Source organism: Zingiber officinale, chromosome 5A (genome assembly GCF_018446385.1).
Source record: "Zingiber officinale cultivar Zhangliang chromosome 5A, Zo_v1.1, whole genome shotgun sequence".
In the NCBI taxonomy this organism is placed as follows: Eukaryota; Viridiplantae; Streptophyta; class Magnoliopsida; order Zingiberales; family Zingiberaceae; genus Zingiber; species Zingiber officinale.
The window spans coordinates 141,722,591-141,794,679 of NC_055994.1; the positions used below are offsets into that span (position 1 = coordinate 141,722,591).

At 36.9% G+C, this 72,089-nt stretch overlaps 4 protein-coding genes across 11 annotated transcripts in view; 2 read left to right on the forward strand and 2 right to left on the reverse strand.

Moving 5' to 3' along the window:
- Positions 1 to 4,478: 4,478 nt before the first annotated feature.
- On the forward strand, positions 4,479 to 25,351 carry LOC121982156 (tRNA-dihydrouridine(20/20a) synthase-like). Of its 5 annotated transcripts, none has more exons than XM_042535082.1 (13): positions 4,479 to 4,558; positions 5,622 to 5,854; positions 5,958 to 6,084; positions 6,418 to 6,545; positions 6,635 to 6,704; positions 6,836 to 6,938; positions 8,272 to 8,389; positions 9,544 to 9,625; positions 11,392 to 11,453; positions 18,617 to 18,698; positions 18,799 to 18,882; positions 21,805 to 21,885; positions 24,727 to 25,351. In XM_042535082.1, exons 2-13 carry the CDS (start codon positions 5,661 to 5,663, stop codon positions 24,892 to 24,894), a joined length of 1,299 nt encoding a protein of 432 aa, XP_042391016.1. In that variant the 5' UTR covers positions 4,479 to 4,558; positions 5,622 to 5,660; the 3' UTR covers positions 24,895 to 25,351. The 5 variants fall into 5 exon arrangements, with proteins under 5 accessions (XP_042391016.1, XP_042391018.1, XP_042391015.1 ...); XM_042535084.1 differs by lacking the exons at positions 4,479 to 4,558; positions 24,727 to 25,351 and adding exons at positions 5,016 to 5,358; positions 23,679 to 24,644; XM_042535081.1 differs by lacking the exon at positions 4,479 to 4,558 and adding an exon at positions 5,017 to 5,358.
- A 1,354-nt stretch (positions 25,352 to 26,705) lies between these two features.
- Positions 26,706 to 48,816, reverse strand: LOC121982157 (serine/threonine-protein kinase PBL35-like). Of its 2 annotated transcripts, none has more exons than XM_042535087.1 (7): positions 48,476 to 48,816; positions 38,957 to 39,139; positions 38,744 to 38,879; positions 35,392 to 35,525; positions 35,191 to 35,314; positions 27,191 to 27,538; positions 26,706 to 27,107 (listed from the first exon to the last, which is right to left on the reverse strand). In XM_042535087.1, the coding sequence occupies exons 1-7, from the start codon at positions 48,482 to 48,484 to the stop codon at positions 27,091 to 27,093; spliced, it is 951 nt and encodes a 316-aa protein (XP_042391021.1). In that variant the 5' UTR covers positions 48,485 to 48,816; the 3' UTR covers positions 26,706 to 27,090. The 2 variants fall into 2 exon arrangements, with proteins under 2 accessions (XP_042391021.1, XP_042391020.1); XM_042535086.1 differs by having other exon boundaries at positions 38,957 to 39,276; positions 48,476 to 48,815.
- Positions 48,817 to 65,135: 16,319 nt separating this feature from the next.
- LOC121982158 (pentatricopeptide repeat-containing protein At5g15300-like) lies at positions 65,136 to 66,902 on the forward strand. Its single transcript, XM_042535088.1, has one exon. It carries the CDS (start codon positions 65,185 to 65,187, stop codon positions 66,712 to 66,714), a length of 1,530 nt encoding a protein of 509 aa, XP_042391022.1. The 5' UTR covers positions 65,136 to 65,184; the 3' UTR covers positions 66,715 to 66,902.
- A 2,535-nt stretch (positions 66,903 to 69,437) lies between these two features.
- The window catches only part of LOC121982161, an 11,205-nt gene continuing 8,553 nt past the window's right edge, over positions 69,438 to 72,089 (reverse strand). For all 3 annotated transcript variants that reach the window (XM_042535091.1, XM_042535089.1, XM_042535090.1), the window contains exons 6-8: positions 70,190 to 70,288; positions 70,035 to 70,124; positions 69,438 to 69,755 (exon numbers count right to left, since the gene is read on the reverse strand). In XM_042535091.1, coding sequence (XP_042391025.1) covers positions 69,636 to 69,755; positions 70,035 to 70,124; positions 70,190 to 70,288 — 309 coding nt within the window. In that variant the 3' untranslated portion in view covers positions 69,438 to 69,635. The remainder of the gene's footprint in view (positions 69,756 to 70,034; positions 70,125 to 70,189; positions 70,289 to 72,089) is intronic.

Below are 72,089 nucleotides of genomic sequence, written 5' to 3' on the forward strand. Positions count from 1 at the left end.
GGGTAAGCCCTATTTCGGTTGACCGCAATTACCCAAGCTATCAGGACTTCAGAAGCTAAAGTGAAGACGAAGAAGTGCTGGAAAAGCAGCTGGAGGCGCCCTCAACAACTGTTGAGGCACCTCCGCCCTCACCAGACTGAGGGCGCCCTCAACTGGGTCAACTTGGCCGTTTACGCGCGGATAAAGTTTTATCCGCTTATCCACTTGGAGGCGCCCTCAAGACTTGAGATAGGATTTCTAGGAGCTATATAAAGGCGCTTGGAGCTAGGAAATTATTCAATCAACTCTGTATTTAATTTCTAGCAACATCTGAGCTTTCTTAGTGTGTAAAAAGGCTTCTCCGCCTACAATGAAGGAGATGTTTCTAGTAGAGTTGTTCAACCGCCTTGGATTAACAACCACCTAGGTTGTAACCAAGTCAAATCCCTGAGTCTTCTTTCTTTCCTTTCTGTTAGTTTGTTTTTATTTTATTGTTGCTATTTTAGAGTTGAAAGCACGAGGAGGGTAGTTCTTATTTTGTAGGCAATTCACCCCTTCCCTCTTGCCGACCCCGCTGCATCAACAGAATTGTTATTCTGTAGTGCTGGTCGAAGCTCCTTTTTATAGCTTCTTTAGACCTGATCCAGATCCTCTGATCTCAGGATCAAGTTTGACTCAACCCAGATCAGTTGGTCGATCCCTAGGTTCGGTCAACCGAACTTGCTGAATCCTCCCGACCTTCCATCCAGATGCAGTCTCTCCGGATAGCACCTTCGTTCGATTAACCGATCAGCTGATGATCTTCGCCTCATCTGATCCAATCAATCCAGCTCGACTGAGTCTCTGTCTATCCTTGGTTCGGTCGACCGATCCTGAGGTTCGATTGACCGATCCCTCGATCGAACCTGATCTGATCTCTGGAAATCTGATCCTGCTATACTGGGGTTCAGTCAACTAATCTAGCCGTTCAGTCGATCGATCAAGGCTAAGTCCGACCTTGCAAAACTTGTTAGTTTTCTGCAAAACAGAGTTAGACAAATAACAATTAATCTGACTATTTTATTAAAAATCTTTCCCCTTAACTAACTAACTTTGGTGAAGCCTAAAATGAATTTACGTTAACATCCTTTTTTTATTCACACTAAAAATAATTCCAAAGTTTATTAGTAATTCTACAAGCGAAACAATTAGTGATATAGAGTTTGAGACTCGGCTATGCATATTATTATGAATTTTTCTCATCATTAATTTTCTCTGGTTGTTTTATATAAAAAAATATAGTTCTCTTTAGTCCCACATCTTAGAATTAACAACACTATAATCAAAGAAACTTCTATAAATATTTTAGGCCGTCAATGTTAAAAAATATACTTTTCTTAGTTTTTTTTACTAAGATAAGTATAATATTAAATTAAATTAATTTTTTCATAGGGAAGTCGTAAGGGTGACACTCGATTCGGATTTTCAAAGATCTAAATAATTCAGATCTAAATAAGTTAGGTACTTTACCCTAATGACTCTACTAATGATTCTACTTTAGTATTTTAATGCTAAAATGCTTTAATTAATATAATTTCATTATAAAGGGTCAATGTAATTTTAATGTATTATATTACACATGCGACGCGTGTGCACGATCACTAATATGTAAATAAATAACTTGACAGCCTTCGGACTGTCCGGTTCTGACTTCGGATTTCTTCCGAAAACCCTAGGTCAAACCGACGCATACTGTTCCTTCAGTGGGGAATACACCCTCACCTACTCCTCTCAGGAGAAGTTACTTGTCATATTAGTCTTCCAGACAACTGGACTTTTGCTTAGCGTCTGAGACTTTAGGGCTTTCTGCTGAACGCACCCTCCACGACCCGTTGAGTCTTTCACTTGGTGCACGACCTCTAGGGTTTTCACCTAGAGTCCCCAACTCTAGGGTTTTGCCCAAAGTGTTCGACTCGGTAAGACTTTCCGCCTAGAGTTACCACCCGTAGGACCTAGGGTAATTAGCCCTAGGATTTTCCACCTGCCTAATCACAACTAGGACTTTTGCCTAAAAATACTTAGGGCTTTCCTGTAAGCTCATTCAAACTTGTTAGATCACATGTAACCTTAACTTTGAACCCTTTACCATTATCAAAACCCAGATTCGATCGTCTGATGTTTCTTGCACCAACAATTAATTTGATTTATTAATATATATTTTATATTAAAACCTAATGTCTCAAGTTTCTCTTTCCTATACACATAGCGCCACCATCCAAATCGACTTTGACTTCGACCTGCTCACAAGTAGCCGACGGAAGCATCATCGACCGCCTCAAACAATTTTTCTATTTATTTTCCTCCTTTCCGACGCATCACAAGCTTCACCTGATGACGCTTCTCATTGTTTCCCATCACGAGCAACCAGAGAAAATTCTCTGCTTGTAGCCTGCCGCCATAAGCCGCCGCTGAAGAAAAGGCTGCAAGCGGCTGTCGTTCCATTCCTACCATTTCGATCCATTATTTTGCTGTTATAACGTCGGAGAATGACGTTTCAGAGGACTCTCAGTTTCACATGAAATGCATGCTGAGAGATTGATGCAGGCTGCCAAGAGGTTAAATAAGGACAGGGCCTTTTAGATTAAAGAAATAATCAAAATCGAGGAGTGAGAAGAGAAATGACTTATTTATAAAAAATTAAGGCGATCTGAAGTTGATAGAAATCTCAAGGGTGTGGAGAATATTTTTTTTTCTATTTTATTTTTAAAGTTGTACCAAGTGTTTTTGGTTAACATTTATATTCAAAGAATTCTAAAAGAATTCATGAAAATCTATTGAAACTTTGGATACTAAAAGATTTTCATAGAGTTTTAAAAAGTCAAATTTGAATACCACTTTTTAAAACTCTATAAAAATCTAGTTTGAATACCATTAGATTTCTATAAAATTTATAAAAGTCTAGATTTTTAAAATCCATAAAAGTCATTCAAAGTAATTAAACATTTAACATTGAATGCACTATCCTAAGTGTATTTAATTTATATTTTTATAAACTCCATAGAAATTTAGTGGTATCTAAATTAGACTTTTATAAAGTTTTAAAAAATCATATGGTATTTAAACTTGACTTTTTAAAACTCTATACAAAAAAATTATCCAAACTTTTATGAATTTTCATGGATTCTTTTAAAATTCTTTAGGCATAAACTTTAAACCCTTGATAAACTTTAAAAAAAATACAAAAAGTCATCTATTTATCCTTAAGGTTTCTATGGACTTTTAACCTAATACATCTCTCTCTTTGTCGTCCCTCTTTTTTTCCTTCTTCCATGGTTTTACATTTTCTTTGCTCCTAGATCGACCTCCTCCGCTGTTGAATCCGAGCTCCATCTGCTAAACAAGCGCTCTTTGTCGTTTCCTCAGCTCTTCTGCGATCTCTCTCGCAGGCAGGTGAACATCTATTGGGATTACATCATTTAACTTTATTATTTTGGTTCGTCTAAAATAAATCATGGTGCTTTGTATTTTTTTGAATATGTTGCATTATTATTGTGTGATCGTCGATTTGTATGCGTATTTTCTTTATGGGCGTATTTTATTTGTATGTGTGATGGTAAAAAATTAATCTTTTAATTGGATGGATTTTTGGTGTGCGATATTGAATACCAAGTTTTTCTTCGCGTCATGTAGTGTGTTATCTTGGTAACATTTATGAGAAGGTGCCGCAGAGGGCACAGTAACTGTGGCTTGTCTATAGCTTGTTGGAGAAGGGGAAATTGTAGAAAGAAAAAATAATCATAAGGAAATTATACTTTTATTTTTTCTTCTTCTAAAATTTTAAAATATTTTTTAAATTTAAAAAAACATGAGAATAATATCCATATTTAACGGAAGAATTAGATAATAATTTATAAAATATTATTAAATTATGAAATTCATAAATTTTTTCATATCCGTAAATTTTTTTTTCATAACTCTATATAATTATTTAAAAGACAATAAAAATTAATAGGATACAATCCGAAATAGTATATTATTTATATATCTCACTATTTTATTAAAAATCTCTCCCCTTTACTAACACACTACAAATCATTCTAAAATTTATTAGTAATTCCATAAGTGAAACAATCAATGATCTAGAGTTCGAAACTCAGCTGCGACGTATTATTATGAATTTTTATCATCATTAATTTTCTCTGATTGTTCTATATAAAAATATATAGTTCTCTTTAGTCACACATCTTAAAATTGACAACACTATAATAAAAAAAGTTTCTATAAATATTTTAGGCCGACAATGTTAAAAAAATATACTTTTCTTAATTTCTTTTACTAAGATAAATATAATATTAAATTAAATTATTTTTTTCATAGAGAAGTCCATTACAGCAGTTTGTGCATCATATTACACACGCGATACGTGTGCACGATCACTAGTATATAAAAAAAGCGACATATCATCCGCCGCTGAAAACAAAATAAAATAATAAAAAATAAATATTTTCAATACATGGAGCGGCTCTTGATGTTTGCCCAATCCTCGTATATTCTCTACCTCGCCGGAGCTCTTACAGACAGTGCGGCGGAGCGGATACCAGTAAGCTATTAGCGTTCTTCCTCTTCCTTTTCTTAAAACCTACCTCTCTTCTTCCCTTCCCGTCCTTCCGATCCTCACGACAACTACTACTCGTTAACACCGCAACTCCCTGCCGCCGCCACCGACTTACCGCCCTCCTTGTCCTCTTCTCTTCCTTTCTTGCTTACCTCCGTCCTATTCTTGGACTATGCTACAGTCTACACCTAAAACCTCTCCCTCCTCCCTCTATACCACAAACAATGGCAATTGACTTCATCAATTCCTCCCACCGTCACCATTTGCCTCACAAACTGGTTGTTGAACTTATTCAGTAGGGTTTGGCTCGGACCGTACTGGTATGGCAACCTAACAAGTGATTACACTCTCCCGACACAATCAAAATGTACTTTTTGTCTGACTTGTCCTATAGTTTGTGCTCTGCTCGAATGATTTTTTTTTAAAAATGATTCCTAATGTGCTTTAAAGCTTTATTCATTGTCACTTAAAGGAGTAGATATTTGCTGGCTATTCTTCCTTCTCTTCTTCCCTTCCCTTCCTTCCTTACGATCCTCACGACACCTACTCGTTAACACCGCAACTCCCTGCCGCCGCCGCCGGCTTACCGCCCTCCTTGTCCTCTTCTCTTCCCTTCTTGCCTACCTCCGTCCGATTCTTGGACTATGCTACAGTTTACACCTAAAACCTCTCCCTCCTCCCTCTATACCACAAACAATGGCAATTGACTCCATCAATTCCTCCCACCGTCGCCATTTGCCTCACAAACTGGTTGTTGAACTTATTCATTAGGGTTTGGCTAACAAGTGATTACACTCTCTCCCATCTTTTAGTTTAGGACACAATCAAAATGTCCTTTTCGTCTGACTTTTCCTATAGTTTGTGTTGTGCTCTGCTCGAATGATTTTTTAAAATGATTCCTAGTGTGCTTTAAAGCTTATTCATTGTCATTTAAAGGAGTAGATATTTGCTGGCTATTCTCCCTTGGTTTTTTATAAGGAAAATTGAAGGATGTGTCAAGACTAGGGTTATTTAACCCTTAAGTTTTCTTTGGCTATGATTTGTGCAGAGTCCTCAAGGAATTTGCGTGTGAATTTTCTCTTGGGTGATGAGCTCTGCAATAAATAACCTTCGTGCGGCATTCTTTTCTCATAGCATCCTTACTTGCACCTATGAAAAAAAATCCTTTATCATACGGAATAGATTTTCTCATCAATTTAAGAGGTTTCATTCTTCTATGGGAAAACATCTTGCTCATTCCAACACAAATGTTAATGGAGAAGGTCTTCCACAGTTGTTCAGGTATGTAGTGTGGTTCCAAAAAAGGAAAAAGAAAGAAGATATTTCTTGAATTTTATTTTAGATGCTTTGCGATATCTGAGTTCATAACCATCCTTGGTTGTAGTGTTGCACCCATGATGGACTGGACAGACAATCATTATAGGACACTTGCTCGTTTGATATCAATACATGCATGGCTCTACACAGAAATGGTTGTTGCAGAAACAATTGTTCATCAAAAGGATAACTTGGTAAAAAAATGGAATTTATTTACTTATTTAAATTTGACAAAATCATTAGAGATATATTTTGATATTTATATTTCTGTTCTTCACGCAAAATAATATTTTTTTAGAGTTTCTTCCTAATAGAATCATAAAGAGCTGGACAAGCATAGGATTCATAGAAGATGCCCATTTCTCTGACTATTTAATACGCATTCCAATTTAAATGTTGGTCTTAATTCATCTTGGTTTAAGAGTCAAATTTTTTTATATTCCCTCAAACACCACATATTTTCTTCTTGAGCTAGCACCATTCAACAATTCTATTGGTCTTAAATTATTCATCTGCAATTGTTTCAGGATAGGTTCTTGGCATTTTCTCCCATACAACACCCAATCGTTCTACAAATTGGTGGGAGCAATTTGAAGAACTTAGCAAAGGCAACTGAGCTTGCAAATGCTTACTCATATGATGAAATTAATCTCAAGTTCGTATCATCTTCTCTTTAGTTAAATTGTTTTCTTTTTTGACGGTCTTCTCACCTCCACCCATTTATTATTGTTGAAATTCTCTTAGTTGTGGATGCCCTAGTGGAAAAGTTGCGGGCCATGGTTGCTTTGGTGCACGACTGATGTATGATCCTAAGGTTTGATAATCTATTCCTAAGGAAACTATAATAATTTGATATTTTTTGTGTGGCACTGAGCAGTTCTAGTTTGCATTATATTCAGAGTTTTTTTCTCTTTCTAATTCTGTTTGTCTTTTTAAGTTATGCAGTTTGTGGGAGATGCTATGTCAGCCATTGCTTCCAATTGTGATGTTCCTGTCAGTGTCAAATGCAGAATTGGAGTTGATGATCGTGATTCATACAATGAGCTTTGTAAGACATTTATTGATTTCCATTTTCTTTGAAAATATGTTATCTCAAAACTTAATCAAGTCAAAATGCTTAAATTTTGATATTCATATCTTTTTATAGTTATGCCTTACATTTAGCAATACGGGAACTTGTTTTTTTTGTCATCATGGATAGTTGTATGCATGCCAATGTCAAACATTTTCCATTTGGACATCGGTGTATGGTTGTCTGCAATTGAATCTACACATTGTATCATTTTAAGATTCTTTAGCTATAGATGTTCTTTTTGTATTAAAAGAATACAGAGACGAGGATGTTAAAGTGGATATGCGGACATACAAGAAAAAACATAATAAGAAATAAAAATATTAGAGAGAAATCAAAGTTGTAACTATTGAAAGAAAACTCTAGGAGACATATTTAAGATGATATGTATATATATTTAAACAACTAATGCTCTAGTTAGGTGATGTGAAACTTTGAAAAATGTGCACATTAAACGTGGAAGAGGAAGACAAAAAGGTACTTGGTTAGCAATAATATAATAAGATAAAATTTATTTAATATAAATGATGATATAATAGAGGATAAGACCTAATAACGTAAAAGGATCTATATAGCTGACCCCCACCTAGTGGGGTAAGACTTTGTTGTTGTTGTAGAGAAAGACCAATATCTTCTCATGGAATCATTTCCAAATATTCCCTACAACATACGTTTAACTATATCCATCTTTCAATGTTATAATCCCCCAAGTTCCCATAAGCTCTAAGGATAAAACATATTCATAAGGATTTCATTGGTATGTAATATTACAAAAAATGTCACAAAAGTGATGCTAGATAGCTTCATGCATCAAAGAGTAATCTCATGACAAGAGGAGAGTGCAACAAGTGACTGAAGGGTTAAATTTGTCATGTCCAACATGATTGCCAAAAACAGGATTGTAGTTGTTGCTGATAGCATCTCTCAAGTTGGGCCAGTATTGACAAGGGCCAATGTAATCCTTCTTGAGATATTTGGCATATCGTTTACATTGTTTAAGAAGTTGGATAACATAAATATTTGAAGAAACAGTTAAAAGTATAGTTATATTAAGTTATTGTTACTCGTTAAGGTTTACTTGAAGGATTGTTGAACCTTGTCATCACTTTTGATCTGTGACTCATTAGACTTAGTGCTTCACTTATTTCTTGCTTATTGTTCCTTGGAAACTGTTGTTGTTTATAACACAAATCTGTCTTGGGCAATTTTCTTATTCACATGACATTCTGGATATTTTTCTATATTTTCCTCTTGTCAATATGCATGCATATGTTCGTTATTCACGAAGCAAATTATTTCTTTTACTCAGGTGATTTCATACATACTGTTGTCTCTCGATCTCCCACTGCACACTTTATAATACACGCAAGGAAAGCGTTGCTAAGTGGTCTTAGTCCTGCTGAGAATCGAAATGTCCCCCCTCTGAAGTATGTTTAGAATTAATAAATGTGGATTGGTGATGAGCATAATATATCCATAGGTCAACTGTGTTGTATTTTGCCTTTTAATGTTACATATGCTTCAAACTTTTTTTTTTAATCACTATTCTCCATTTCTTGCTATTTAAATTGATATTTGGTGGCCAGTAGCATATGCCACTCTTATGTGTCTTGCAGAATCTCACTTAACTCTTAAACTAAAAGTTACATGTCATTGTCAAACTATCTTAGTCTCAACTATTTGGATCTTGAAGGTTGATATGTTTTTAAAAACTTAGAGCCTAGAAGGTCCATTTTGTTTTTGTTTTCACACATGAAAACTAATTTGGATGAACAATAACAAAGTTGAAGATAAAGCACTTGCTAGAACTCAAAAATGAATTTAGATGTATTTTCAAAAGTCCAGCTTGTGTTTGATACTAACCGATGATTATTCTTGTGGTATCTTTTCAAGATTGATCATGTCAGCTTGGTTCCACTAATCAGGTCAATATACCTAGGTTAATTAGTTAGGATCAACTCAGTTTGATTAGTTGAGTCAAATGAGTTGACATAGTTTTACAGGTTTTGTTGATACAGTGGCCAACCAATTCACTTTAATTTGCTGGGAAAATCAAGTCAGCTTGGACTAATCTGGATGAGTGAATAGTCAGCTCAATTCAATTGGCTAGGATTGTTTAGTTTGTTTTGTATGACCATCCAGGCCGATCAAGTTAGCTCAATTCAATCATAGGGAGCTAATTGGTTAATTAAGTTAGCTCTTTGGGGTTGATTGGTTGGCCTTTTAGCTAAGGGGGAAAGGAGAGTAAACCTAGCTTTTTTAAATCTAAATGATGGGTTAATCTGGTTTGACTATTAAGCTGATTGATCAACCTGTTTCAACTGATCAAGTTGTGGGGATTAATTCAATTCAATTGGTTGGGTCAACCTAGTCTGATTAGTTTGTTGACTGAGTAAGCCTTGCTTGATTCTTCAGTTGATTGGGTTAATTCAGTTCATTTCCTTGGCTCCAACTTAATAGCAAGCAAGAGAATTATGTTGGAGTCCTATGTATGAGTATGGTTTGTCTCTTTTAGAATGAATTAATATTTTTATTATTTTCAACTCTATATACCTGTACATATGATTTTTTTTTTTTACAGATATGAGTACTATTTTTCCTTGTTGCGTGACTTCCCTGAAATTCGGTTCACTATAAATGGTGGCATTACCTGCATCAGCCAGGTAAATCTAATGCATTTGATCCTTTTTCTTTACAGGGAGCAAATTAAGTTGTTATAATCTTATTATCATCTCTCAATCAGATTGGATGTTCACAAGTTTACCATTCCCATCACCCTTTTTAGGACACAAGTTTAATTGCACAAGCACATGATAAGTGTTAGGACCTTCGGATGCGGCTAGAGAGGGGGGGGGGGGGGGGGGGGTGTGAATAGCCGACCCCAAATTCTCGTTTCTTCCTACAATTTGAGTTAGCGCAGCGGAAATAAAAGATAGAAACGAAATGGGAGAATATCAAACCTCAAACGCGACGATATAACGAGGTTCGGAGATGATACTCCTACTCCTCGGCGTGTCCGTAAGGTGGACGAATCCTATCAATCCGTCGGTGGATGAGACCCCGGAAAACTGGCTAATAAAAACTCCTTCTGGGTGGAGAAACCTCGCCACAATCTCTCTTGCAACAGCAAGATCAGAGTACAAGAAATACAGCAAGAAGCCAAGAACAATATGAATGTAAAAACACTAGTTTGCTTGCCTTCTCGTCGACTGTTGATGAAGCAGCAACTTCACGGATGCCAACCACAGCAGCAACTGTTGTTGGAGACCCAGCCGAGGGAAGCTCACACGAAGCTTCAGCAGTAGAGAGCTCAACAAAGCTCAGATCGCAAGGAGGAAGAAGAAGAAGAAGAATCCTGTAGAGGCCCTCCACCTCGTTATATAACTTGAACCTGCGAAGAAGACAGAAATCTAGCCGTTGTGTCTCAACGGCTAGGCCTGGACCGATCAGGCTATGGCCTGATCGGTCCAGGAAATCCCTGATCGATGCGTGGACCGATCAGGCTAAAGCCGGTCTCTGGACCGATCCCAACTCTTCACGGTGAGGTGGTTGCGAGCCCGATCGGTGCGTGGACCGATCGAGCCATAAAGTGGATCGGTCCACGATCGAGCCGTGGATCGGTCCACCGATCCCCTATCGATCCCCTATTGTTCTCTTCTTCGATCGGTCACCGGACCGATCGGGACCCCTCTGGATCGGTCGGTCCACGAGACCGATCAGATAACTAAGGTATCACTGGATCGGTCGACAGACTGATCCAGACAGCCAAAGTTTCACTGGATCGGTCAACAGACCGATCCAATGCCTCTGTTGGTTTTAGAGTTTCCCAGCTCTAAACCCTAACGTCTTCCTGGTCCAGAGAACGAGCTACCGAGCCCTCTCTGACCTAGTCCGGAGAACGAGCTACCGAGCCCTCTCCGACTTCCACGTTCGGTCCAGAGAACGAGCTACCGAGCCCTCTCTGACCTAGTCTGGAGAACGAGCTACCGAGCCCTCTCCGACTCCATCCAGTCCAGAGAACGAGCTACCGAGCCCTCTCTGACCTCCCATGCCAAGCTTCCATACTTGAACTTTTCCCGTGTCAAGCTCCCTGCTTGGACTTTTCCGTGCCAAGCTCCCTGCTTGGACTTTTCCGTGCCAAGCTCCCTGCTTGGACTTTTCCGTGCCAAGTCTCTATACTTGGACTTTTCCCGTGCCAAGCTCCCTGCTTGGACTTTTCCGTGCCAAGTCTCCATACTTGTCAGCCATCAAAATATAACTTCTCTATTCTTGTCAAATATCAAAATATACCTCGAGTCAGGTCAACTCGAGTCGGATCACCCAGGTCAACCTTGACCTAAGGTTGCACCAACAATAAGTTTGGCAATTCAATTAAGCACAAGAAATATAAAACCACATGCTTTATTGAAGACCTTTATTTTAATGACAGGTTAAAGCATCTTTAAGAGAAGGAGCTCACAGTGTGATGGTTGGTCGTGCTGCATACAACAAGTATGTTTTATGCCGTTTCACTGCCAATCCTTCTTTGATTTATTTATTGATTCTACATACAAGCTTGTGTAAATCCTTTTTTTTTTTATTTCTTTTTTGATATACAGATCTGTTGTATATGATTTGGTCATGTATCGGTTTATGCGAGCATCTGGTGTTATGAATCTGTCAATACCAGATTAATACCTTTAACTTGATTAGTTTTCAAAGGCGTTTCTTTTTGTTACTAATAGCCCTAGTTTGCTGATTGTTTTATATTGACTTGATGAGGTTCATAATTATCTTACAAATTCTATGTTGTTTTTAGCATGTAAATTGAATTTTAATTGGTTGTGTAGGTTCTAAATAATACTTGACCAGTTCTTATTTCACAATCAGTTAACCCAATATTGATGCAAATTGCAAATCCAAGTTCCCTGTGGTGCACACGAACTGTATGTAAATAAACTACTGACAAGTTAATAAATGGAAAAGCAGATTAAGTGTATTTGAACTTTGTTTGTGCAACAATATTTGATGGCAATAGTTAATATGGATCAATGGTTGGTTTCCTTATATTATAATATCATGGATGGGTTGTAATTTGAACTTTTCTATTTAGATAATAAATAAAATGTTGGGCAATGCTTTTTTGTGGTTGGTCTTAATCACATTTTGATATGTTGTAATATGATTTAAGTTAGATGTTGTCTGTGTTTAGATATGTGCATCAAGTGTGCAAGACTCAATAGGATTGAGTTGTGGATTTGATGATAGTAGAGATCATGTGCTTGATGGCTTGACGGCTTAGTTTGAGTGGTGATGGAGTTCTAAAGGAGCTCAGTAGAATTGAGGGCATGAAACTTAGATTGAGTGGTTGGTGTTGTGATCATGGAGATCGTATGCTTGACAACTCAATAGCTTAAATCAAATGGTGGAGCTTCGAAGGAACTCAAAGGACTCCAAGGCATGGAGCATTAATTGAGGTGTGATTGTGGAACTCATGGAGCTTGTTTGCCTTGGAGTTGGTTTGGATTAGGTTGTCATAGTGACTTGGAGAGGAGTTCAGTGGGCACGAGAGCTATAAGCTTAGATTGAGGTGTTGCTTTGGATCAAGTTGTCACACTAGACTCAGTTAGGGGATTACTGGACACTTGAGGTCATGAGAGATTGCAAAGTGAATATAATCTTTTGGTTTTTATCTTTACACATGTATGGTGTTTTGATTGCCTAGATAGTGGTGCGCTACCTAGAGCTTGATGGTATAAAGCTTTTGGCTGTGAGATGGTCTCCCAAGTCATATTTTGTCGCTATGCTTAGTCCAAAGCCTTTGTGTAGGTGCACAAACAAAGGTGTTAGGTGCTAATCAATTGGTCAAACGACTAGATGTGATTTATCGGCAAACAGAATTTTTTTGTTTGTGATTCAATCGATTGGATAGAAAACCATTGACATCCAACGACTATATTTTGACATGTCAATTGACTGAAGGCATCCATAATTGAGCCTTCAGAGCCTTTGTCTATAAGTTCTTGAAAAGCTTTTGGACACACAAAGACAGATTTCTTGGGCTTAAGGTGCTCAAAAGTCTCCAACATCTTAAGCAACTTTGAAGGCTTCATCTTTGTTAAACCCTTGTTAATCTACTCTCCTAGCTTTCATTCCCATCTTTATGGAGATGTGAAGTTCTTATTATTGAGATAAGTGTGCATATAACTTATATAATGTCATTTGTGAAATCCCATTAGTTTGGTCAAGGAGGTATCCTTATTTGTAGAGGTTTACCCTATTACCCTTGTGAAGGTATGAATTAGTGGAATCTTTTGGGGTAACACACCAAATGCATCATATGTCATGGTGTAGGAGTGGAGTCTTTAGAGCATCCACATCAGCTATCCTATCCAAAAATTTTACATTAAATTTTAGATAGGGTAACTGAAAACCCTCTTCATCAGTTACCTTATTCATTCCCTAAATTTAGATTTAATGAATAGTGATTCTCTAAATTTAGGGAATGAAACCTCTACCCTAAAAATAAAATAATATTTCTTTTTAATCTCTCTCCTTCCACTTAATCTTTTCAATCTCTTTCCTTCCACTCATTCCATAAATATACTACAACAACAACAACAACCAAGCCTTTTCCCACTCGGTGGGGTCGGCTGTATGAATCCTTTTACGCAGCTCTATCTCCTATTATATCATCATCTATATTTAAATAAATTTTATCTTGTTTTATTGTTGCTAACCAAGTCTTTTTTGGTCTTCCTCTTCCTTGTTTGATATGCATGTTTATCATAGTTTCACATCACCTAACTGGAGCATTTATTGGTCGTCTAAGTACATGTCCGTACCATCTTAAACGTGTCTCTCGGAGTTTTAGAACTGATAACTATTGGTATCTAGGAGACTAGAGTAGCCTAACCATTAATCTAACCTTGATATTCTGTAATTGTTGTTGTAAGAGACACCCAGAGTTGAAATGTTTACATGGAGTCTTGTATATATATTAATTGAACATTTCATTGACAAGAAAACGAGTATTCTGAACTTCTGGGAAGTGATGTAGAGTTTGGAGCACTACATCTAGTGCAGGTGTATCTTGTCCCGACTCTTATAACATGTAGAAGCACACTATGATTTTCAATATCTTCATAAAATATGAGCATACATGTAAAATCATCATAGATATTAGTGATTGCATGAATGTTGTTGTCATCAAGGTCCATACTGTAGGTGCAGCGGAGGCCAGCAAGAGGGGGGTGAATTGCTCCTAAAAAATAAAATTATACTCTCCTCGGTTCTTTCAACTCAAAATTGCAATAGTAAACAATAACAATTAAAAGGCAGAAAAAGAAAGATAGAAATTTAACCTGGTTACAACCAAAGAGGTTGTTAATCTAGGGCAATGAGAAGCACACTAAAAAGAATCTCCTTTACTGAAGGCGGAGAAGCCTTTTACACTCTAACGGCTTAGAACTATTGCTAGGAATTGCTTACAGAGTTGAATGTAGAAGTTATGTTTAATTCCTAGCTATAGGGGCCTTTAAATAGCTTCTGGAAATTCTATCCCGAGGGTCCAAGGCGCCTCCAACAAGGTCCAAGGCGCCTCCAGCTCGGTGAGTGGATAGAATTCTATTCGGTACTCGAACGGTCATTCTGACCTTGCTCAAGGCGCCTTCAACAAGCAATGAAGGCGCCTTCAATGCATGTTTAAGGCGCCTTCAAGTTTCTGCTACAGTAACTTCCTGCTACAGTAATTTCCAGCCTCTTTTGACTCCTTTTCTTCTTCGCTTTGGCTTTCGAAACTCCGTTCTTTTGGGTGATTCCGGCCAACCGAAATAGGGCTCACCCGAACCCAATTTCCGGCCTTCCTCGAGCAGTCTTCCTCCCCGGCTTAACGTCCCTCGAACGCCGCGCACGCTCTTCTCGCCCACCGGTCCTTCGGACGCACCGAGCCCGTCGGCTCCCTTCACGTGCCGTCCTTCTCGCTAGCTGCGTCTTCCGCTCGACTTCCTGCGCTCCTAAGCTCCTGCACACTCAGACACAGGGATCAAACACAGCAGGACCTAACCAACTTGGTTGATCATATCAAAACACCCACGGGAACCAACAATCTCCCCCTTTTTGATTTGCATCAACCCAAGTTCAAGTTAGGGTAAAAAAACAGACACAGACAGTAATTTTAAAGAAAAATTAATAAATTAGCATGTTAAGCATAAGTTTTGCAATAAATAAAATTGCAACACATTTTAGAAAAATGTTAAAAATTTAAACTTTCTAACTCCCCCTTAACTTGTCCCTATTTCCTTAACTTGTAACCTTTCTCTCCCCCTTTGATCACAGCAAAAATGGGGTAAAAATAATATTTAGCAAAAACGGGGTAACAAAAATTTCTGAGTAAAATGAATTTTCCAAATAATTTCTAACTAAAATGAATTTCTTGAATTTTCTAAAAAAAAAATTCTAAGGTAAATGATTTTTTAGAATTTTTCAAGAAACTGTTTAAAACCAACTTTCAAAGCATTATTCTATTCTAACTTTAATGCTTTTACCAGAAAGTTAATTAAACCTTTCATTTCTATATTTGGCTTCCAGTTAGTGGCGAAGCACTAGGCCTTCTTAGTTATTGGAGCAACAACCACTTTCTAGTCAAAGCCGCATAAGGAAATTTTCTGTTTAATTTTCTTCTCTGAAAAACGCTAAGTCTAACTAACATTTAAATTTAAATCAAAATTCTCTATGATTTTTAAATTTCCATTTTAGCTTCTCATAATTTCTCAAATCACAGTTTTTTATAATTGTAGCGAAAAATATTGAGCATGCATAAAATTGTATATTTTCTATTGTTAGTTTGTTGAAATCTCTTAATTGACAAAATGTGTCTTTTAACTCAATATTCTTTAATAGTTTTTCAGTTTTTACTTCAAAATATTCTTTCGACAAAATAATTCGTAATTCACGAAAATCTTTCGGCAATATTTCAATTGAATCAATTAATTTGCCAAGAGGTGGAGACCATACCTGACTTACCTTGTCTATAGTTGATTCTCCCCCTGTTGAGTTGTTTTCTTCTGAAAATTCTTCCCCTTTATCGATGCACATTTGTGATGAACATTCTAGGTCTTTAAGTTGGAGTTCAGTTTCTTGTTCTGTCTCGGCACTTACCTCGGTTTTGGACTCTTCTGACGTCGGATCAGTGTCCATCGAGGAGTCGGATTCAACTTCAATTGGTTCTTCGTGGAGTTTTAAGAACTTTTCCCAAAGTTCTTTTGCACTTCGGTAGTCGCCAATTCTATCGAGATCTTCATCTGGTAGTACGTTTAGAAGGTGAAATTCAGCTCGAGCGTTTGCCATAGACTCGTCACGTTGCTTATTGTTCCAGAGATGTATCTCGAGTTCTTCTCCACTCGTTGTCTTTGGTGCTTCATATCCAAATTTCATTATTGAAAAAATATTGAAATCAGTGTTAAGATATACCTCCGTTCGGTGTTTCCACGTCGCAAAGTCTCCATCGAGCTTCGGGGGATCAATGCTTGTTCCGGCCATCATCTTGATCTTCGTGCTTCAGTCGGCGGTTAGTCCTTCTGAGGCGGTCAGGCTCTGATACCAATTGTAGGTGCAGTGGAGGCCGGCAAGAGGGGGGTGAATTGCTCCTGAAAAATAAAATTATACTCTCCTTGGTTCTTTCAACTCAAAATTGCAATAGTAAACAATAACAATTAAAAGGCAGAAAAAGAAAGACAGAAATTTAACCTGGTTACAACCAAGGAGGTTGTTAATCCAGGGCAATGAGAAGCGCACTAAAAAGAATCTCCTTTGCTGAAGGCGGAGAAGCCTTTTACACTCTAACGGCTTAGAACTATTGCTAGGAATTGCTTACAGAGTTGAATGTAGAAGTTATGTTTAATTCCTAGCTCCAGGGGCCTTTAAATAGCCTCTGGAAATTCTATCCCGAGGGTCCAAGGCGCCTCCAACAAGGTCCAAGGCGCCTCCAGCTCGGTGAGTGGATAGAATTCTATCCGGTGCTCGAACGGTCATTCTGACCTGGCTCAAGGCGCCTTCAACAAGCAATGAAGGCGCCTTCAATGCATGTTTAAGGTGCCTTCAAGTTCTTGCTACAGTAACTTCTTGCTACAGTAATTTCTAACCTCTTTTGACTCCTTTTCTTCTTCGCTTTGGCTTTCGAAACTCCGTTCTTTTGGGTGATTCTGGCCAACCGAAATAGGACTCACCCGAACCCAATTTCCGGCCTTCCTCGAGCAGTCTTCCTCCCCGGCTTAACGTCCCTCGAACGCCGCGCACGCTCTTCTCACCCACCGGTGTACTCTTCCGCAGCTCTCTCGTCTTTCGGACGCACCGAGCCCGTGGGCTCCCTTCCCGTGCCGCCCTTCTCGCTAGCTGCGTCTTCCGCTCGACTTCCTGCGCTCCTAAGCTCCTGCACACTCAGACACAGGGATCAAACACAGCAGGACCTAACCAACTTGGTTGATCACATCAAAACACCCACGGGGACCAACACATACTAGGATATGAGTCACCAAAACCACACTAAGACCTTATAAGGTTACATAAATAGACCAAACATCTTTGTGACTATGAGAGGTGCCAAACATCTCTTTGTGACATTGAGAGGTGTCTGGTCCCTATTGAAGTAGATTTCTACACCAAAAATATAGTGCATGTTTTGCTCCATAAATGTTGTTTATATTATCCTCAATTGGCCTTGGTTTATCGCCTCTGCAAGTCCAGTATAATGGGAAGAGTGTCAAGTTCAACCTGGCCTAATATATCTAAATTGGACCAAAACCTGAACCGCGGAGTCAATTCCTTCTCACTGAATTACAATTTAAAAAGTGTTGTTGTTTTTAATAAGGTAGGGCATTAAGGTTGTACCAATAGCCCCACTAGAGGATTACCTTTAAGGTTAAGAAAATTTTAAGTGAATTTCATGACATAACCATAGAAGAGTTGTTGAAGCATCTACCACCCTTGCGCACGGTTATAGACTTTGTTCCAGGTTCATAGTAACTAAATCGATACTATGACATGAAATATTAAAAACGTGTTGAGCTAAATAGAGAAGTCAAATAGCTCTTAAAAAAGTGTTTATTAGGGAGAGTATGAGTCCTTTTGTTTGTTGACCCCCCAAAAGGATGACTTTGGGAGAATATATTTTGATAATTATGCCATTAGCAAGATCAACATCCATTATAAGTTTTTGTACCTTGACCAGGTGACATGCTTAATAGTAGAAGTGCAAAGGTTCTCCAAGATTGACTTATGTAGTGGATATCGTCAAATTAGGTGGAAAACTGCCTTTAAGATAGAATAGGTTGTGTGAATTTTCCCTTTGGACTTTCAAATGCTAAGCACAATGATGAGCTTCAAATAATCAAGTCCTAATACCCTTATAGGTGGATACCAAGCAAGGAGGAAAATTTGTGTTTTTTCTATTATTACCTGAAGGAATTTACATTTTATTTAGTGATATAAAAAATATTCAACTACCCTTAAAAGATAGGACATACTAGCTAAATGCAAGACTATGTAATCGACAACTAGATAAATTAAATCTATTCTCATTACCCATACTTAGCACTACATCACTTTCTTTCTATTTAGTTTATTATCATTTTCTCGTTTTCATCTCTTCTTTGACAATTCATTCTGTCCGATTACATGTTTTCAAGTCCATGGAATACCTTGGGACAAGTTGATAGTGAAATATATGGTGCTTCAAGAATACATTTTTCCCGTCGTCAGGTAAGAAATGCTGCTTTATTCAGTGTGTATTGAATTTTGCTTCAGTACAATTCTGTAGTTAGTTTATACTTATTTGCTTCTCACATATTTATGTATTTAGGTTCTTGAAAAATATCAAATATATGGGGATTCTGAACTTGGAAAATATGGACCAAACAAGCCAAATATTAGACAAATAGTAAAGGTTGGTAAAGTTTGTTCAAAAGTTTGTTTTCAGCTTGCAAGTTATGGACATAAAACTTTGTATAGTACTGGTGAACTTATATTTGCTTGCTAATCATCTATTGAAGATTATGTAAAGGCAAAAACTATAGCTGAAGAGTAAATTAACTGAAAATCCAAAGGTGACACATTTCTGTCATTCTGGATCTGAATTAGTGAACATTTAATCTTTTAGTTGATCTTGCAGATTGATGCCAATCAACCCTTTTGGAATTAGGACAACTTAGTATTTCTCTAGATTGGTGAATGAATTTCTTTAATTGCTTGTCTTATAATTTTATGATTCTGATTCCTTGTATCTTTGTTGTTAAATAGTCATAATGGTTCCATGTTGTTTGACCTATATATTTACCAGGCATTTGCATATTCTTCTAATTGCACCTAAACCTTGTAGTATTCCAGCATAAAATGATCTTAAAATCTTATATTGTTGATGGACACACATATTTATGCATTTAAAATATTGTGTAATAGATAATGAAGTAGGTGTGAGAAGCACATGAACTGTTGCATTGGGGATGGCTGGCAGGTTAAAGTAAAAAGAGAGTGGACTTAAAGAATGTTGCATCAATTGAAATGACAGCTCTATGTAACTCAGGTTGAATATAGAGATTGATTGCCATTTTGTCAAAAGGAAGATGTAATTATTTATGAATATATTATGTAAAATGACAATTACTTTATATATATAGGCAGAAAGGACTACAAGGAAACTAACCCAAATAATTTCCCCCCAAGTTATCAACATATTATACACGCACTTACAAGTATAACCAATGTTAATTGTTGCTTGAAATCACAAATTGGAAACTTCAGCACATGCAATGCAATGCTCACAATACGAAATCAACACTATAACCCTGAGATTCAGAAGAGTCATAGGTCCTACCTGCAATCACAATTCTTTGACACAAGTTGATTCACCTGAAATTCCCTGAGAGGTATAGTTAACCCAAACACATCTGATATCACTTACCATCCTCAGGTATACACCTTAATATGATTAATCTTATGTTAAGGAGAAACAAGATGCCTCTGATTTGTTTCCATATTAATCTCCAAGTTGCTTGAGCTCAACATTGTTGCCTCCTATCTTTGATCGTCATCATCCCAAACTGACCCCAGACAAATCCAATCAGACCATATTTAAATAAATTCCTTTTAAATTCAAACCAGATCCTAATTAGATTATTGGTCATATCTGTAGTCCAATCCGATCTACAGATATGTAGCAGGTGGTCATATGTCAGTGGAGTTGAATTTTGTGTAGTAGGAAGAGGGATAAGAGCATATTTGGTCTTTTTAACAATGGTGATAGGAGCTTCAGGAAGTATGATAATTTGGATGCCCAATATAAGGGAAAGAGCTATTTTTTGTGATAAATTTCATTTAACTAAGGCAATGCATTTCCTTGATAACGAGGTTTCTCTATATTAGAAAGTTTTGGTCTTCTGGTGCCAACTGCATTAAGTCCAATATGATGTTGTTTAGGGTCTTGAAAGAGAAGCGTGTTTCTGGTGTTGAATAATAATGAAATTTTGAACTTTCTGATAAATATACACTGTTACTAGAAAATGGTCAAAATGCCAATTCCTTGGTAGTTAAATTCTATTTGAAGTTCAGAATTCCATAAGTTGGAAGTTAGCTCGAATTTTAGTTGCTTGTTAATGATCAATGCCACTCTTATATAACTGGCTGGTTCAACAAATGATTCAGTTTAGCCGGATCACATTTTTGGATGGACAACTATGTTATTTCCAGCTCAACCATAATTTTTCCATTAAGTGATTGGATTGTCCTTGTCAAGTCAAAATTTTGCTCCCCTGATGTCACAGTTCTGTGCTAATGCTACCCCATTCTTCATTAATGCTATTATGTAATTGACAAAGTTATAAAATCCAATGTTTTTCCATGTTCAGTGAAGACCTAAATTGCTGTATCAATTCATCCGTGTTCTGTTTTTTCTTTGTCATCCTGCTTTGTCTTGTGCTTCTTGCTTGACCAACACAATGATTAGGTCCAGCTCCCCCTGCTACAGGCTTCTTAAAATGTAGGCGCTGATAGTGCCTGAAATGGGAGGATTAAGATGAAGATATGGTATTGTATCCAAAGACTTAATTACTCAATTTTCAGTGAATGGACATCAAGTTCATAGGATGAATTGTATTTTGGAAAATGAATTTGGAATGGAGCTAATGATACATACTTGTATAAAGCTTAGTGGAGGGATGCCCCTACTTGTTGAGATAAACACGCTATGATGAATTTGAAGTTGAATGACCATTCCTGTTCCTTCGTTTCACTTGAACATGAAACTAGTAGTAGAATTCAATGGTTATTTTTAATTAACATACGATCTTAAAATGGATTGAGTACAATAAAGTGTTTTTTTTAAATGCTAAAAAGGGTAGCCTGGTACACGAAATGCGGGTCCCGAGGAATGATCATATTACATTAGGTATATTGTACACAGTCTTATCTTGCATTACAAGAGGTTATATTTTTAATACTATTAATCAATAATAACATTGAAAAATAATGTTTTATAAGTACCATTGCTTTTCTTTATAGTATATTAAATATGTTCAATGAGCTAAACTTTACTATTTTTTTTTTGCTACTATTTGATTAGATAATTGAGTGTTTTTCTGAGTATTATAATATATGAAATTTGTACAAATGTATGTTCAGGTATTTCTATGGTAGTTTTTTTTTTGAAATTGTAGTAATAATTAATCTAGTTATCAAACATCTTAGAAAAATATTTTTGACACGTTTTATTTACGAAAACTCTTGCTTTATCTACTAAGGTATGTTAGTCATGTTTGCATCTTTAAGTCCCTAATGTCAATTCTAATCATGTTTCTTCGTGACAATTGTTCAGCCATTACTACACCTATTCCACTCTGAACCTGGAAATGGCCTTTGGAAACGTAAAGCTGATACTGCTATGCGGCATTGCACTGTAAGTGGAGAACTCTTATGTCCCAAGATGGATGCAAAATAATTGCTTTATTTGCCTATCTAGTTTTGAGAATAAATTTTCACGAGAACCTGCAATATATTTTAAATTTTATAATTCAAACTCATATCCTTTCAAAAAGTATCTTTATTTTTTAGTATACGAGGAAATGATGCATGATTTATAATTTTTTGAGTGAAAAAGTTGATTTGCGAGGATAACTTGTAATGCAACATTACGTTTTCCCCAAATTTTCACTTATCCATAATAAAATATATCTCAGATAGTACCATTATTAGATGTCTTATATATTATTTTCCTCTATGTTTTTGTAGTCTTTTCCCCTTTATTCTCTTGTTTCTTCGACCATGTAATTTCATTCATCCTTTTCTTTCGCCTTCATCTCGTACAATAGAATAAAAGCTGGTCGAAAAATTTCTATTTAGCTCCATACTATATCATTTCCCATTTTCTTTTGTTTTTTTCCTTTCCTCTCTTGTCATCATAGATTAAAATTAGTGGTGTCAATAGGCTGGCCATGCTAACCCTAGAAGAGTTGTAATAGGCTAGACCCAACTCAAGCCAGCACAAATCTTGGCTTGGGTGGTGCTCCTCTAAGTTTGAATTTTTTAGTATTTAAAATTTTAAATTATTTTTAAAGTTACTAAAAAATTAATAAAAAAAAAAAAGAATAAATACTATTAAAATGATAATTTTATAATAAATATTATTAAAATATTTAGTATTGGTAATTACTATCATTTTTTACATAAAAATGGCGGGCCAGACTTAGTCCATGTCCCACATACCTTTGTATTGAGCATGGGCTTGTACGATGCAATTGGTAGACTTATGGGTTGTGTCAGAGATAGCCTCTCATGTGCGTGTTGTGTCAGGCCACAGATTAGCCCAGCTGCCACTTGTAACTGAAATATTGAGTGATTGTTTTATATGTTAGCAATCATATGATTTTTACGGAATGACTTCCAATGAGTTTCGTGTTTTTTTTCCTTTTCCCTCTTGGCTAAATGGTAGATTGTTCTGAATTGCCAAAATAACAAATAATATCTTTCTCCATATTCTCCTTTGTCTCATTCTATTTTGTTATTTGAAAGGAATATGTATAAGGATGATTAAGGCTGGCTACTTGCTGTTCTCATGTTTTTACTGAATAGTGTAGGTACATTTCTGGCAAAACTTCCTCAAACTTGAGTTATATTAGATTCACTACTTTCCAACAAATGTACTCAAATTGGAAGCTAAATTTACAAGTTTATTGTGTTCCATCATGTTCTATGCTGACATTGTCAAACTAGGCCGTTTTGTATAAAATGCCTTATGGTTATGTACACACATTTCAGTAAGAGATCTAATAGCTAAACTACACCAGAAGTACAACAGTAAAGTTTTGAAACTATCCTGTATGTGATTGTTTGATCTCATACAATGACTTGTGACTTCACAGTTTTTCTTTTTCTTTACATTTGTTGAGCTTGTTTCCATTTCATGCAATGACTTTTGACTTTCTCCAATTTTCCTCTATATTGATTTTGTTTCATTTGGACGAAAATTTAGACAAAAAGCTCACTTTTGCATGCAATGAAGTTTAAATCTGTACTAAAATAAAACAATTTCTTCTTTTCGAATATATTTTTGATTAATAATTTTAATAAATATATATATTTTTATATTTTCCCTCCCTCTCTTCCCTCATGGAAACAGTCATAATTCTTTTCCTATGAGTTTTCTTCACCTACCTTACTGGTTCCTAGTTTTCTTTGTTTTTTCTTTTGCAGGCAACATGGTTAGGGTAGAGGAGAACGTAGGCACAAAAGGGCGAAGAGTGCATGTAGGAGTCGGATCTAACTATTGTAATGGAGGCTAGGTCGATTATGGACCTTCCTGTGGTGGTTGATCTCTCTTGGTACCATGAGATCTTTGTGTAGTTGTGGAAAGAGTTTTCTTGGTGAGAGGAGGTAGAGGTAAGGTGCTTGTAGTCAGTACTTTTTCCGGTGCCAAGAGCAGATGGAGAGGGCAATAGGGATGACAAATATGCCAAATTTGACAAAAATGTTGCACAAAACTGGTGGACTTAGGGTTGGTTTGTTGTGGAAGATGCAAAATATGAACACTAGCGGATCTTGTTAGTTGCTCGTTAGTAGAAGTCAGGTGCAGATGCGGATCAAGATTTGATGTCAGCAAACTCGAACTGAAGAGGTTTGGCCCATGTTGGCTGCTTGCTTTGTCATAGTAGTTTCGCTTATTCATGTTTTTTGAGGGTTGAATAGAATTGAAAAATATAATAGATATAGAATAAGGAAGAAGGGGAGCCTTAAGGAACATTGTCTAGGAGGTGGTCCAGGTGATGGTTTTGCTAATAGACCACTTTGCCTAGTTAGGTGTCCCTTTCAAAAGACATTGCTCTAGAAGGATCTCAAGAAAAACTTTTATATATATTTTAATATTGCAGCATGACACTAATTATAACCAGTCATGTTCTTTTTTGGATATAAATTTGTTTTGATTAGTTAAGGATATAGTTGTGGGTCAAGTGCTTACCAACGGCTACTTGAAATCACCTTTTAATACATTGATAAGGAACAATTATTTTTTATGAATAGGGGGGAATTTCTTTATTTCAATCGAACATAGGAGTCTTTCATTCTCAATATATTTTTAGATGATGGGTACTAGGAAGTTCCATTCCATTTTGCATATTCTTTAACCTTGCTTTATGAAAATCCTAGAGTTTAAAATTTATTAACCTTGCTTTATTCCATGTTACTTATATCCTTTTATCATATATGTAAATGTTTCAATAATCTATACTTGAAATTTATGCAGACAATTGAGTCGTTTCTTGAAGAAACATTAGAAGCAATTCCTGATAGTGTGTTGGATTCAACCCTCCCCATAATCCCACCGGGGGAGGAAGGTGTATTTTTTGACAAAACATTGTTGCCTCCACCTTATAAATCATGTCAAGTGCCAGGGTTGTGCGTCAGAGTTTGATCCAAGACAATCTTCATCCTCATAGTTTAGTGAAGCAGAAGCATCTCCTACCGACCTTGGGTTGTTTAAGAATGGAGTTTCTTGCTTGTCGGCTTTAGATTGCTGGCTGGAGGAGAAAATTGCTTTGGTTTCAGTTCGGATATCCAAAGATATATACACAACACGCACATCATGTTGTTCCATGTGCAGAAGCGCATCATCACCAAAAAAAATAGATATATGTATATTGTGAAAAATATATGATGATCCATTTTAATCAGTAATGGTGATCATCATCGAGGAGTGACTGTTTTGTTCTGAACGCCTAGTTGAAGACAATTTGTCATTGATGGTCGTTAACTTTCATACTCACACACACTTAGTTACTCTTCACCTAAATTATTTGTACATTGTGAAAAATATACGATGAACCCTTGTAATCTTATATTGGTGATCATTTAACAATTTATTTGACTCATGTTGAATATTGGTTGGGGGAGAGAGCTTCCGGCCATTCTCTTGCTTGCTGACATTTTTTTTTGTCAGAAAGTCCATCTCAACCTTATCAGAGTGGTATGCAAGGAAGGGGCCTCGAGCAAGGTAACGAATTTTGAAGGAATTAAGGGAATTCAAGGGTCTTATTATCTCTGATTTGAGGCATTCATCAAGCAGTGCCTAGAATCCTCAGAAGAGAGGTATTAGGATCAGAGCCAATGACTTAAAGAAATCATTGTTAAAGAAACCTTTGAGCTGATAAACTCCCATTTTGATGATTATGTAAACATAAATTTGAAATATAATTTATACATTTCAGAGGCAGACCTCGAACTCTGGTCTCCTTATCTTTTATATCTCCACGTAGTGGAAGAGAACGTTTTCGTCAATTAGCAATGATTTTACAGGAGATTAGAAGATTCTACAATTTGGATTTAAGAAGTGTAACCTTGAAACTCAGGTGTGTAATTTAGCCATTTATAGACTCTGGGGAGCGATTTGATAATTTTGCAAAGGTACCGGTGCATGATTTAAAATATATTAAATATCATGATTTACATATAATTTTAAGTTAAATTTTCTCAAAAAGCTTATACATTGTATAATATTTAATTTTTTTCTTCTAATTTTAAAATTTTATACTTTCTCAGATTATTTGTTACCTTAAAAAACTGAACTCGCGAACTGGGTCGTTGTTCGTCTACCCACATTGGTTCGAGTTAATGGCCAGAAATTGAAACTAATTAATTAGGAATAATTTACTAAGTTTCTAGCAATTTTTTTAGCTTTATATATATATATATATGACTACTTTTGAAAAAAAAACAAATGATGATGAAACAGACAATTTAGCTACTGAAAACTGCATTTTGTAAAGTCCAACAATTTTACGAGGATATAATTGAATCAAACCACAAGTATGACTGAAAAAAGGAAAAATATATATGACAACAAAAACCTGCAATAAAGTAATCCGCTCATACGACGATAATCCAGTATCTGAATGTTCCTATCAGATAATCAATTGTTCAATAGTTTTGCAGAGATTCAATCAGCGGAATAAGCCATGTTTTTTGACAGATGAAAGGAAGATAAGAAAGAAAAAGTGCATCTTAAACCGCTTTTAGCATATCACACAAGTTAGGGCGAGCAACATCCAAAGTGTTTTTAAAAAATGAATAAGTCAATAATAACTCCAAAATATCTATGAAGCAACACACTAATTTAGTAGAATAGCATGTCGAGCCTCGAAGCAAAGAGACACCCATAGAGTATCTCTATGGTGGTGGTGAAGACTAGCAAGATACTGAACATAGATGAGTTTATATGTCCACAAGTCAAACCAAATTCTGTAATCATCATCAAACTACGGTATTAACTCGACAACAAAGTTTCTAAGAAGATATACATCCGCATACATGAAATATAAATTTAAACTCAAGATACCTATGAAATGACAAACAGGAACAGAAATGATGAGTGATTGCTTGTATCTAATCTAGAGTCATTATGGTTTACATACATGCGAAATTCTATCTATACGAGTAGCATATGAGTCATTGCAATGATTACAATGAATGATACAAGGGTTCAAACATTTATGGACCACCTTGACAGTGTCGAAAGTTTCCAGGTAGGCATGGTGCTTATGACCCACAACATTATTTGGTTGAAATGCAACCAGAACATATTCAGCCTCCCAGTATTATAGCAAAATAATTGTCAATGAGAATGCTTACCTGCGCACAAAAAAATTGTCAGTGGTCTCATCTTTATGGGTGGGTAGGGAGGGGGGAGGGGTCAAATTTGTAATTTTAGTTACCTCGTGATGGCTGAGAGCGAAAATATAATGAAGCCATGTCTTTGAGGTCTTGGAGTGGGATGAGATCCTTTACAACTTCTTCCATTGAAGGGCGAACTTTGGAATCCTTGCTGAGGCAATAGTAAGCTATCTTGGCAACCTTCTGCACTCCTTTAATTGAGTAGTTGAACTCCAAACGAGGATCTATGATCTGATAAAGCCTTCGCCTACCACCTAAATATGCTCTTGCCCATGCCACTAGATTTTGCTCCCCACTAGGCCGTTTCTTGTCCACGGATCTTCGACCAGTTAAAATTTCAAGCAATACAACTCCAAAACTATACACATCACTCTTTGATGTCAAGTGTCCTGTGTTTAAATTACATGAAACCCACATTAATCAGTGTTTAATTGACTAAACAATTGATTTGATGAATAATCAGCTTATGCACAATTTTAGACATCAACATGCTTTAACAAATACCAAGAGTTACTGATTCCAGATAAATACTATATCGTAGATTCCAAAAAATTAAAGTTTACGAGTTCTACAATTGAGTTTTATTTAAGTTTAAAACTGTGAAAGGTAAAAGAGCACAATGTAATGTTATGCTAGTATTTGAAGGCACTACATCTTTGTAAATCACAACCCAACGGGATGAGAATAGTCATTGCCATGCCCAACCACATATCCCAAATACTTCAGCCCTAGTTCACCTATATCAGCTTATTAACCTTCTTTATTAATGTCTCTTGAACTAAAATAAGGTATCTCAGCTCAATACCTGGATTACCAACAACAACAAAAAAGGTATCTCAATCTCCCCTACTTAAAGACTTGATATCCTAGTCAACACAAAAACTTGACCCAAAGGTCAGAATCATCTTATGTTTGCTTCACCAACAAGTACCCCTCAGTCTATTTAGGATTAGGTTCTGCTTTGACACTAATTATCACCACCTGTCAAGAGGAGGAAGACCAATTCATTAAGTTGCCAAGCTTAACCACAGGACCAAACGCTAAGTACAATTTATTAGTAGCTTGGCCATTTAAGCATATTGTTGGGGACCCACCTAAAATAAATAAATACATAGGCTGAGGCTCAACAGTAAAATAGTAATGAAGTAGTGCAAATACAAAGAGAGGAAAGATGAAGGCAATAAGCCATAATGATTTTCTCCACTGCATGGTATCAGAGCCGCTAGATGCTCTTGGTGCGACATTCTGCTCCTCATTGCTTCATCATGGGGCCTCAATACTAAAATCTTCTCGTATTTCAATGCTTCTCTTGCACTATGCAAACATTGTGGCCATTATCACGGTGTTACATAAGGTACAATTTCTATGTTTTCCTTTCTTGTCATAATCATGTGCATCCATATGTAGTCAGGTCTTTGCTTTATCCATGTCCTACCATCTGGTGAAAAATAATAGTATCTGGAATAAAGTTGATTTCTTCCCTTGAGTCCTACAATCCTTAATGAGTCTTGCAACTGGCAATTTCTTCTACCAAAATTTTTCTTCAATAGGAGTAGATTTCTCCTTTTTCTCATGATTTATGTTCCTAATCTCTGTTGCATGTTTCTTCATTCCAGTAAATGTGTTCTATATCCACCAAGCTCCATTCTGTGCAGCATCCACTAGGCTCTCTTATTGTCGAACATAATCTTTCTTATAATTTCTCTTTAGTCCTTGCGCAATTCCACTGCATCTACTGGGCTCTCATCATTTGGTTTTCAGTTGCAATGTGAGTTATCTTCCACTCCAAGATGTCCATGGCCCTCCTAAATTTCTCAAACTCTATAATATAACAACAAATAAACTAAATTGAGAAAACTACTTGCTCTTGGGTTGCTGTCAAAATCTGATTTACAAATCAAGGATAACCAAAACACTAAACAAGTGTTGCAAATACTTTTACTTATCCAAAAAAAAAGTGTTGCAAATACTAAGCTATTGTGGTTCAGCTATACATAAGAGGGTTTCATGTAGGTGGTGGAGGCTATCAGCAAGGGTGTGGAGGCTAAGTAGTCAAACAGCATAGAGTAAAGTGCATGTGTTGTGTAAAACTTGGACACATTAATGATAATTGCTATATTTTGAATGGATACTAGGTCATTCCTTGCAAATTGATCATGTGGCTCAGTTTGAACCACCTTCATATGTACCCTGTAATAGTAAGAAATCTAGTTCTAAGCTTCTAGCTCCATATCATTATCTCTATTGAGGATATTCCCATTTCCTAAAACTAAGTTGTAGCAAGTGCATCAACTCAATCGATTACTGTCATTGTTCATAGAGGTACATGTACCGCTTACTTAACACATACCTTTATATTATCTCCCTAAATCCTAGATTCAAGAGCCTTTAACATGTCTAGTAACATCTCTTCCGTTTCCAGCCTTGCATTACTATGATATCCTACCAATAATCATGTTTACCAATAGAGGTAGCTCATTAAGAAAACATTGAGCAGATTTTTACCAATAGATGTAGCTCATTAAGAAACATTGAGCAGATGTTCACCAATAGATGTATCTCATTAAGAGACATTGAGCAGATTTTTCTTTCTTCATCTTTGTCACTTTCCTTTGTCTTTTATACACCTGACTTTCCTTTGAATTTATTGTCAGTAAGCAAAATCTATAAGAACTTTAACATTTATTATCATTTTATTTTTCATTTAGGATTCAAGGATTAAAAAGACTAGCAACACTCCTAGCCTCATGTCCGCATGTGGCAAAACCATTTCATTTTTCAGATATGTTTCCTTGGTTACCTAAGCTTTTAGATTTACTTAAAATGATTCAACATTTGTTTGGTCTTTAGAATGTTCAGTGTAAACCTTGTCAGTTAGGGAAACATGTTTGGTAACACAAATCTGGGATTTCTCGAACAAGCAACTGAAATTCTTTTATTAAGGAAGAGTTCTATTATTTCTTTTGAGAAGTGGAATCATCCTTGTTCAACTTCAACAAATGTGTTTCAATACCTTTTCATTAGCACATTTTGATATCTACAATATAAATTGTGTTTGTCCAGAACTAGGACTTCTATTACCTTAATGATTACTCTAGACTAACACGGTTTTTCTTTATCAAAGATTTAAAATCTTTTTCATTTTAGTTCCTGTAGTACTAATTCAATTTGGTATGTCTATAAGGAGTGACAATGCTAAAGTGTATTTATCTTATATCTTCCCGTCATTATTTTCTAATTAAGGTCATTCAATAGTCCTCATGTTGTCGTACACCATAATAGAACCCCATGTTGAATGAAAAGAACAAAAATGTGAGAGGCAGCTTGCATATTTCTACTCTGAATAAGCGTTTCTCTAGAGTTATGGAATAATTCTCACTATGTGTTACTTTATAGATTGCATGCCTTCTTTGTTCTTATGAATCCCATTCAACACTTTCTTCTCTCTTGTCTTATCTTCCACTATAGATTGTACCCATCTATTGTCCTTATGAAGAGACAAGTTGACTCTCAATCTATCAATTATATCTTTTTTACTACTCTCATCTGCAAAAGGGTATGCTATTGCATTCTTAGGTTACTTCATGCCTTTAATTTTGCAAATGTGGCCTCTTTTACTACACTTATGTCAGCACAACCTCCCTATCTATGTCTAAGTCTGTAGTAGAGGCACTCCTTGTTCCTACTTTGCAGTCAATTTCACCGTGTTCCCTTTGTACAGTGCCGATGCCACTATGGACCTAGAGTAGAAGGCCAGGATCTATGCATGAACACCAAGAGACAAAATTGAAATTGAAAGTGAAAGCAGCTGCTCCTTGTAACTACTCTACTCTCCCCGCACCACTAAAATTTGTGCATGCACACCATGCAAGAAAACAAAGACAAAGCAGCCACTCCTTGAGACTCTACAATCCCTACACCATCCACAATCTTAGATGCTACTTCTAACTGGACCTTCATGTTCCTCTCTGAAATAGTACTGACAAATGCACTACCTTACAATCTCTTTCTTCGTCAATCTATTTTACTCTATTTATTATTTCTTCTTTAGCTTCACTTTCCATTTGTAAGACTGTCTCAGAAAACACTTCTATTCCAGTTTAGAATATGATATGTTAAATGAGATGGACTCTCTACTTCTAACAATACTTTGGAGTTTAATTCTCTTCATAGTTTAAAGTATCTTACATGCCACCCAACATAGTTGAAATATATCATTTCATAAATGATCAAAACTCGATACTACTCAGCACAACCAATCATCTCAATGAGTATCTTTGCATGTCAATGATTGACACTTTTGGACATGCTACAACACAAAATCATGATGAATTAAGATAATGTTATTATTATTTTAACGTGTGTCCATACAAGATAATATCAAAAGTGTACCATTCTAGATGAAATACAAAATCCAAACTTAAGTATATAGTTGTTTTATCTTCTTTTTCTTTTTCATCTCTGTCCTCTTTCCACCTCTAATTTGCCATCGTATACATCGAAACATCAACATGATATTGAATTAGTATCATTCCAACCAAAGGCCAAACTCCAACACTTAAGATTTGGACCTTATCCTCTTCCTTCTGGCAGATTTATAATTAGTTGTTGTGGGTGTTTAATGTGACAACGTCTATCAATTGTGGATCAGCCGATGGCTCAATTAGTCGCATCATATGATTATGATTGCTTCAGCAAGCAACATCTTGGATTGTTGCTCAAGGAGGAGTTTGGTCCTGTGTGTAAACTGAAAGTTACTGTGTGAATGAAGCAATATCCTAGGGCATGATATTTATATCTACCTCTGCTCTTTAATTTGCAGTACCTCTCAGTTTGGGATTTATTTCCTTCTTAAAAATTGTTCAAGCATATGATATCATCGGATATATTGGTGATGATGGTGCAAAAATCACAAAGATAAAAGCATAATCATTATTGCTTTAGGGAAGGCATTTATATCTCACAATAGACTTATGTGCTTAGCTAGTGTGATAGGAATTTTGTAAGGCTCCTCTGGAACCAAAAGTTGGATCAATTCGAAGTATCTATCTAACATTAGTTGGTAAACTAAAATTACCTAAGTGTCACTAAGCATGACATTTCATTTGTGCTAAGCATGATCAATCGATTTCCTAAGGCTTGATATCCAAATCATTGGGAGACAACTCTAATGATTTTATTGTCACTCAAATGCAAGGCTAAGTCAAGTCCAAATGCAGTGGCCAAGTCAAGTGCAGAGGCAAAATAGGGTTTAGTCACATGTGAGTTCATGTAGCTTAAACAACAGAGGATTGAGTTGAGTAGTGTTGAATGATCCTATTGAGATGATGAAACTGTGTTGTAAAAAATATATTATCATGCACATTGCTTCAATCTAGTCTTTTTTTATGAGAGGAAGAAACACAAGACTGATTGGTACTTCATCAGGAAAAATGTGTGTAGAGACGTACCATTGCCTTTTTATTGGTACTAATGATAGTTAGAAAATTACTAAATGTCTTCAAGCGGTCATAGAAATGAATATATTTGTAATAAGGTGGGCTTCTACAATACTTTTAGACCAACATGAAGGAGAGTATTAAGAGACCTATTTGTAAATATTGCAGACTTATTTGTAAACATATGAATACACAAGGATGTATATTTATAAAAAGGAAAAGGTAACATATATAGGTAGAGAGGACTAGTAATTAGGAATTTCTAATAGTTTTTCCTCATTTCACTTATAAACCTTCCGCAAGGGACTAAATAGGGCATCATTTGCAAGTCCTTATTTTTTCTGTTTTTAGATCACAACTCTAATATACTTCATAATGATTAATTTAGCTCTAGCCTTTTTACCAGAATCATCTCTCTTCTGTATTAGTTCAAATTTGACCTAGTAAACTCTTCAACATGTTTGTTTTAGTCCAAACTTGATCTAAGAAGCTCTTTGGACATGCTTGTTTCAGTCCAAGCTTGACAATTCTTGTCATTGACATTTTCGATACTGCTGATTAGTATCAATACTAAAAATTGTGATAAAGAATTACTTATGTTTCAAGAAAAAAGACTGACTCCAACTTCATTAAATGCCATGATTAATTCAACATGAAATGAAATGTGGAATCGCTAGCGTTTGCTACTTGGATTAACTTTTTACCCCTATACAAATTGAAGTTGGATCACTACTCATCATCACTTTCCATTATTTTCAGCCATATTAAAACAATTCATTTTTCCCCATCATCAGTGATTCTGCAAGTTAAACAATATTCTGCAATTCTTTTCATCATTGCAATTAGATGAAAATTAACCATAATTTTCGTATAGCAGGTTTGATTGCTCTTCACCATACAGTTAATGGTCTCTCACAATCTATTAGTTATTCTTATGTGTTGAAGAGCAGGTGGAAAATGTTCCATACCAAAATAGCTAACCACGGGATGGGGGAAATTTCTTCAACATAAGAATACCAAGGGCCACCACATGTTTACAAGTGACAAAAAAAAGTGGGGAACAACTAGTTTCAACATGAGCCACACATACCCAACATGGTTCAAACATGAATTTGACTTTGACATTATGATGCGAGTATGGTGGAATACCATCATAACTCAAAGGTATGATTTGATTGAAACTTGAGTGAATTTCAGTCCAAGTGATTAATCATTATAGAATGCAATGGACATTGTCCGTGTCGATATGATATTAGAGTCAAATTTGTACCTCTAAATCATGATTGTGAGGTCACGTTGAAGCAAAATTGCTCCATGCCCATTGGTAGTGTTGAAGCATCATTGTTTCACCCAAGGATTTAAAAGTCGAGTTGTGTCGGTTGGCACAGGCGGAATTTATCATTTTGTCGGTTGACCAACACTAATACTAGCACGGTGAGGCAGTCGCGACCTCACTATTTTTTTTCTTTTTTCTTTAATTTTTTATTTTAGATAGAAACATTTATTTTTTTTAACAGGTAATTCCTTTCCCTATTATTTTTTCCCCATTTCATTCATTAAATTTTGTCCTCCTTATTAATTTTTCCTCCATTTATTAATTTTTTTCACCTTTATCTATCCACAAAGGTAAATAGAGAGTAAAAATATTTCTTCAAGGATGGTTTATTTTTCTCTCTCCTTTATCTCTTCACAAAGTAAATAAAGAAAAAAAAACTCTTAAGATAACAAAAATTAATATAATATAATTTCTAACTTTATAAAATATACTACTAATAATAAATTGAAATTTTCTATATATAAATTTGGTCAAATTTTAAAATACTCAAAATAAATCCAAATTAAATCTAGTTTAAACCTACGTAATCTTACATATCTACTTGGTGGATTTCAATCAACCTTAAATTGACTTTTACTCAATAAACATCAAACATTTGACGGGATAATATCAAAACTTAAGTTCAACATCTTAAATATAACTCAATAGTAGACATCTATAACAATCAAATATTAATAAAATTATTTTTTAATTAATATTTTATATTTAAAAAAAGTACAAAAACTGACGATAAGATACCAAAATTATATTATTCCGATCATAAATTGAAACTTCGGCATGATTTAAAATTTTAAACCTTATTTCACCCTTTTCATCTGTATAAAAGTATAATGGGTGGCTCTTGATGCTTATTGAGGAACCCCCTCAAGTAGATACTTATTTGAACATCATTTCACGCTCCCGGGGTTATGGTATAGGGGCAGGGCATTCAGGTTGTCACCCAGGCACGCAACTAAAGGATGCTGGGCTCCTGGGGGCTGCTGCTGTGAGCGCTTCCCGATTTATCCATGGGTCGATGGGAAACTTCTGTGGAGCCGGGCCGGTGACCCCAGACTCGATGTTACCCAACCTGGTTAATCATTTATTTGAACATCATTTCAACATTTTGTATATATAGGTCAACATTACCATAGGCTTATCAGGTTTATCATCGGATCAGCTCTACATAAAATAACAAGTGTAACCATCAATCTATTCAAAAATCATCTAAGTTGTATAAAACAGCATAATTACTGAGTCATGGAGGCCATTAGATTTTGTAGCATACCTGTCATCACATATTCTGGAGCAGCATAACCATAAGTACCTACAACACGGGTGGAAACATGAGTCTTATCACCTTGAGGCCCAGCTTTTGCCAACCCAAAATCTGATAGCTTTGCATTGTACTCCTGGAATCGAAGGACCCAAATAATCACATCAAGGAACTTATGAAACTTGAAATCAAAAATAAACATCAATTACTTACCGTATCTAGAAGAATATTAGATGTCTTAAAATCCCTATAAATAACTGGATCAGAACCCCCATGCAGGAAAGCTAGTCCTTTAGCAGCCCCTAGTGCAATTTTCATCCTACTAGACCAAGGCAAAGGAAGAGCCCCTAATAGTAATAATAAAGTAAATATTAACTTAGAGACTTTTGATATACGACATGTGCACTTTAATAACAAATTTGGCTTCTAGGAACTTTTTAACATCATTTACTCAATAATTACTAAGTAGAAGAATATCATCAATTAAGGTTTAAAATTTCAAGCTATGTCGGAGTTTCAATTCATGATCAAAGGATACAATTTCAATATTGTATCATGCCACGCTAATACAATATCATGTCGTGCCAATACAATTTCAATATTTTTTAAATATAAAATATATTAATTAATAAATATTTTTATTAATATTTGATTGCTATAGATGGTTATTGTTGAATTAGATTTGATATTATCTCGTAAATGTTTGATGCTTATTGAGATAAAATCGATTTAGGGTTAATTGAAGCTCACTAGGTAAACATGACACAATCAAGGAAGTTTAAATGGATTAATAATGAATTTATTATCATCAATTTAAAATTAAACTAAATTTATATATAAAATAATTTAATTCATTATTTTATATAATTCATTAGTAATAGTAAATTTTATAAAGTTAGAAATTATATTATATTAAAAAATTATCTTTTATAATAATCTATATCCTCATCTTTAAAGATGTTTTTTTCTCTCTGTTTACCTCGTCGACACATGAATTAACTATGGACGGATAGATGGAGGAAAAAAATTATACATATTTCTCTCATATACGGATGGAGGGAAAAAAAAATTTCTCCCATAGACAATAGGAGGAAAAAATTATCAAGAAAAAAAGCAAAGAAAAAAAAACACAGAACAAAGGAAAAAAGCCACAGCCGGTCTCGAGGTCGCAATAGCCTTTGCGACCTCACGGCTCCAAGCCTGATATCGTGATGGGTGGCAGGGAAAATGGTAAATTCCTCCTGTGTCAACTGTCACTAATCAACATCTTATACTGTGTCATCAATATAATTATTGAAAAACTGTGTTATGGATATATGCCAAATGAAGATAGAGTGAACTTTGGTATTTGTCAACCATGACCCATGACAGATCACCTTCTTGAGCTTATATAGCTTAGTTCCACCAACTAATATTGCAAGATTATAGATCAATGTATATGTTTTCAGTGAGATCATAACAACACATTTTAATATACAACTGAATATTTGTCAACCATGATTGATAACCAAGGAAAAATAGTATATAACCAGAATTAGTGCTATGTTACTCAGAGAGACGGAGATTGAAGAGAAAGAAGAGGGAAGGGAGGAGACAGGGGGGGAAAAGACGGAGAGGAGAAAAGGGATCAAAAGTTGTTTACTAGGAATCTAGGATGATGGAATGGATCAGAAGTTATTTAATTGGATGAGGAACAGTGAGGGAATAAATTCTATCTATACCCCTCTACTCTAACCTCTTTTGCATCCTAAGTTGAAAAGGTAGTGGCAATGGTTGACAGCCAGGAGCAGTCAGGTGATGGTCTGCATTAGTCCGATGGTGGTCTTGCAGAGCAGTCAATGGTGAAGAAAGGACATAATGGTCTTTTACCACTTCTAGATTCTTCTACCTTCAATTTATTTGTTTTGGACAGATCAATTTCAGTATAAACTGTAAAGGAGAGTCGAGTAAACATTTGCTCCCTAGTTGAGCCATTAGAGAAAAATGTCTAGAAATATTTACCATATAAGTTAAGCTAAACCTTTTTTTCAAATTAAACGCACTTCACAATTGCCATATAAGTTTACTGCTATGCTTAGTCCATATGAACATATATAGCAATGAAAAATCCATTGGTATAAAACTAATTTAATTCTAGGTGGAGAAACAAGGTCCACATATTATGTGATAGGAACAAAATCATTTCTTTATTCAAGAAGATTGTTCCACACCATTAGTTGCATTACCTGATTTAGCTAAAACTTTTGAAATCGAGTGTGATGGTTCAAGAAGAATAGGTATAAAGGTGTGCTAATGCAAGAAGTCTGCTTATTTTAGTGAGAAGCTATGTAGAGCAGCTTTGAATCCAATTTATGACAAGGAGATCTATGCTTGGATGAGGACCTTAGATACTTGCTAGCATTACTTAAAGAGTTTGTCATAATGATCTTTGAACCTAGGAATTGGGTTTGGGTTTATATTAGGAATGATAGGTGTAGACTAATTGGCATACTAAGTTGCATCTCCGAGGAAATGGACATTTCAAATCATTGCTCGGATCAATGATAATGCCTACAAGCTTGACTTGCCAAATGACTATCACATGAGTGCTACATTCAATGTTTCTAATCTTTCTTCCTTTGATGTAGATGATGAAGATTCAAGGACAAATCCTTTTGAGAAGTGGGAATGAAGACTCATATTGAAACCGAGTTGTAGCTAAGCAAGCTAAAGATGAGAATAAAGCTAAGGTCATGAAAAGAAAGAGTAACACATTTTAGAACTTCTTGATGAAGCATCATACATCAATAGAGGCCCAATTACCAGGTCTAGGACTAAAAAGATGAAGGAAGCGCTCAAAGAGTTGATCGAAGATGCCAAAACCCAAGGCTGAAGTTAAAGCATATTTGAACAAGAGCAAGTCACGCAACCTAATCAATCAAATTCAAGTCCTAGATGGGCTTAATTAGTCACTTATGCCTCATTTATATATGGTAGGAGCAATTTTAATGTGTAGGCCTAATTTTGCCTTTATTTTGGTTTTAACAATGACTTGAGCCCAAACTAGTTAAGTGGTCTGCCTAGGACTTCTAAATGGGCTTACTTTATGTATCTAATGTTTATATTCAATTCAAAAGAATGGTGAGGCTCTTGTTGGTTCTTCATTGAACTAAAGTTTATCAAGTCAACCCTTGTGGCATTAATCGACTTGTCAACCTAAATCTCATATGCTGTGAAAAGTGGTTTTTCTATCTCATATACCTTAGGTTCGTACTTTATTAAACATTAGGTCTACCTTTTATCATCCATCTAATTGATTTAGAGTTCTCTAATTTTCTATCTCCAATTTGTAATGGATTCACGAGACATTATTCTCAAGTCCATGTCACCTATTCACCAATACGATAACTTGTATCATTGTACAAGGTGCAGAACTTTTAGGTGCATGTGTTCTTCAATACTTAGGTACACCCCTAAACTAAGGGAAAAAAATAAGAGAAAAAAGGCTAACAAAATGACTATAATGGACATAATATTATAAGGAATTCAGCAAGTTAAGCTGATAAACTTCTACAGTTCTACTCACTCCGGAAAAGATGATTTTCAAGACTTCCTCGTGACATGAATTCATAGACAAGTAATCTTTGATCGTCTTCAATGCAATATCCTATCAGCTTTACAAGGTTAGGATGATGTAATTGTCCGAGGAATTTAATCTCAGCCTGCGATGCATCCATGTATTTCAGTCAGTGAGAATTTTTCTAGTTTATTGTAGATCTTTGGGAAAGAAAGTACTCACAACCCACTCCCTGTGACCCTGGAGTGCATCAGGCTTCAGACTCTTGACAGCAACAGTGAGACCTGTGCCTGGTTTTGCAGGAGTTGTGCCATTCTCCTCTATCCATCCTTTGAAAACATATCCAAATCCACCCTCCCCAAGAATACTATCAGGTCGAAAATTACCAGTAGCAGATTTCAGCTCCTGGAAAGTAAATTGAAGCAATTGATGAGATGTTTTGTCCTGAGACGTTGGATCTTGATTATTTTCCATCGAGAAAGCAGACTCATGAGAAGCAGCAAGTTCACGGTTGCTAGCATTTAAATATCTTTTTTCAGTTGCTGCACACAAGAACAAATTTGAAACATTTAATCTCTTTCTAGATGGTCACACTTCACATCACAATTAAAGAAACAAAGAGAATTAGATCTCAGCTCTCTCAAAATCATTAGGGTAAGGAAAATTAAAAAGAATAATCCAACCTCGTATATGATAATAAGATTATGTTATTATCAGCTTGTTTGGAATCATTTCTTAGAGAGAAGAATTCCAATTTCAAAATGATAGATCAGATTGAAGCATTGTGTTCCAATGATATATAGAAACTAGTCACTCTTTTGTCCAAGTTATGGCAAGTCTATAATCACTTGCAAGTGGGTGTTTACAATTAAATATTCAGTGATCCCTCCCTCAACTAACACATTCAAAGCTTGACTAATTGCAAAATTCAACTAACTAGACACAATTTTTCATGTGGCCAAATTAATTAAGTTCGACTCCTCCTTATTGTAGAAGTTAAGGAAATTGCCTTGATATTATGATATATAGAGCTATTAAATGGTATAACAATAAATATAAAACAGCTAATGTAAGACCAAATTTACTACACTAATAATTATATTAACCTATACCACTAACACTTTTCTTCATGCTGGAGGATAGATACTATCTATGTTTGCTTATTTTATGATACTAAAGGTTCACACAGGAAAAGCAGAGTAATCCTTCACCTTAAACTAGTAGTAAATGGAGAGAGGAGGAAAAGAGAGATCCCATGCATTCTCAGAGTGGACTGCTAAGAGTGGGAGAGTGGATTTCTAAGAGTGGGCTTCACCCTAAGAGTGACACATAATAGCATGTGGCACACAAAAGAAAGTAGAGAAGGAAAACCACTTAACAAGTATCATAAGGATAACAAAGAAGATGAGAAAAAACTTGCAACTACCTCAAATGGGGTTCTCCCAGTAGCATCACACACAACTGCACATAACAAATAGATCAAAGGGGTGAAGGAAAATGATGGATGAGAACCAAAGGGCCTAAGTGGCATATACAACATCATTCGAATATGACACTTAGGTATACTGAAGGAAAGTTGATAGAGGAAAGAGATGCTAGGAGGAAAAGAGAACTCCAGCGAAGAAATAAGCAACATGAAGAAATTGTTATTGGACAATTTGAGGGTAGATATGAGAATTGCTGAAAGAAAATACGGAATACATAAAATTACTTAAAGATCAAGGCAATATGTTAGATATGTTAGACATGTTAGACAGATAGATCTATTGGATCTTACTACAGGAAGACAAGGTGGCACTTGGTTTGCTGCAGAATGGCTCTATAGTCAATCTAGATCTAATAGAGCTAGAGAAAATGCTTGGTGATAATATATAACAATAGAATATCCATCAGAGGGGGAAAACAACAATAAAACCAACAAAGAGAGATGCAATGAAGAGTTGCACTCATGGCAACGGCAAGGAGTTTCACCTTATGACATTTTATGGGAAGCTAGATTTAAAGTATTACTACAACTATGTATTCATGCATTTCTACCCCAAATTGTATCACTCCCCCATGAGTCCTAAGTCCACCATTTTAATTAAATTGTAAATTGTGAGTGAATCTCATCATGGTTGACTTCTACCAATACTTTCTAATGATTTAGAAGGGATTTTGGCACCCAATAAAGGTTGGGTCCAACTAGGTTGACCAAAAATTCCTTTAGAACTCATTCCCTCCTAATTATCTTGGTTCTCCCTTGACCCTTAGCCATAAGGCAATAGTGTTCCTTTTCCTTTTAGTTCTTGTATACCCTAGGCCACTCTTACAAAAGTTAACCCTTTTAGGGTGTTAAAGCCAATGGTAAATTTTTTTAATGTTAACCTTAAGGAATCAACTTGATTCCTTAAAGTTTCAATTTCTAGCTCTAATTCCTTAATTCTAAGGAAAGGGAGTCTTGGCGCAACGGTAAAATTACTGGTGTATGACCTAAAGGTCACAAGTTCGAGTCTCGAAAATAACCTCTTGCAAAGCAGGTAAGGTTGAGTATAATAGACCATTTCCTGAGACCCTGCCTTGGTGGGAGCTTTATGCACCGGGCTGCCCTTTTAATTCCTTAATTCTAAGATCATTAGAGTCATTGCAAGGAATAATAAAGCTAACTTTATCTTCTAGAAATGAAACTTGCTTTTTTAATCTTTATTTATTTTCACATTTATCTAATGACTTGTTTAACAAATTAACTAAATATAGTAATTAATTTTCAAAGGATCAGAATTTTACCTCTATGAGTCGCTTGAGTTATCATATTTGGCTCCCCCAACTTAATATCCTTTCTTCTTCGATCTTCGAATAATGGGGGGAGACTGCATCATCAATTGTCATAAAGGCAATATTTGCTCTATGAGTCACCACCACTTCTTCATCAACGGATGATGAGGATGAGGTTTTATCCCAAATGGCCGCTAAGGCCTTCACTTTCTTCTTCTCCTTCTTGTTGCCTTTCTTCAACTTAGAACATTGATCCCCAACATGCCCCTTCTTTTAGAAATTGTAATACCGGATTGATTATTTCTTTCCTTCTTCCCTTTCTTCTTGAGGTATTCTTGGAGATCCCACTTACTCAATTTTAGTTTTGAAAATTTTCCTTACCTATCATACAACCCTCTTCATTGAAATCCTCGTCAATAGTGCACTCATTGTAGCTAGAGGATGGAGCATTTTTCTCCTCCTCCTTCCCGATAAGTGCTAGATTTCGGCTTCGGTAGGCTTCCTACTCCTCCATCTTCGGGTTCCTAGAAACATGCAATTCCATTTCTAACAACTCATCTAAAGTACTTACATCAAAGTTTCATGCGATGTAGTAGCTATTGACGATGGAGTTCCAATAAAGGGTCCTCAGGAATGCACATTGATGGCATTTCTAATAAGTCAAGGTTTGTGACATCCTCTATAGAGTTGACGCACAAGCTCCTTGTACTGGAAGCATGGTTTAAAGTGTCGTGCCGAAACGGTCGAAACGGGCGAAACGTCTCGTTCCGCTCAACGACCGGCACCGGCACGATCCTGGCATCAGACCCACGACAGGTGCTACGTGTTGCGCGACCCCGTGGTCACAGAGGGGTCGCTTGACCTTGCAACAGTAGCGGAGAGGTCGCATAACCCTTCCACTGCCGCTGTGGAGGCATCGTGCGATCCTGCGCTCATTGCAGAGGGGTCGTACAACCAACGTGGTCGCGCCGAAGGAGTCATACAATCCCCGCGGCCATGGGCTAACTAGGTGGAGATAATCTAAAGAGAGTTTATTAAACCCTAATAAAATTATCTAATTAATTTTATATTTCATTTATAATTTAAAAATTATAACAAAATTTTTATTTATTTATTTATCTATTTTCATATCTTTTCCTTTTTTAAAAGATTATTTTTTATCTTGTTTATTTTTTAAATATTTATGTTAAATATTTTAGTTTTTAATTAATATATTTTATATTTTAAAAATACAGAAACTATATCGACACGACACGATACAGTACCGAAACCGTATCGTTCTGGTCCAAGACCGAAATCTCGGCACGGGTCGAAATTTTAAACCTTGACTGGAAGTGCATTTGAGGTATGGTCTCTCCCTTTTCCATGGTAAAAGTGTTCAATTTTGTGCAAAGGAGAATTTGCCATGCAAGTCTAGCTTCCGATGAGTCTTCATGCATCGCTACCATCTGTTCCCATAAGTAGCGCCCAATTTTGTTTATCTCTTGCTCCAAGAGGAATTGCTCAAGGGCATTTTTGCTTTGGTGTCCACCACTACTTCTTTTTATTTTTGGTACTTAACCAAAGGTAACATTTTGCCTTCTAAATCAAGAAGAAAGTCATATCCTCCCTCAATTGCAATTTGCATCTCAATCTGAAGGTGGAATTAGAGCATCATCTTCCTCTTCCATGATTGGAAGTTTTCCTCTAGCCTTGGGATTTAGAATTTCTCTATGGCCATGGTGCTTTTGTTAGTAATTAGTACTTCAAAACAAATGAAACTCTAATACCTTTATTGGAGGATCACAAGGCCGAGCTAGAGGGGGTGAATAGTAAATGTTGTTAATTAAAAGCTTAAAAGATTATTTCTTATTGCTTAGCAAGGTAAGAATATAAAAAAATCACAGTGGACATAAAAAAACAAAATAAATAACAACGAATCCAAGTGGCACATGGCTTTAACGTGGTTTACAACTCCCCACGAGTTGAAATGTCCACAGCCTAAGTCTAGATCAACCACTAATCTTTCTCCTTCTTGGTAAAGTCTCGGAGGTAAAGAAACTTCTTATACTTGAGAAAGATTACACTTAGATTCACAAAGAAAGCTTTTAAAGGAGTTACAAGAAGGCTTAGAATTAGCTCAAGTATTATTAGGAATGTTAATTCCTAAATTTTCTCAACGAGCTCGTTTTATAGCCTTCATCCAACAATTGTCGCCCGACGCCAATAGTTGACTAGAATTCTTCATTAATCAATTGGAGTATTGTTGTCATCAACAAATTCGACTATTGCTGTTTTATCAATGGATCACTCCATAGTGGCTCCAGTAGCATCCATTGACTAGAATTTTATCATCAATTGACTACCCTTAATCAGTAGACTCAGCAATCAACTTGGCCACAAAGAGAAGCATTTTGCCACAGGTCATCTAGCTTCAATCAACTACACTAGTTGACCAAACAGCAATCAAATACACCAATCAATGAACAAGAGTCAGCTGATATTCCATATCGTCAACTAGTATACCACAAATTGGACACAAACATTGAATCTCCTAATTTGGGGTTTGGGGTTTGGGGTCTGAGCAGTCAATAGATTCTAATATATCAATTGACTATTCGAAGGAGTCCTCGATTCATCCATCAATTGATTAGTGTAAATCCTAATCAATAATCTCATGACTCCGACTAGTTTTAAAGTCGAGCCTACCTATTTTGAGATTCTACCCTCACTGGGTGTAGTTTATCTCAACACTCAACTCACCAAGAGTTTACCCTCGCTATGAAGTCATCTCTTGTCAAGCTACTCATCCTTAGATGCACCGGAGCCTATGGCTCCTCCTCAACTCAGTCATACTTTAATGCTCCTCGTCCTACAATCCCTCAAATGCGTCATGCCATCCTTTTCGATCTTTATAGACCTTGAGCCATTAGATCATCAACCGACCTTGGCTACCAAGTTGTCTCCATGTGTATGTCTCCAAGTCTTACGCGATTCAAATACGGATATCAAATACAATAATAATTCTAACTTTAACTATTTACCCAATCCATCAAAACAACAATCATACCCGATCTCAAAGGTGTGATTGAACCACCACCACCACCAATAACCAAACCTTATTCTACTAGGTGAGATCGGCTATATAGATCCTTTTATGCCATGAGTTCTATCCCATACTATATCATCATCTATATTTAAATAAATTTTATCTTGTATTATTATTTTTAACCAAGTCATTTTTTGTCTTCCTCTTCCTTGTTTGATGTGCATATTTGTCATAATTTCACATTGCCTAATTGGATCATTTATTGGTCGTAGTGTATGTTTGTACCATCTTAAGCGTGTCTCTCGGAGTTTTCCCTTAATAGATGCAACCCCGATTTTAGAAGGGACAGATTTTAGGCTTGGTAGAATAAAGACAAAATATATGGAATTTAAGTTTAGCAATATTAGACGTAATGAGACAATTGTTAAGATAGGAGATGATGAGTTGCCTGGAACCGAGAGTTTTAAATATTTAAGATCATTTTTGTAAAATGATGGAGGTATTGAAAGAGATGTCTTACATAGAATACAAACAGGATAGTTGAAATAGAGGAGAGCGTCAGGTGTTTTATGTGATCGTAAAATACCTCTAAAACTTAAAGGAAAGTTCTATGTTATATGGGGTTGAATGTTGGGCTATGACTTGAGCACATGAGCAGAAGATGAGAGTTGCAAAGATGAGGATGTTAAGGTGGATGTGTGGACATACGAGGATGGACAGAATAAGAAATGAGAGCATTAGAGAGAAAGTCGGAGTTGCATCTATAGAGAGAAAACTCTGAGAGACACATTTAAAATGGTACGGGCATGTACTTAGATACCAATAAATGCTCCAATTAGGCAATATGAAACTATGACAAACACACATATCAAAAGAAGAAGAGGAAGACCAAAAAAGACTTGGTTAGCAACAATAAAACAAGATAAAATTTATTTAAGTTTAGATAATGATATAGTAGGAAATAGAGCTCAATGACATAAAAGGATCCATATAGTCAACCTAACATAGTGGGATAAGACTATGCAACCCCGATTTTCTTTTCCCCCGATAGATGCAACCAAATTTAGTGTGTTTGCACCAACAATAAATTTTAAATTTAAATAGCTCATCTTAAAAATCCTAACATCAAAGTTTGGTTTTGCATACAAAACCAAAAAGAAACATCACACATATATTGTCATACACATCAAGATGATGTGGTCTATAGAATGTTAGGGTGTGTTTGGTTTGTTTGCATTTTTATTTCATTTTCCAGAAAACCGCATTTTCTCATTTTTTAAAAAATGACTTTTCTACGTTTTTCGTTTTCTTAGAAAATGCTCTCTTTTTCTTGAAAATGAATGTGGAAAATGCAAACCAAACACGTTTTCCATTTTCTCAAAAAATGAAAATAGAAAACAATATGGAAAATGCAAACCAAACACCCCCTTACTTTTTTCAAATAGAAGAAACCTATTACCATTAATCTTTGCAAAATCAGATGTTGATTCTACCCACCTTTTAAGCCTTCCTAAAAAAGAATGAAGATCAGCTCCTATGGTAGTAGGAGCCTAACCTATGGGGGAAATAGTAGCATTTCCCTACTTGAAATCTTCCTCCATGGTCATATAGCATCATGACCTGATCATCAATACATAGGCTTGACTGATATGGAGTCAGAGATGTAGACCAAATGACTTAGGTGTATACAATGGTGGATTATCTTGGAGTACAATGGAATGGTACCGCATAGTATTATCTTTGTGTACCAGATGGAATGATAGATCAATATCTCATCAAGGAGGAGATTATTGGGTTTGACTAAATAAAGGGCAAACAACTCAATGTTGAATTTTTTTCACTTTTTTTTTTGTTTTGCTAAAAAAAGTACATGAAGGATTGAGATATCTTTTATACGAGGTGGCATAGTTGCTTTTTCAATTTTTATTATACTTTTTCTCTCATAATTGATACGGTGCATGAATGTGGGGTCTGTGAGATGATCGGACACGGAGTCAAAGCCACAGAAGGGTCAAAAGTCACGCCAGCATGGAGGTCAGAAGTCTAGCCCCCGTGGCTAGTCAAAAGTTACACCAGCCTGGAGGTCAAAAGTCTAGCCTCCGTGGCAACGCCATCGTGGAGGTCAAGAATCAGAATTAGGAGGAGGTCAAGATTCCGGCCCACGTGGCTAAAGTCAAAGCTTCAGTTGAGGGGCTGGTCAAAGGACAGTATTTACGAGTTGAGCCGGATCTGATCTTGAAGGGAATCGAAAATGGACTCGACCCACAGGGCCAAATTCAATTGAGGATCGGACCCATGGGTCAGGTATAACCAGGGATTGGGTGTGACTAGGGGGCCAGCTTGTGCAGGTCGGGACGTTCATACCATGGATAACAGCGGACAGATGCAGGTCAGGGAACCGACCCAGCGTGCAGGTCAGGGAACCGACCCAGCGTGCAGGTCGGGATGTTCATACCATGGATAACAGCGGACAGATGTAGGTCAGGGAACCGACCCAGCGTGCAGGTCGGGACGTTCATACCATGGATAACAGCGGACAGATGCAGGTCTGAACCCAGCGTGTAGGTCGGAACGTACATGCCTTGGATAGCAATAAGCAGATGCGGGTCGGGAATTAGACCCAGCGTGCAGGTCGGAACATACATGCCTTGGATAGCAATAAGCAGATGCGGGTCGGGAATTAGACCCATCGTGCAAGTTGGAACATACATGCCTTGGATAGCAATAAGCAGATGCAGGTCGGGAATCAGCAGATCGTCGGGATGTAACACTACATGACAAATAGGCCTGCAAGGAATTGTAACCACCTATCAGAGAACAATCATCACATGTCAGGGAATATTCTAACGGTGGGAGGCTCATACTCCTCTTGGTTCCTCCGCTATCCTATAAGAGAAAGCCACGTGTCGACCACCGCCAGACAGAGCTTGACATCCGACATTCCCTGACATTCGCCAGGTTCCAGAAGCCTCAGTTGCAGTATAAAAAGGGATACTTTGTCCCTTACGCAGGTACGCTCACTCGTCATTTCTTACCAGTCTTTTACTTTTCGTGCTTTCTCTGTGATTTCTGGGGAAAAAGTACTTGCCTTGAGCGTCGGAGGGCCTGATCCGGGGACTTTTTCCCTGGTTTCTGGTCTCTAACGACCGTGGACTCGTCTGAGTGTGTGCAGATCAATAGCGTCATCATCCTGATCATTTCTCTCCGTAGAACTGCCCGTGCGGACTTGTCCAGGGGGTACCTCGCTGATTCAGCATCTCAACGACTCTCCGTCAACTTTTAGCACAGCAAGGCTCGCCTTCATCCGACTTAACTTCCGGACGGGATCAATAATATATACTTAAATTCTTTATATAGGTAGGTTTCTATTGAACTACATTAATTGTTCTTACTTCTTTTATATATTATTTTTATTCATCCAAGAGAGACAAGGAATCAATCACAGGGCTTGTGGTAGGGGTTATTCTACATTTTAGAAGAATTGGATTTGGATCCACAAGTGTATAGTTTGAGACAGTGGAATCTACAAAGTAGTGCTAGAGAGGTCTCCAATTGCATCCAGAATTGTTAGAGGCACTTGTAGTTCCAACACTCTTCATGCTTGAGCTAAAAACAGCTAAACCTTCCTTTACTGCTTCTTGAATCTTAAGAAAGAATTATTCAACAAAAGGCGATGGAGAGTGAATATAATTCAACTTCGGTAGCTGTCTTTTGACTCCACTATATTCTTCAAACGTTCATCCCTTTTAATTGACTACGCATCAGAATGATGAAGAGCGAACCGAATAGCTCAATAAAAGTACAAATTAAGAAAGAAACAGAACCTGATCTATAACCTAAACAGAGCTACAGAGATCCATCTTTTCATGTGAAAACCATAGCGACGTGGGAATCAGTCAATCAAATAAATCCCCATCTAGACTTGGAAATTCAGTAGAGAGAGAGCGAGAAGAAAGCACCTGCGTCATAGAACACACTGGTCTTGGGCTGGATCGCGTTGGGAGATGCGCTGGCGGCGGCGTCCGTCGTTCCACAAGTTCCACGAAACCCACTAGCGATGGCTGACCAGAAGCCGCAGCTCTGCCCCATCGCCACCTCCTCCCCCGCGAGCTCAGCGAATACGGCTATCGGAGGGGAATCGAAACGCAGGAAGTAAAACGCGAGGATTCCATGCCAAAGAGGAAGAAAGGAGAAGCAGATGGAAGGAAGAAGAGAAGCGGAATTGGGGTAAAGAATTGATAGAAAAGGTGAAGTCGTCGTCGGTTGCCACCACCATTATCGCCGTATATGCGAAAAAAAAGCGGCTTTTCTTTATTTGTTCATTTTCCCCCTTATTTCGCAAAAATAAATAAAAAGAAAAAAAGAATAGAGAGAAGGTGGTATACGGAGATCAGTCAATTCGCGCGCACTTGGCCTTGCTCCCATTTTTTCTTTAAAATCCATATATTTAATTTTTGGATAAGATATATTAGGAAGTGCATCAGCTTTTATATTTTAGATTTATCGTTGAATAAAAATCCCTCTAATATATCATAGTTAAAATTCAAATTATCTGATTAACTATTTAAAAAATCTAACATAAAATGATAAAGGGCTCACTTACACGAGAAATACTCGTACGAAAGCTTTTATGGGTTAACACAATCGTCTCGCAAATAGTAAGCAGTTATGGTACCTTAAAAAGGTTAATATCTTATATACCTAAAGTGATGACAAATTATGATGTGGCTAGATGAAAAGGGCTTCACGGGGAAATTAAGAATGTTGCTGCATTCTTAAGTAAATATTCCAAAGCCAGAGAAAGTATTGTAGGGGTTTTCTTCATCTCCGAAAGGTATCGAAGAAAAAAAAAATAAATGTGAGAAGTAGAAAGATAGAGAGATTTTGGGAGTGATTCACATAGGAATCATAGAAATCAGAGGCTAGCAAACCATGTAAAATTGGTTTATCACGTTGTGTTCTTTGTGTTGTTTTATTTTGTTTGTCATGTACTAACGATTTGTAGACAGGAGAATGAAGGAAAAGCATGTGTCTATTCACCTATCTAACTGTTTCTCACATTCCTATCAATAGAGAAGTTCAATAAGTATTGGAAGAAGAAGTCCAAGAGGTATTGGTAGATGGAGAATTTCAAAAGGTGTTGATAGAAGCTCAAGAAGTCTTGGTAGATGTTGAAACTCAACAAGTGTTCACAGGATGCTCAAAAAACTAAGGTTGACCTTGAGTACAAGCTAAGTGTCGTTAAGGAAGACCTAGAAACGAGACCTATTGGTAGAGGAAGATCCAAAGATTAAGCCTCTTGGCAAATGAGGAATACTTAGAGTTGAAACCTTTTGCTTGATGGAAGAATATCCAAAGGTGAAGACTCTTTTGCAAATGGAGAATTAAAGATGGTCTCTTGGTAGATGAAGATAAGTGAGTCTTGAGAGATTAGGAGGGAATGCCATCATACATTTTCTAAGTAGAGAATTATTGGGCACGTACTTCACCAAGAAGCAAGCATTCTCATCATAGTCGATGAATGAGATCGATCTCAAGTTAAGTTAAAATAGTTGACTAAAGGATTATTTCAATCTATTGAATAGTATGGAGCAATAGTGCCCTAAGTTGTCAGGTTCAACATATTGAGTTTCAAGGAGAGTGATACGGCAATAAGGAAGGTCCTTTGAAGTGAAGACTGAAGTCAAGAAAACTAACTGTAATGGCAGTCAAAGTCAAAAATGGTGTTAGTAATTAGTCCTAAGAATCAATCATGAGATGGTTAGACTTTTTAGATTAATCATTGAGTTAGACTCGAATGAACCCACTCATTGGATTAAGTGTAATCCGAATTAGACTCATTGAGTTCGACTCAAATAGATCCAATTGTTAGATTGAGTCGAATTGCATGGGAATCAATGGGTTAGACTCATTGGGTGAACTTGAGTTCACCAAGGAAGTTGAATGGTCAAAATTAAACCATTGGATTGAATGGTTAATTTTGAGCATTGGATTAGAAGATGAAAGGTCAAAACTCTTGGTATTTCATGGGATGACTATAAATATCATTTGGATGATATTTTTAAGATTTTCATCACTTGAGAAGGTGAAAGGTCTCTTTGCTTCTTCTTCTTCCTCCTTTCCTTATTCGGCTGAACACACCCTTGAAAGTTGCTAGCACAACCTTGTGTGACAAATGAAAGCAAGGTTTGTTCGTGTGGATATTGTAGAGGCGCGAACGCTTGATCATGATGTGATCCGAGTTGTCGGGAGATCGTGAGCACGCTTCAAAGGTATAACTCTATCATGTCTTTAGATCTAACTTAGTATAAGATTATGTTTCCCTTCGCATGGATCTTCTGGAGGAAATAGGTTTTTCCGCTGCGCGTTTGCGTGTTTAAGCAACCTATTCCCTTACAAATGGGTCAACACTCGGGGTTGACACGGGCGTACGGCTCGATCAAACAGCCATGCCGATTGGATCTCTTGTCTGATCAGACCCCCGAATTCTCTTAGCTCGACAGAATTCCGCACCGAGTGCTTGAGGAGGCCTAGTCCTCAGAATGGTCAACACTTTGGGGCCAACACGGGCGTACATCTCGGTCGAACAGTCTAGCCGATCGAACGTCTTGTTTGATGAGATCCCTGAGTCCTCCCGGCTCGACGGAATCCTGAGCTGAGTCCTCTCGGCTCGATCAGAACTACTTGTCCTCTCAGATCCAGAGTCCTCACAGTACAATGGAATCCCGAATCGAGTCCGCTCGGCTCAGATTACTTGTCCGAGCGGAAGTCGAGTGCTCGAGGAGACCGAGTCCTTAGAATGATCAACACTCCTTATCCGACTCGGCGTCGTTCGAGTACGGAGTCCGACCGGATGTTGTAGGGAACTTGGTCAGCCAATTAGCCCAGTGTAGTAAGGTTTCATTAGCTCAACAACCTAATATTTCTTTTTGACATCTTGTGTAACCGTTATCAGGAAATCAAGGGGATATACTCCGTGCGAGTCATACGGCGGAAGCTTCTACCCTACAAAGCACAGAAATGGTGGGTCTATTTTAAGAAAGTTGTTAGAATGATAGAACAACCGGTCCTATTTTAATAATACATTGATATTCGTGCAGAGAGAAAAAGTAACACTATATAAAGGAGTCTCTATCTACAAGCGTAGGTACACGAGGCTATCTGTAATGCCCACCCTTCTCCTACTGATAGTAAGGGCGACGCTACGTGAACATACATGCATGTGTGATCATTGCAGCGGAAGAATTCTTAAATTTTTAAAACATACATAGAGAACAATATAATCATGAAAACATATTAAACATGTGAGCATGCTTAGCATTCATGTGTGTAACTTAATTTAATATTTAATCACTGAACCTAACATAGAATTCAAGCATAGTTCCTAACATTCAAGCATGGAGAAAAAAAGGTTCTTAGCAGTTCTTTAACTAAACCAAGTGCCTATTAGTTCAAGATTCATGGAGATAATAAAAAGAGATAGTCAACTAACAAACATTAAAAGCATCAAGTAGCAAAACAAGTTAACATGCAAAACTTAGAACATGCATAAGTCTTGAAACACAAAACAGATCTCTTCCACCATGCCACTGCCACACACATCCTTTGCCCCTCCTGCTGCTCCCTTTAGTTTAGTCATTCTTTACCCTTTTCTGCAGTACAAGGAAAAAATAAAACTATAAGCACATAGGCTTAGTAAGATCTTTTCCTACTCACAAAATCCATAAACTATGGAGTAGTGGTATATTCATTTAACCCACATCTAGATTTAACATTTCATGCTAACATAAAGTAGTGTCATACTCATTTGGGCAAAATCATAAACATAGCATATGAGAGCATAAACATAAGGTAGTAGCATGTTCATCTAGGTATCATAAACATATCTCAAGAGAACATCTTCCTAAAGCATAATAATCATATAGCATGAAATAAGTATATGCAAGATGTTCTTTTGAAAACATGTATCAAAATCATATAGCATGAAATAAGAATATGTGGGTGCAGCGGAGGCCGGCAAGAGGGGGGTGAATTGCTTCTGAAAAAATTAAAACGATACCCTCCTTGGATCTTTCAACTCAAAAGTAAAAGAACTATAATAAAATTAATAGTAGAAATAAAAGGAGACAGAAATTAACCTGGTTACAACCAAGAGGGTTGTTAATCCAGGGTAATAAGAAAAGCGCAGTAAGAAAACTCCTTTGCTGAAGGCGGAGAAGCCTTTTACACACTTAAAATGCTCAATAGTTGCTAGAAAGGACTACATAATTGATTGCTTGAGTTGTGTATTCTTTCCTAGCTCCAGGGGCCTTTATATAGCTCCTGGAAAGTCTATCTCGAGGGTTGAGGGCGCCTCTATAAGCCTTGAAGGCGCCTCCATGACTTTTGACTGGATAGAACTCTATCCGTGCTCGAATGACTCTTTTGACCAAGCTTGAGGCGCCTCAAATGTTTGAGGCGCCTCCAAGCTTGATTGAGGCGCCTCAAGGGTTTGAGGCGCCTCAAATCCTGCTTGAGGCGCCTTGAGTTGTATTTCCAGCACATCTTCTCCTTTGCTTTGACTTCTAAAGTTTCACTTGGTTGGGTGATTGCGGCCAACCGAAATAGGGCTTACCCGAACCCAATTTCCGGCCTTCTCCTCGAGCAGTCTTTCGTCCAGCTTCTCGTCCCTCGAACGCCGCGCACGTTCTTCTCGTCCACCGGAGTACTCTTCCGTAGCTCTCTCGTCCTTCGGACGCACCGAGCCCGTCAGCTCCCTTCCCGTGCCGTCCTTCTCGCTAGCTGCGTCTTCCGCTCGACTTCCTGCGCTCCTAAGCTCCTGCACACTCAGACACAGGGATCAAATAAAGCAGGACCGAACCAACTTGGTTGATCACATCAAAACACCTACGGGGACCAACAATCTCCCCCTTTTTGATATGCATCAACCCAAGTTTAAGTTAGGGTAAAAATAGACACAAAACAATAATTTTAAAGGAAATTACTAAACTTGCATGTTAAGTATTAGTTTGCAATAAATAAAATTGCAACTACTAAATTAAGAGTTAACCAAAAAAAATTTTTAACTTAAAAAATTCTCTCCTCTCTAAACTTGTACATATCTCTCCCTCTTTGATCACAAAAAAAAGCGGGGTAATAGAAAATTTTAGCAAAATTTTAAGTTAGAAAAATTTGTGTAAAAGACGAATTTTCAAAAAAAATTCTAAGTAAACATAATTTTTAGAATTTTCGTCAGAGTTTTCCAAAAAAAAATTCTAAGTAAACAAAATTTTTTGGAATTTTTCAAAAATAATTTCTAAGTCAAAAATTAATATTTAATTTTGTTTTTTTTTAAAATGTTTGAAAAAAACTTTCAAAGCATTATTTAATTCTAGTTTAATGCTTTTTCAGAAAGTTTAATTAAATATTTTATTTCAATATTTCAGCTTTCAAGTCGTGGTGAGGCACTAGGCCTTCTTGGTTATTGGAGCAACAACCACTTCCTTAGACAAAGCTTCATAAAGAAATTTTAACATTTAATTCTGCTTCTGAAAGCCTTAATTAAATAGATTAATTTAGTACAGATTTCGGAACCCAATAGAGGTTCCTTCTTACAGGGTTATTCAAAAATTTAGGGGGTACATAGTTCTTGGGCACTCTTTTAAGTTGACTCTGATGGTTTCTAATGTACCAATTTAACTTGTCATAAATTTTTAATTTTGAGTTTGGAAATTTATTTGTTTTTAAACATGCATCATATTTCAATTTTTCAATTTCTAATTTTAATTTATCATTTTTTGATTTTAGATGATCATACATTTCTAACGGGCATGCTTTTGCTAGGTTCAATTTTAATTCAGCATTTTCTTTTTCTAATTTGAATAAGTTTTTAGAAAGAGACTTAATAAAGCGAAAAGACTGAGTCGGGGTTAGATTGCGTACCTGACTTACCTGACTCGTTGAGTCTCCCCCTTCACTGCAGCTTTCCTCTTCTGATGTTCCTCCCCCTTCATCGATGCTCATCTCTGAGCTTGACTCTTCTTCCAGCTGATGGTTAGCTAGTAGAGCTAACCCCGAAAAGGCTTCGACGTCTGATTCGGAAAACGACGAATCTGACCAAGTGACCTTCAAGTTCTTGTGCTTGGAGGATTATGGCTTCTTGTACTTGACCTTTTCTTTCTGCTTGCTCTTTAATTTCGGGCAATCATCCTTGATGTGCCCTTCTTCGTTGCAGTTGTAGCAACGAATTGTTCTCCTTTTTCACTCATGCTTCTGCGATCTAAATTTGTTAGATTTAAAAAACTTATTAAATCGTCTAACCATTAATGCAGCCTCGTTTTCGTCGATTGAGGCTTCGGAGTCAGAACCGTTTGCTCTTGCCTTCAAACCAATGTTCTGACTTGTCAATTCTACTCCGATGGGCTCTGCAATTTGAGATTCGTATAGTTCAAAAGTTGAAAATAGATTCTTTAGAGTACTTACCTCGAAGTCCTTAGAGATGTAGTACACATCTACTAAGGACGCCCATTCTTGAGTTATCAGGAATGCGTTGAGCGCGTATCGGATTGAGTCTCGGTTCGATACTTCTTCTCCAAGGTTGATTAATTGCGTGATCAGTTCTTTAATCCTCGCTTGGAGTTGCACTACCTTCTCGCCTTGGTTCATCCGGAGGTTCGTCAACTGGTTCCGGAGGATGTCGCGCCTTGCTAGCTTCGCTTCGGATGTACCTTCGTGAAGCTCCAGGAATTTTTCCCAGAGATCTTTCACGGAGTCGTAGCTACCGATCCGATTTACCTCCTGAGGTGGCAGAACACTGAGTAGGTGGAACTCAGCCTTTCCGTTGGTGACAAAATCGGCTTGCTCCTTCTTGGTCTATGTGTTTTCTTCTTTATCTTTCGGCGCTGCATATCCATATTTCATAATTAAAAGTATATCAAATTCAGTTTTAAAAAATACCTCAATTTTTCACTTCCATGTGGAGAAATCTCCTTTGAATTTTGGAGGATGAATATTTGCTCCGGCCATCGTCTTGATCGTTGTGCTTCAGTCGACGGTTAGTCTTTCTGAGGCAACTTGGCTCTGATACCAACTGTGGGTGCAGCGGAGGCCGGCAAGAGGGGTGAATTGCTTCTGAAAAAATTAAAACGATACCCTCCTCGGATCTTTCAACTCAAAAGTAAAGCAACTATAATAAAATTAATAGCAGAAATAAAAGGAGACAGAAATTAACCTGGTTACAACCAAGAGGGTTGTTAATCCAGGGCAATAAGAAAAGCGCAGTAAGAAAACTCCTTTGCTGAAGGTGGAGAAGCCTTTTACACACTTAAAACGCTCAATAGTTGCTAGAAAGGACTACAGAATTGATTGCTTGAGTTGTGTATTCTTTCCTAGCTCCAGGGGCTTTTATATAGCTCCTGGAAAGTCTATCTCGAGGGTTGAGGGCGCCTCTATAAGCCTTGAAGGCGCCTCCATGACTTTTGACCGGATAGAACTCTATCCGTGCTCGAACGACTCTTTTGACCAGGCTTGAGGCGTCTTAAACAAACTTGGAGGCGCCTCAAATGTTTGAGGGGCCTCCAAGCTTGATTGAGGCACCTCAAGGGTTTGAGGCGCCTCAAATCCTGCTTGAGGCGCCTTGAGCTGTATTTCCAGCACATCTTCTCCTTTGCTTTGACTTCTGAAGCTTCACTTGGTTGGGTGATTGCGGCCAACCGAAATAGGGCTCACCCGAACCCAATTTTCGGGCTTTTCCTTGAGCAGTCTTCCGTCCAGCTTCTCATCCCTCGAACGCTGCGCACGTTCTTCTCGTCCACCGGAGTACTCTTCCGCAGTTCTCTCGTCCTTCGGACGTACTGAGCCCATCGACTCCCTTCCCGTGCTATCCTTCTCGCTAGCTGCATCTTCCGCTAGACTTCCTGTGCTCCTAAGCTCCTGCACACTCAGACACAGGGATCAAATAAAGCAGGACCTAACCAACTTGGTTGATCACATCAAAACACCTACGGGAACCAACAGTATATGCAGGATGTTCTTTTGAAAGCATATATCATATAGGTACTTAAACATAAATCTTAACATGAGGGCCCGACTTTGTACCACATACATGAATTGCGCGCATCCCTAAATAAATCCGAGGTAGTTAATCTCAAACCTACTAGGGAACTAGGCCTGTGCTTCGACCTAGGGGCAACTTAGGAGCCCATCCCATGGACCATTCTTAGGGTCCGGTACAAGCCATACAAAAGTAAAATAGCATATCATGTTTCTTGTCATATCATGAAGAGTGCTCTTAGTCCCAACTTATAGGGAAGCATCTCTTAGGCATTTCATCATACATAAGCCTTGCATAAGCATAACATGGTGACATAAAGTTCACATATCACATAGCATATCATGAAGAGTTATTATCATGCATAGTTGGGGTTTTGATCTTTCTACAAATCCTAACTCATATCTTGGCCGAAACTTGCATGGGACATGATCTTAAATCTTAAGCAACTTTAAACAAGGAAAGCATCCTACAAGCATCACATAATACATAGTATATCATGGGAGAAAACATAAGCAATTCTAGTTGGAGTTAAACTTCCCTAAGCCCTTTTATTTCCTTCTTGGCCGAAACTTACAAGACATGATACTAGGTTTTTATGCCACATTTAAGCATGGAACATCAAACTAATACCACATAATACATAGCATAACATGGGAGAAAACATAAGCAAGTCTAGTTGGAGTTAAACTTCCCTAATCCATTCCATTTCCTTCTTGGTCGAAACTTACAAAAGGTATAATCCTAGGTTTTAAGCAACATAAAGCATGAAAACCTTAAACTAACAACATATAATGGATTACACACCATGAGGAATCATAAACAAGCATAGTTTAGGTTTATTATTTTTTTTAAAAGAAAACTTTCTTTAATCCTTTTTATTTCTTCTTGGCCGAAACCTAAAGGAGCAAATCCTAGGTTTTTGAGCAACATTAAACATGGGAACTTTAAACCAATTCACATAGCATAGCATAACATGTGAGACTTTTTGCAACATAGGTGAGTTTCTAACCCAAATTTCTAGTCTTGGCTGAACATATAAAGCATGATTCTAGGTTTTATTTAAACAACTTTAAGCATGAAACTCTAAACTAATATCATACAATACATGACATAGCAATTGAGACCTTTAGCAAGCATAGATGAGTTTCTAACCCTAACTTCAAGTCTTGGCCGAACCTCTAAAGCATGGTTCTAGGTTTTATTTAACAATCTTTAAGCATGAAGCTCTAAACTAACATCATAGAATACATGACATAGCAAATAAGACTTTTAGCAACATAGATGAGTTTCTAACCCTAACATCAAGTCTTGGCCGAACCTCTAAAGTATGGTTCTAGGTTTCAATTAACAATCTTTAAGCATGAAGTTCTAAACTAATATCATAGAATACATGGCATAGCAAATAAGACTTTTAACAAACATAGATGAGTTTCTAATCCTAACATCAAGTCTTGGCCGAAACTGTAAAGCATGGTTCTAGGTTTCAATTAACAATCTTTAAGCATAAAGTTCTAAACTAATATCATAGAATACATGACATAGCAAATAAGACTTTTAACAAACATAGATGAGTTTCTAACCCTAACATCAAGTCTTGGCCAAAACTCTAAATCATGGTTCTAGGTTTCATTTAACAATCTTTAAGCATGAAGCTCTATCACATAATAGCTTACACAACATGAGGAAACATAAGCAAGCATGGTTAACATTTTTAACTCTCATCAACCCTTGTTTCATGTCTTGGCCGAACTTACAAAACCTAATCCTAGGTTTTAAGCATGGAGCTCTATCACATAGTGGTTTACACTTCATGAGAAAACATAATCAAGCATGGTTAATATTTTTAACTCTCCTCAACCCTTGTTTCATGTCTTGGCCGAACTTACAAAACCTAACCCTAGGTTTTAAGCAACATAAAAACATGGAAAAACACTCGAAAACCACTTGTACTTTAGGTGAGGGAGATACTTACTTCCTCTTGCTTGGTTTACTAAGAAAATACCCTTGATGAAGAAGAAAGCTTTTGTTTCTAGAACTCCCTTTTGCTTATCTTGCTTGTAAGGGGAAGTAGGTTTTAAAGACTTCCCTTTGTGATGTTTTCCTAGGAAGGAACCTTTAGCTTGAATTCTGAAAATGGAGGAGGAGGAGGAGGCAAATTTTGGTGGAGGGAGAAGAAGGAGAAGAAGGAAGGAGAAAACCAATTTCCCTTGCCCTCTTATTCCTTTTTATTCTAAATGAAAGGAGAAGGAAGAATGAACTTTTCTTTCCCTTATCTTTTTATTCCTATTTATTCTAAATAAAAGGAATAAGGGAAAATACCTTTTCATTCTTCCCTTCATTTATTCTAAATGAAGGGAGAAGGGAAAATGAACTCTTTATGCTAAGTGGAGGGGAGAAAGGAAAGATAAACTTTTCTTCTAAGTGAAGGGAGAAAGGTGTCCCTTCACCCTTCCTACCCTTAACTACAATTTCCCTTTCCTTTCTAACAATACTTCCTCCTGGGCTACTGGTTATCCCATACTACTTAAAACTTGCCACTTGTTAAGAGGTTCAAGGTTCAAGCCTTGACCACTCTTCTTTTCTTTTCTTTTTGGTTCCATTTTCTCTTATTCTTAAAAGAAATTCATATGAAATTGCTCGGTGTTACACTATCAAAGTTCACTGTTCATCATCAATGTTCTTGACTTCATTCTTTAGCTTCATGCCTAACTTGAGCTTCGGAGTGCTTGCACCAGGGATCTCTCAAAATTTGATCCCGTCCAGAAGCTGAGTAGATGAGCGGTCGGTAAAAAGGTAGGAATGTTGACAGAGGAAGGACCCTGAGTTGGAAGTCGCGAACCTGCGCACACCATAAAGAGAGTAAACAACAACACTAGAGTGAGAACCAGGGAGGGGGTCCCTGGCACAGACACTTTGACGCTCAAATCAGAATCTTAGCCTCGACGAAAAATGTAGAAGAATATGAATAGTAGAACATTAGTGTGGATGTGTGTGTGCATATGCGCGTATCTGGACAACGGAAAGGATCCTTTTTTATATTACCTCTTATAGCCTCTGTAATAATGAGTCGTCAGAGAATATTTGGTGTCAGAATATGTCAGGTAGTGGAGAATGTATAACAACCTTCCCCTAAGCAAAGGAAGGTTTCGTTGCGTGTATATGTCATGTGGAATATTTTTTAGTGAGTAGCCGTTATTCTCTGACAATGTTGTCTCCTAGAGGAAGTCTAATCGGCTTGGAGCCAATCAGATTTATGCTGGGAGTCATGCCTATGAGAAGTTGAGAGAGTTGAGCCTCGGAGGTCCAACTGACTCTGGGGCCGATCAAGTTTACACTATGAGTCATGCCCATGAGAAGTTAGGAGCTAAGTCTTAGAGATCTGACTAGCTCTATGGTTGATTGAGTTTAAGTTGAGAGTCATGCCCATGAAAATTAGAGAGCTGAGCTCCGGAGATCCGACTTGCTCTGGGGTCGATCTGGTTTATGCTGAAAGTCATGCCCATGAGAAGTGGAGAGTTGAGCCCGGAGGTTCGACCAGAGTAAAGACTTCAGGCGGAGTAACTAAAATATTTCCAATAAAGATAGGGTTACATCAAGGATCAACCCTAAGTCCCTATCTTTTTACACTAATTATGGACGAACTCACTGCGCACATTCAAGACACAGTACCGTGGTGCATGTTGTTTGCAGATGATATTATTTGGGTAGATGAGACACGTGAAGGAGTAAATACTAAGCTAGAATCTTGGAGGGAAACACTAGAAGGGAAAGGTTTTAAGCTTAGTAGATTAAAGACAGAATATATGAAATTTAAATTTAGCAATATTAGAAGTAATGAAACAATTGTTAAAATAGGAGAGGACGAGTTGCCCGAAACTGAGAGATTTAAATATTTAGAATCAGTTTTACAAAATGATGGAGGGATTGAGAGAGACGTCTTACATAGAATACAAGCAGGATGGTTGAAATGGAGGGGAGCGTCGGATGTTTTATGTGACCGTAAAGTACCTCTTAAACTTAAAGGTAAGTTTTATAAAACCGCTGTTAGACCTGCTATGTTATATGAAGCTGAATGTTGGGCTATGACTCGAGCACATTAAGATGAGAGTTGCAGAGATGAGGATGTTAAGGTGGATGTGTGGACATACGAAGATGGACAAAATAAGGAATGAGAGCATTAGAGAGAAAGTTGGAGTTGTATCTATTGAGGACAAACTCCGAGAGACAAGTTTAAGATGGTACGGACATGTACTTAGATGACCAATAAATGCTCCAATTAGGCGATGTGAAACTATGATAAACATGCATATCAAACGAGGAAGAGGAAGATAAAAAAAGACTTGGTTAGCAATAATAAAACAAGATAAAATTTATTTAAATATAGATGATGATATAATAGAAGATAGAGCTCAATGACGTAAAAGAATTTATACAGCCGACCCTATGTAGTGGGAAAATGCTTGGTTGTTGTTGTTGTTGTTGTATTGACTTGCACGATGAGGAATGTTGATTTCAAGTCGTAATCGATGTTTAAGTTTGATCTCAAGTTTAGATATTTTGAGGAGATTATTAATATTTAATTCAATCATCTAGAGGTTATTCTCAATTGACTAAAATGTTGAATAGAATGTAAATATTCTACTTAGAAACAAAAAGGTTTATTATGATTCTACATAATTGTCGGAAAACTTTTCAAAACAAAAAATTATCTTTGTTCAATAGGAGCTGACTAGAAAACTATCTATTGGAAAGATAAGTTTGAAATTGTAACCGACTAATTAATTAAGGAGATTTTGAGTCAGCTAGCAAACTAGTTGTTTGTGAATAATCTTTCTATATTAACCATTTTAGTAATCAAAATTAGTTTGAACCGACTAAATATTGAAGTAGTCGAATGAGCTAGTGTTTGAGTCAACTAGCAACTAGTTGCTCGTTGATAAGGTTTTAATACCAACATTTGAAGATAATTTGAGTTTACTAAAGTCAAGCCAGAATACTCATTTACGTTGTCATATATGTGGATGCCTAAAATATAACAGCTATCATTGTAAAATTCACTCATTTCCATTGTCCCTAAACACTTCCAACACCTCTAGAAGCTTGAAATCAACTAGACTTTGCCTCTTGTACGACATTCAAATTTCACATTTACATTTACTTACTTTTTTTATGCTTATCATTATATCATATCATAACCAATAATTAGCTATTTGAGGCTTTCTCTACCTCTTATAAAGGAGATTTTTTTTTAATAAAAAAAATATGAAACCGTTATATCAGCGGCCCCCCTAGAGTCGGTCCTACGGATATGGAGGGAGGTAAATACAGGTACACAGCTGAAAATGTATAGTCTGGACGCTAGCCCTAGGTAATGACACTCCGAGGATTAAACCCCTGGACCTCTCGACCACGAAACCATGCACCCCTAGCTGTGCTACGGCCTGGGGACAAGGAGATTTTTTTTTACTGATTTGTCTAGAAGTGATTCATCTAATGAATGTATATATTATGTAGTCTGATGACTGAATACTTTCATAGTGCGTTTGATTCTCGTTATGATGTATAACTTTCATAATCATATAATTAACGTTATGACGAATAAAACATAACATTATATTATTTTCTTCTATCTTTGAAATACTTATTTTGGGGAAAAAATTAGAATTTCTCTGTTAACCCCCATAATTTTATAAAACCTCATACTTCCAAGATAATCATATTTCAGATTATATTCCTCATTTACTAACATAGCGAGCATGCTTCATTACTTAAAAGTCACTCATTATTTGAATTAAACATGATTAAATAACATAACCTTAGATAGATAACCAAATTTATTAACAATAACATTCAACCAAACATGCCCTCAAAGTTAAGGAAAGAAAAACCAAGTCAATCTCTTAGCATTTATGTTGGCGCTATTGTCATCAGGTCAAAGTTGACCAATTTAACTAAACTCAAGTTGGTCTGAGTTTAAGTTTTGATGTTTGACAATATGTGAGAGAAAAGTTATGTAGATTTAAGAAGGACCGGATACTTGCCTTGAAAGTCCTAATTGAAGGCTAAGCAACGAAAAGTCCTAACTTGATGTTAAGCAATGGAAAGTTCTAATTAAAGATTAGGCAATGAAAAATCCTAAAGAGACTAGACAATGGAAGTTCTATTTGGAAAATAGGCAATGGAAGATCTAGTTGGAAACTAGGCAGTGGAAGCTAAGACTTAGTTGACAACTAGGCAATGAAAGTCCTAGTAGAGTTAGACAACGGAAAAGTCCAACTACGTTATGGAAGACTAGATACTTGACATAAGACGGTAAGTCTAAATAGATCATGGAGGATTGAACACTTGGCACAAGATGAAAAGTCTAAGTGGGTCAAAAGTTAACAAGACATTTGGTTAAGAAGCCGTACATATCAAGGTTGACTTGATGTTAGGCAACTGAAAGTCCCAATGAGTCACGAATGACTTGAGGGTTGGGCAAAAGGATCCTAAACTCATATTCAGAGTTTAGGGTTGAGTAATCGACAAAACAGTCAATTGGTGTAATCGATTGAGAACTATTTTCATGAAGAAGGGTGCTAAATCGATTAGGACAATCGATTCAGCATGGATCAATCGATTAGGGTAATCGATTGAAGGTGCCACCGTGAGAGAACATAACAAGCCAAAATCGATTAGGATAGTCAATTCCTGCATCAATAATCCATTGGGAGTGTTTTTTTATGAAACAGAAGATTTCAGAATTGATTTACTCAATCAATTAGGAAGTTATCAATCGATTGATATGACTCACTAATCGATTGATCGGGTGAAAAAGAGTCGTTCTACAGGTTTGATTAGAAGACATTTTCTAGCCCAAGAAAAACCCTAGAAAAGAGTGTTTCACGATATTTTAAACAAGCTAATTCTTGAAAAGTTAGAAGCAAAGTGCAGTTGCATTTCGAACTGATCAAGAGACATTTAATTCCTAAGCAACAAGATAACAAACTAAGCAAGATCTCATTGTAGTGTTTATTTTTATTTTCGTTTGTGTATTTTGTTATGTTCTTGTGAGAACAAGTGTATGATGCTTCTTCGCCTCTAGAAAATTTTCGAGAAGGAGACATTCATAATAAAAGTATGTGTGAAATGTGAACAATGTGTCCTACTAATTTAAATGATCAACTAACTTTAAAAGTGAAATACCTAGTTTTAACAATATTATGACTTTCTATTAATCTGAAAATTTATAAGTTTGAACTAAAACGTTATATGGTTTACTTGTTAGAAAAACCCTAGCCACATATAATTTGTTAAAAAAACCCTACCCACACAGTCCACCCCACGGAAAGTTGTAGTTGGTCAGTATGAAGGAAAAAAAAAATTTCTTCAGTTTTACTAAAATTCAAACCTTTATCTTATGATAGTATCTCTATCCCATACTAATAACTCAATTATATTTCAAAGCGATTTACTCGTTAAAAATGATGGCAGTGAATGTATATAATAACTAATTTGAGGTTATATCATGTCCATAGTTTATATGATCGTAGGATCTTACATTATTAGTACCCAAAACGTAGCACAGCTGTGGGCACATGGTTTCATGGTCGAGAGGTCTAGAGTTCAATCATCGGGATGTCATTACTTGGGGTTAACATTCTGGCCATTTACTTTCAGCTGTGTACCTATATTTATCTCTCTCTATATTTATAGGACCGACTTTAAGACGTCGCTAGCGACGTGATGAGAATATATATATATATATATATAACGATTTTATAATTTTTTTTATTAAGTTGTTTTGTCGGTAAATTAGAGAAAAATCCCCAATGGTAATCATAACTTTGCATGCAATCCCCATGCTTAAAAAACTTTATTTCCACTCCCCACATGCAAAGTATTACTTGTTTCAACTCCCTCATGCAAATATTGATCCTAAATTGCCCCTCATATTTTTTAGGTACAAAAAGTCCAAAATTGAGTATAAAAGTCTGAAAACGAATATAATTCTTCTTAAAGTCAGTACTTTATATTAAAAATCCAGTATATTTTCTATCAAAATTATCCCTCTTATTTTTTAGGTATAAAAAGTCTAAAAAAAGTATAATTCCTGTTAAATTCAGCATTTTACACTATAATCCAGTACTCTATACTAGGATCGAGTATATTTTCTATTGAAATTAACCCATATTTTTTAGGTACAAAAAGTCAAAAATTGAGTACAAAAAGTCCGAAAATGAGTATAATTCTTCTTAAAATCAGTACTTTATATTAAAAATCAAGTATATTTTCTATTAAATTCAGCACATTAAACTAAAATCGAGTATATTTTGAGGTGAAAAAAGAATCGTACTCAATTTAATAGAAAATATACTAGATTCTAATTTAATATACTGAATTTAAGAGGATTTATACTGATTTTTGAACTTTTTGTATCTAAAAATATCATGAGCAATTAGGTAAATATGTATGACTGGGGAGTGAAAAGAAAGTTTTTTATGGATAGGAACTGTATGTAAAATTATGTTTATCAATGAGGAGTGCATATAAATTTACCCTTGTTTTGTTGACTTTTAAATTGAGATTACTATCCTGCCGGACCAAGCCGCCATGAAGGGCCTCGATTTGCGTTCGAAAAAAAATTGATGGAGGACAATGATCCGGAGGCCTCTGCGCCGGAGCCTCCGACATCTCAAGCGACTCCATGGCTGCATGGTCGTCCAAGGCTTCAACTCCCATGGGAAGCCACTCAGGGATCTCCTGCTCTCCGTCGTCTCCTCCTCCTCGGGCCGAGAAATCAATATGGATTACGCCAACAAGGTGTTCGCTCAAATAGCTGTGCCAGACCTGTTCATGTGGAACACCATGCTTCAAGGCTTCGCCCGCAGCTCCCACCCCATGCGCGCCTTCTCCGTCTATTCCCGAATGCTTCGCGCGAACGTCAGTCCTGATGTCTACACCTTCCTTTTCTTGCTCAAGGCTTCCTCCAAGTCGTCTGCGGCGGCAGCAGGAGCCCAGTTCCACGCCGTCTGCACGAAGCTCGGCTTTGATTCTGACGCATTCGTACGGAATTCTCTCATTAATTTTCACGCATCTTGCGGGGATTTGACCGTGGCAATGGCTCTCTTCGACGGCCCTGCCCGAAGAGACGTCGTCGCTCGAACCGCCGTCATACGGGGCCACGCCACCAGAGGCGATCTCACCGTCGCCCGCCAGCTGTTCGACGAGTCGCCTTGCAGGGACGTGGTCTCCTGGAACATAATGATCGCTGCATATTCTGCGCGAGGGGAGATGGACAAAGCCAGGGAGATGTTTGACGCGGCTACTGATCGGGATGTGATTTCTTGGAACACGATGATTGCAGGGTACGTGCAACGTGGATTGCATGGGCATGCAATGGAGGTCTACGAAGAGATGCGAGCGGAGGGATGGCAGCCGGATGAAGCAACTATTGTGAGCTTGCTGTCGTCGTGTTCCCTCTCCGGCTCGCTGGACCTGGGTCAGCGGATACACTATTCCATTCTGGAATCCTCGAGCTCAAGGGCTGGCCTTAGCTTGCTTCTGAATAATGCATTGATAGGCATGTACGCGAAATGTGGGCGCATAGACAAAGCACTAGAGATGTTTGAAAGAATGTCGGAGAGGGATGTTTGGACGTGGAACTCGGTCATCGGCGGTCTAGCTTTCCATGGCCGGATAGCGCAGTCAATTACTCTATTTGAGCAGATGCGGGCAACTAAAGTGCTGCCAAATGATATCACATTTGTCGCTGTATTGTCTGCGTGTAGTCATGGTGGGATGGTGGACGAGGGCCGGAGATACTTCTCTCTGATGAGAAATGAGTACAGAATTGAACCCAACATCAAACACGTTGGATGTGTGGCAGACATGCTCGGACGTGCTGGTTTTTTGGCAGAAGCATTCGAGATTGTTGAGTCAATGAAAGTTGAGGGGAGTGGGATAGTATGGAGGAGTCTTCTTGGAGCTTGCCGAGTTCATGGTGACATCGAGCTTGCAGAATATGCAAGGAGGAAGATCATTGAGATGCATGAGGATTCAAGCGGGGACTATGTCTTGCTCTCAAATGTGTATGCCTCGACGGGCAAGTGGAGATGTGTGGAGGCAGTGAGGAGGTCAATGGATCAAAAGGGACTGAGGAAAGCAGCTGGTCATACTCTTGTATAGCTTGGATCAGATAATTGCAAGGTGAACAACTAATACATGCTGAGAAACCTTTTGCCTATTTAAATTGGATTGCCACTTTGAACTTTATTGCTTATTGATTAAAAAAGCAACCTTGTCAACCTATCTTTGAAATTGTTTCTGCTAGGATCATCATCATACATTACACCTGGTCAATGTTTATGGTCTATTGAGCATTATATTCTTTAGCATTGTTTTCTCTTATCCTGGTTTGGTATTTAGAACTTGTCCACAAGTTTCTCTCTGAAAAATTTGAGATGTAATTTTGAGCATAACAAAGGAGACACTTAACGGGCTAACGAGGAGACAGAGTCACAATGTAGCAACAACAAATCGATAAGAGGCAATCTCAAAAGTTCTAGAGTATAAATAAACAATTTAATAGAAAAGCCAAGCATAGCAACCATGAGTTCCCAATTGTATGTAATCCCAAAGTATATAATCCTTACTGTTAACTCAAAACAAGTACCTGAACCTAGTCTTGTTCTCAAAAAGATCTGCACATTTAAATTTCTAGAGAGCAGTTGTTTTTACATGCAATGGATCATCAATCCCAACTGTACATTCATTTTTTGGAAAAAATTTTTTGTTAGGCCTAATTTCTGCTACATATGCAAGTAGCAGAAATTTAAATGTTGTGTAGCTTTGCACGACAATATACCAGCCATTCGGTCAGAGTCTGTGGGATCTTCAAGTTCAGCATGATCTCCCATTAAAATTTTCAGAAACCCAGGAGTTTCATCCTCGTCTACCTTAACAACTTCCAGAAGATCCTAATGACGACTCCCCCTTGATTTCTTCAAGAGTTTCAATTGTAATAAAAACCATTGATTTTGTCCTCCATCTACTTCAAGTATCCTTTGTGATATAATATTAAAGAACAGTTAATTGCCAACATTTGAAGATGTTGCCTTACCTCTTATTGCTGAAACTAGGAGAAGATTCTTAACAAGAGATAGACTTTCCTTGTAATTTGGTAAATCTCAATCCTTCAAGTCTCATCCTCAACAAATCTATGCAAGGCCAATTGAAATGTTTAGAACTCATCGACTCGATAATTGTAGTAATGATTGAATTACGGATGCTTTTGAGTCTTTATGTAATGCCAACATAAGAACTCCCATGATAGATGTGTATACATACAGGTCATTCCACTCATTTTAATTTGAGTATCTTCAAGTCTTAAGGTCTTTTATAGTCAAATTGTGTCCCTCGGATCCTTTGAGCCTGTGGCTCCTCCTTAACCATCCTTGCTTTTGCTTAGGTAAATCTCTTACTTGACTTGTCATGCTTCGATGTTCGTCGTCCTTCAATCCCTCGGATACAACATCGTTCTCTGATCTTATGAACCTTGAGCCACCCTTATAACCCTTGGCCTTGCTAAGTCAATCTGTATACTTAATAGGTCTTCCACAACTTATCACACAAGTCAAATAATCATAAGTTTAATTTAAACTCTTTGTCAATTTCATTAAAAAAATAAATCCATTATCTTAACAGTCTCCTAGAACTGGCCCCATAGATATGGTGAGAAGTTCATGCATATACACAGGAGTTGAGCGCATGATGGAATCAACCATGTCAGTCATCATCTCGGGAGATCGACCCCTGATTATTATACCAGAGTTACCATGCATCCACCGCTTGTACTACGTCTTGGGAGCTTTGTCAATTTCATTAAAACCATCAAAGCCTTTGTTGCCCAAATATAGAGAGAGATGAGAGTTCTAAGAGACCTTGGTTATGAAATTAAGCTATGAAAGACAAGTCATATGTCAGTTGCCAGTAGAGGTAAACATTCGGTTAAAAATTGAATCGAGCAAATCGAATAAATTGAAATCGAATTAACTAAACTTTTAAATTGAAATTGAACTAACTGAACTTTTTTAGACAAACTGAATCGATTAAACTTTGTTATTAAAATTGAACAAATCAAGCTGATATAAAATCAATTAATTTGATCAGTAACCCAGCTTTTTTTTTCAGTCGACTTAATAACATCAATGTGGATGAAAAAATTTAAGCATTTTTGGTACGCTGTCAACAATTTTATGATTTTATCGAAGCGAATACACAAGGAGAAGCGTGATCACCTCCCCTCACTAGATTTAAGCACGGACGAAAACTTCCCCACTCGAAATACGTCAAACCATCACCGACTCTCATTCCAGAAACACCTCCACAAGGCATGATCAACCACATCACTCCACCTTACAGAAGCTTCATTGACATTGCAGACCTTAAAAGGGCTTAAATCGATCATGGTTCGCCAACATACCTCACCTCAAGTCATGGAATCTTCGCCAACCTCACCATGTCACATAAGCTTCACCTCCAAGGAAGCCTCTGGATACGTCTGATGTATGCAAGTCAGCTAACATAACAAAAAGTTGTGCTCGACAACCACAAATCAACATTTTAATCCATGAACCTAATCACTAAATTTGGCTCCCTTACCAAAACCAATAACCTCTTCTAGCTAATCAGCCACAGATCAAGAAGTGCCCTCCCCTGATACAGGAGTTGGACCCTTAACAACATATCGAACAAAACTCATCTCCTTTCGCCTATCACTTAGCCTCAGATGTGCCCGCTGACCTAGGGAAATGGTTAATTGAAGCATAAAGTTAGTGTTTAGGGTTTTAGGTTGATTTTAAGACAGTTAATGCGGGGGGTTACATGTTGCGTTCTTGTGAAGAGCCAGATGCATCAAAAGAGAGGGAACATTAATTGCAAGTGAGATCTACAGATGCATGAAATAAAAACAGAAGCATTTCCAGTTAGCTTGTCAATGCTGTCGTAGTTTATAGCCATCGCCCCCAATGGTCACCAGTGAACAAGAAGAATTCATCTGCAAACAAACACAAGTTCAATGAACAGGTTTTTGCGAACAACGGTTATGGTTATGGCTCTTGTTGGGGAGTGGCTGGTGAATCTGGAGCTAGTGCGAAGGGCGAGCCCCTCTGTGGGTCAGATTGTAGTATGAATGCCACTCCAGTTCCTTCTAAGGCAGCTGCTGCTTCCTGAGTGTTTTCAATTCAAAGCCATAGCATGTCAATATAAATATAGATGACGATTAAAACAACAGGAATAAGCATGTCAGACATCACATGATTTCCATGTCTCGGTGAAGAATATCGCATGTGGACTCGTTACATACTTTACTTAAATATTAACTAAATTTGGTGTAGTAAACTCTGCTTCGTAAAGTAAAATAATAATAATAATAATAATAAGTGAATTGAAAAGACAATTGAATCTTGCATCCAGTACATTTCAGTTATGCCTGCAACAATGCTCACCTGTCTTTCCCTTCGGCGTTGTAAGATGGTTATGACCCAAGCCATAATGTAGCATGGCAACAGAAATCCAACGGCTCGTAACAGAAAAAGCTGAAATGCTTTTGAGACTTAGGACAAGGTAGAGAGAAAAGAAATAAAAATGGCAATCCACTCACTGATAAGTATGTGGAAGCATCTTCGACATCATGTTCATCTTCATTACCATCTGTACTAGTGATGATCATTGCATGCCTCAACAACAAAAGAGCCATCAACTACATAATTTTAGTAAAACTGCTTAGTTATACATTTATATACCATTTAGGCCGATGACTAAATTTGATCATTTCACAAATACAAGAATGTCGATGTCAACAAAATAATTTTGTACAAACCAACAATAGTTCAAGAGGGTGATTTATGTAGGAGTTATTTTTGTTTTGTTTTTGTTATGTTCCTAAGCTTAGGGAGCGTTTCACCAAGTCTCAAAATTAACAGATGATAAAACATTTCTACAGCACTTATGTACATTCACTAGTTGTCAAGCACAAAGATAATGTGAAATTTTAAATAACTCACGAAGGGAATGTATGAACTAATGCTACAAGAAAAAAGAGAGTAAATATGGTCATAGTATGACAAGTATTATGGCATGCTTGTAATTTCTGTCTAACTAGCCAAGTCCAACAGAAGCAAAAAAAAATTCAGTCAATTTCTCGAAAAGGAAAAACAATGTAATATTCTTGCACTAATTATCTAGACAATAGTTTAACAACACTTCACTAGTAATATGAAATGAGGTAGTTAAAAGCCTAAAATTGTGCAACAATAACAATGACAAAATTGGGTTTGCCCACAATTCAACTAAACAAAGAAAGTGTAATTAAAAAATAGTTAATGAACAATTTTCAAAATACTATACTTATTGACATAAAAGCATAGGTATTTCTAAATAACTAATATACCTATTACAAAGACCATTATATGTATACTACATATTTTGATAAAGCAACGATGACACTAGATGGAGTACGAGGAACTGGTCGACAATGAGATATGCTATACTAGATAGCACAACCATCCCAAGAGAAAACTTTCTCCTAACAAGAAATTCACCAATTAGAGAGACAAAACATAACTATGAAGGAATTTAACTATAATAACAATCAAGTCTTTATACCACTAATTAGGGTCAGCTATATGAATCCTCCTGAAGAGGAGCCTTGGCGCAACGATAAAGTTGTTGATTTGTGGTCAAAAGGTCACGAGTTCAAATCCTGGAAACAACCTCTTGCAAAAAGCAAGATAAGGCTACGCACAATGGATCCTTCCCCGAGACCCCGCATAACGGGAGCTTCGTGTACCAGACTACTTTTTTTTTTATATGAATCCTCCTATGCTATTAGTAGGCATGATCCCCTACAATATTCTCATCTATATTTAATTGAATTTTATCCTGTTTATTATTACTAACCAAGTATTTTTTGGTCTCCTTATTTCTTATGGTCTCACATCGCCTAACTAGACATTTATTAGTTGCCTAAGCACATATCTATATCATCTTAAATGCCTCTCATAATTTTCCCTCAATAAGCTCAACCCCAATTTCTAATTAATGTTCTAATTTTTAATTGTTCATCCTCGTATGTCTAAACATTCACCTTAACATCTTTATCTCTATCTGTGTGCTCGATTCATAGCCCAACATTCAGCTACATAAATCATAACAATTCTAATTGTCATTTTATAAAACTTTCTTTTAAGCTTTAAAGGTACCTTACAATCACAAACAACATCTGGCGTCCTACATTTCAATTATCCTGCTAGTATCATATGTAAAACATCTCTATCAACCCCTTCATCCTTTTGTAAAAAGGATCAATACTTAAAGCTATCGAGTGTAGATAACTTAATATCTTATATTTTACAATTGTCTTGTCATGTCTAATATTACTAAACTTAAATTCTATATATTTTGTCTTTATTCTACTAAACCTAAAAGCTTTTACTTCCGTTCTTTTTCTCAAAGAATCAAATTTAGCATTTACTACTTCACGTATCTCATCAACCAAAATA

Excerpts from the sequence above, each read along its gene's own strand:
- LOC121982156 (XM_042535082.1), top strand. The coding sequence starts at position 5,661 with ATGAGCTCTGCAATAAATAACCTTCGTGCGGCATTCTTTTCTCATAGC. Across the intron at positions 11,454-18,616 it reads GGTCGTGCTGCATACAACAA|GTTTTCAAGTCCATGGAATA; the intron begins GTATGTTTTATG and ends GTCCGATTACAT. Across the intron at positions 21,886-24,726 it reads CTGCTATGCGGCATTGCACT|ACAATTGAGTCGTTTCTTGA; the intron begins GTAAGTGGAGAA and ends AAATTTATGCAG.
- LOC121982157 (XM_042535086.1), bottom strand. The coding sequence starts at position 48,605 with ATGGGGCAGAGCTGCGGCTTCTGGTCAGCCATCGCTAGTGGGTTTCGT. Across the intron at positions 38,880-38,956 it reads AGGGTCACAGGGAGTGGGTT|GCTGAGATTAAATTCCTCGG; the intron begins GTGAGTACTTTC and ends GATGCATCGCAG. Across the intron at positions 35,315-35,391 it reads CTAATATTCTTCTAGATACG|GAGTACAATGCAAAGCTATC; the intron begins GTAAGTAATTGA and ends CTTCGATTCCAG.
- LOC121982158 (XM_042535088.1), top strand. The coding sequence starts at position 65,185 with ATGATCCGGAGGCCTCTGCGCCGGAGCCTCCGACATCTCAAGCGACTC.